Below are 54,494 nucleotides of genomic sequence, written 5' to 3' on the forward strand. Positions count from 1 at the left end.
GGTTATGAACTGGATCAACTGTACAGTGGATAGCACTAACACAGACTTTCATTTTTGTGTTGTATGGATTTGTGTATTGTGTCTTGTACGATGGGTTGGTATTTATGTATTTGTTGATAGATGGTATCAATAGATAGTATGGTTTTACATCCTTTACAGACACAAATAAAATATTTCAACTTAAGCTTATATTAATTCTATTTGATTTTATTCTGAAATGAAATATTAATGTTGAATTGTTACAGTAGCTACCAGATTGTAGAGGCATCCCATCAAGTAAATAAAACAGTATGTTCCAACTTTGTATCTTGCTGTAAGGTGGTGCTGTAACCTTTCATGAAAGCAAACACATGTGAATCACTTGTGATGGTAGATTGCACAGTGTTCCCACGGCGACGACTGTGGCTGAATCTCAAACAAGCAGTTTTCAGGGTTGGCTCTCCCTTCCATCATGAACAGACATACTTTTGATGCAAGTTTATCCTTTTTGTTGGTTGTGTGGGTAGTGCTCTTCAGAAAATGGTGTCAAGTACATGATGTTTCTTGAGAGACACAAGCCCATTAACAACCTGGCTGAGTTGGAGAGCACTGGGCTGATGAGGTGATGGTTCTTGACAGTAAAGGGAACACTAATTAAACCTTCTTCAACCATAAGATAAGGTCTTCAGACTCTGTGAAACCTAGTTCCAATCATGAGGTTTTAGCACAGGGTGTCATAGTATTGTGCAGCAAAATATATGAATAAAAATTGCTTGTCTAACTTTACACCATTTCTCACTCTACTGTTTCTCCTTCACTGGTGGAATATGTGTTTTCTTGATATTACACTTAGTCTTGTACCATTTTGTATTCTCTGCTTCAGGGTAGTAAGAAGATGCCATAAGGCAGTGGGACTGCCTCTGAGCTTTGAGATGCTCCACACCGCCAGCACTCCTGGTACATTTGGTGATAAATGTGGCGTAGCAAAATGCCCCAGAGACTGGAAGGGATAGGATGGGTTCATTGGTTGAGTCTCTGGCATGGCAATCATTCACTCTTTCTTAGAGAAGAGACGGGACGAGAAGAGAAGAGAAAAATATGTAGGGATGAGGCTGTTGAGACAAAGTAAGGAGAGGAAGAGAGCAAAGAGAATGAGCGCTGAGCCCTGTTTGGGGCTCTTTACTCTTTTGTGCTGGGAGAAAGGAGCTGTTTCCAGCTGGAAGTCACGCTCCCTGTTTTGTCACACAGGCCTCCTCTGTCTCCATTCATCACTAAAACACAGAGAGGGTCTGAAGAACACCATTTGGTTTCAAGCTTTACACTGCCGCTGTTGCAAAAATGATTACTATACAAATGGTTGTTGTAGTTTCAACATTATAATACATCTGTCATCTTGGTATTGTTTTTCTCGTTCCCAGTGTCTACTTTATGTGGAGATTCTTGACAACATTTTGACCACAGATGGTCTTTTTTTGCTCCCTATTTCTCCAAAAGCTGTTAGGTAGAAGGTCAGTCAGATCCCGGATTGTAAAAGGGCTCCCTCAACTTTTTCCCCACCTTTGACTATGCTAAAACCTTGATTGGGGAGTGTGGGATACTTTTGGCCTTTTCCTGGGTCAGTGTGCAGTCTGTGCTGTTACAAAGACATGCTGTGTCTTCCTGTGCTGTGCAGTAAGACCAGCAGCATAGTTTGCCACCATCTGCCTAATTATTAGCATGATTGGTGGTGTGTAACGGCTGCTGATCATTCTGGGATGTTGGTATCATGGTGTCTGGTTTCACATCCTCAGACTGTCTTCTGAACTGTTTGAATCAAAATAGTTGTCTGCCTAAACTGCAGAGAATGGCTAGGTTAGTCTTGTTTAACTACAGTAGATGCAGATTTCAGTGCTCTGCATGTAGAGATCATGGAAAAAGATAACTTTTATTTCATCCATGCTAACATGCTAAACTAAGATGGTGAACATGGTATAAACATTATAACTGCTTAACATCAACGTGTTAGCATTGTCATTGTGAGCATGTTAGCACCAACTAACATCTGGCTAACGGTGGCTTTGTAAATTAAATAAATTGCCTTCATAAGTTCAATAGGGCAGAGCTAGACCAAGTTCTCACTTGTGTTTATGAGATGTTTACTGATCCAGTGTAGGCAATCGGCCCTCTCATCACAAACTGATAAAGATTCCAGTCACACATCAGGCAAGGCACAGATATTATTTAGAATTGTATTTTTGAATAGTATTTTTGTAGAACTGTAGTTGACTCAAATGGAAGAAATTGCCCTCTGCCTTGCTGTAATCAGAAAGGTTTTCAGGTCACAGCAGTGCTCAAGTCCTGTGGCTGTGGTGAGGCTGCACTGTAATATGGAACCACAGGATAATCAAAAACATCTATTGATTTCAATTAAGTCTGTATTGTGTGAGGGAGAGAATGGAGGTTAAAGTCGTCTTCAAACCTATTTTCTGTTACATTGTACACCAATGTACTGGAATGACAGTAATAATTGTCTGTTTGTACACCATTGATGAATACAAATTCTGTATCACTTGGACACAATGTCAGATGGGACAAATATGTGTCACAACCTTGTATAGTAGTGTGTGTGCGTGTGTGTGTATGTGTAGTTCAGGCAGGGCTTGGCAGAATATAGCGTGCAGGCAATTAAAACTGCTTATTAATGCTTTGTTAGACAACACTCAAGCTAATCCCATCATATGGCAGGCAGTGATAAGGGCATTTGCTTCTCTCTGCCTGTCTGTCTGTCAGTCTGCTGGGAGCAGATATGCTATCAGTAGCCTGCTGTAAAGGTGAACAGAGGGAGAGCCATGAAGGCTCACTAATATTCTGATTCATTTGGTCAGCTGGAGAAAAACGGATCCTAGGTGAAGAAAAGGCCTTGGAGTGTACACTGTGTTATAGCTGCAGACATTCCACCAATTTTCCCAAAATTAAATAACAAAATGCATTATGTCGATTGTCCTTGCCTTCTACAATGAGATGACAAATAAAATAGTTTTATTACATGACTTGGTTAAGTTTTGGTTATGTTGGGGGGCTTTTTTGGTAAGATGGTTTTGGTAATCTTCTTAGATTATGTAGAAACATTAAAACTTGGGTTAAAATAACAGTTCTCACCAGTGTTGATGTTCGATCCATAATCGTAAGTGCTTTAAACATAATCAGTCATATTTTAACATCAACTCTAAAAATGGACCTATTATTATTATTATTATTATTATTATTATTATTATTATTATTATTATTATTATATATTATTTAATATAAGTGTTTTTGACTGGCTGAGTTTCCCCCCAAGAACTCCCATTAATATACCAATCCAATAATATTTGATGTCTCCTATTACAAAGAGAATTGCATAACCTCACTGCATCTTTCACATGAAACAATTGTGGAATAACACAGCCTTGCAGCTATAAGAAGAGAGAAACATACTCACTCTTTTTTTGCCCCATCGTGTTGCGCATGTCAGCGCCCAATGATTGTGATGCAGTTGGAGAGTGTGCATGCAACTGGCAGCCTTGGCCAAGCTGGCAGGGAGGGAAAACAGATTACCATTTCCACAGTGTGTGTGTTGTTGGGGCCCCGGAGCTGACTTCAGAGTGGCTACTACCTCTGCTAGACTGGAGCTGTCAGAGCTGCTCCGCTCATGTCTGTGTCATCACTACAACTAACACTACCGCGGCATGCTCAGATGAGCAGACACAGACTATATATACGTTTGCATACTCACAAGGACATGCTGAATCAAATGCATGCATACATGCACACACACAGACTCACACATGCTCAAAAACACACATCACCATTATGGTAAGGCTGAGGATGTGTCTGACCAGGTATAAAATCAAGCCCTCTTTGTTTATAAATTTCTCTCTGGTGCTCTCACACACACACACACGAACAAACATACAGAGAAGAAAAAAAAGAGAAAAGAAACACTTTTTGGCATCAAAAATGTGTCTTCTGCTCAGTTTATTTTTAGAGAAAAACTCGCTTTCATTAAGTTCCAGTGTGTAAAATTTAGGAAGATCTATTGGCAGAAATGGAATGTCATATCCATAGGTATGTTTTCATTAGTGTATAATCACTTGAATATCTTCATGAAATTCGCATAGTTTCTCCTACACACGTCACAGCCCATTCTCATTCCTAGGTCATCAAATACAGACGCGAGCATTGTTTGGGAAGTTGCAATCTGCAACTTCACTGCTAGATGCCACTAAATCCTACACATCCAATCCTGTCCCTTTTCACAGATGAAAGGTATCCAGACAGTTAGGGAGTGTGCTTGACACAGTTAATATAGTGTCATTTCTGCTGATTGTGGGCACAGTCTCTGTTCCATCAAGCTGAGAACCTGGAGTAGATGAAGATGATGTGTTGTACTCCCATTCACCCAGCTGCTGAAGTAGTGACTTGGCTAACTGATCAATAAGTGTTCTGTTGAATTTCTCAATTATGCCGTTACATTGTGGATAAGATGGCCTAGTTCGTGTTTTCTGGATACCCAGCAGTTGACACAGGTGTTTCACTAAGTCATACTCAAACTGATGTCCTTGATCTGTGTGCAGCATTTCTGGAATTCCATGCCCACAGATTAAAAAAATCTGGTCTGGCATGGCAAAGAGGTTAACATACTTAGAGAAATAATCTTGAACAACAAACACATACCTGTTGCCACGATGTCTTCCCAAGCCTAGTGGCTCCCTCCTACCCACTTGTTTCCCATTCACCATAACCCAAAGTGTTGGTATGTGATAGCCTGCAATGAGACTCAACAATCAGCTATCTAGCTTAAGAATGACTGATCCCACCTTAAAGGTGGAACCCCAATAAACTTTATTGTATACGGTATTATTTACTGTTTGTACTTTCATCTCAGTTCACAAGCTCTTACTGTACTGTCTTCCCCATCATTTTCTGAGATTCCCAGCAGGAGAACAGCCATATGGTGGCTGGTGCCCAGCTCGCCCATACAGCTGAGCCAGGCATCAGCACCAGCATTCACTACATATGTGGACTGAGGTGTTATTCAGGGAAATGACTGCAGTGGCCTTGCCATTCCACAAAATATCTGGTTGTGGTCTGATGCAGTTTTTTGGAAGGATGTTATTATTTGTCACTCCCTGCTCTCTGCTGTGCTGAGCTTGTATATGCCTGTGAGGAATGATGTCAGAGCCAAAACTCTATACATATTCTGCATTCACAAAATAATTAGTGAAATTACTGAAATGGCACAAAGGCTGTGAGGTAGTTCAGAAAAAAATAACTGGAGTCTGCTGTTACTCTCACATGACACACATGACAATACTTGTGGCAATATTTATCCTGGTTACCCTGCATTAGAACATTATTAGCTGCCATTGCACTGCTCACCTGAAAACTCAGTGGCTAACTATATCAGTGGATTCAGTGGATGTTGTGTTGAACTTGGTGAATGCTTTCAGGGAGTGATAAGGTCACAGCGTTGACACCATATACCTTCTCTGTATGTATAATTTCACAACTAACACTCACATCTGCTTCTTAAGAGTTGTGTGACTGCAATTGTAGCTAAAATAAGGCAACAAGCTTAAAGACGCACCACTTGACATTCAAAAGGCGGAGCCATACAAACAGTGAGACAAGTAAAGCTTTAAAGATAAACACCAAAGGCTACTATTGCATCAATCCAATGTGCTGGAAAACACATATTATATTCAAAGCTACTGGAGGAGATGTGACCTTGGTATGTATTGATAAGACAAAGACAACAATTAAAATGATCCATTAGTGTCTCAAGTATTAACAAATGTTAAGTAGCCAAAAGAGATTTATGTTTTAACAAAGCTCAGCACATTTTGAGATTACTGTGCTTCCCTCTGATGACTGGACAAGTATGTAATACATGTTATTTAAAGACATGTTATTTAATTAATTCATTTATCTCACGTGTATGTGTGCTATTGTTCCCTTTACATAGATTCTTTGAAATAAAGATGCCTACACAATCTATACTCTGTCACTGTGCATTTTGTGACAATTTGGTGGCCATTTGGATTATAACAAATGTAGGCTAACTACTGCATAACAGCAGGGATGGATGGTGCATTATGACTGGGAGGGATTGGCTGTCAGCCAGGACAGCTATAGTGTGTGTGCTGGCACAGCTCTCAGTGCAGGTGTCACAAGGATATTGCTGTGGCATGAACCATTTTGTCAGAAACTATCATCTAAGTTTACAGAGAACATCTCTTGCTATGATGGAGCTGATTGCATATTCATTTGCACTTATGTGCACTAAGCACTAACACTGAGCGGGTCAGTGTCATGCAAAACCATCTCACTCAGCAATGTACAAAGCATATTTGAAGAGCATTCCCATACCTTTTAAGTCAGTGCTGGTAGCTTTTCAAAGAGTCACATCCATTTAACAAATAAAAATGGTATTTGTACTCTCCACAATTCACCACAGGCTTGTAAGTCTTTGTATGCATTTAAAACTGAATGTACACAAATATTGCCTTCTCCTCCAACAGTAAGATTAGCTGACACAGACATTATAATCTATAGGTCTTTATTTATTTTTGCAGATAACATATATTGCAATCATGCTTTTTCATATAACACCATCTAAAGACATTTATTATATTTTTACATTGAATATTTTACATTAGGCCCATGAAACAGCTAGAAATATACAAAACAATATTCTCTGACTAGACATTTCTATTACATTATTATTATCATCATCTTTATTATTACTCTATTCTGTTATTGTAATTATACTTTTTACAGATGAGAGAGATATGTGCTTTAGTTTCTGAGATAATAATATTATTGCAGAAAACAGCAAATAATATCACACTTATTGTTCAACATTTAGACAAAAGAAAAGAAAAACTCAGGTTGTACGGACATTCACAGATACATGTATTACACAGTCCAGTTTACAACATCATTCAAGAGAGAAAACTGCAGTATGGTAACTTTATACAAAATTTACGGAACCCTTTGTCATTGCACATTTTATATCACATATCTTTGAGAGAAAAAAAAACATAAATAAAAGAAAAGAAACGGGACTGATTCAACCTGATTCCTGTCGCATGTAGCTGCCACAGAAGCAAATTTTCTTGATCCTCCTTTATAGTAATACAGTGATATCTGTGGTCTGTCACAAAGTCAGCTTCTATATATATATATTTTATATTGCCGAGCAAACTTGATATGTAATAATAGGTTTTTCTTAATCCTATGAAAAGGAGTAGTTTCAGTGGTGTTGGCCTATAGCATCTGGCTGTGTCCTGTTGTGTTAACAGTGCTTTTGCCGACTTTGTCCTCTGATTGAGCCAAAGTTTCTCTCTTTCTCTCTCCTGGTCTGATATTAAAAATCTGCACTCGCCACAGGATAGAAACTCATCAAGGCTTCTACTAAAATGACTGAGTGAAGGCCGTCACAGTTCATTTACACTGAAAGAAATTATGCTAGCTGAATAGCACACAGAATAGAGGCAACAATTTGGATCAGCTTTCGAGTGTGCCCAATTATGCGTGTGTGTATTTTTTTAGGTTTTCTTACTAATTTGTGTATTCATGTTTTGCTGCTTCTTAAGGTATGTTGGATTAATGGGAGAAACAGTCAGATATTTCATAATAGGTGTGTCTTTTTTTTTTTTTTTTAAATACAGCATTCATTGTTTCAGTGTATAATGGTAGTATCTGAGAGAATTTGGTCACGTCCACCTTTGTTCCTGAGAAGTGGGTTACTAAATAGATATACAAGTAAACGGTTCCAGTCAGAATAGTGGTGGCTATCAAATAAATCCATCGTACAGTCTCCAATGCAGCAGCCACTGTAGATTATTCATTCTCACAGTTTAATATATCGATCAGAATTAGCATTGGCTTACTGCAACACAATGTCTTACCACTTAACTGGTTATCAGGAAAAGGAAAACCTACATTTTCCAAATAATTTCAGGCAGAAATAGTATGCACAGTGCAAACGTGAGATTTCTGTATTGGCTACACCTATTGTTAGAGGTGGTAGTTTACAGATCCAAATTGTGCTTGTAGGCGGATGCTGTCTTTACTTTACCTACTGTACCCTGTTGCTCTTCAAAGAGACAAAAAGGGATGTTTGATTTAAACCATATATAGTCAGCAAGTCAAATGTCTGCACCAATCTTTCAAACTTGAGTATGATTTTGGTCCTTCTCACTCTCACATATAGAAAATGACCTAAAAATGATTCTACAAAAAAGATTCAGACAACATACAAAGTTATTGTTCTTTAGAAAACAAAGAAACAATTATAACAGTCTCTTGCTATATATCCTATGTAAGTTGTTTTTGCTGTTGTCACAAGTTTCAATCGAGCCAAAAAGATGTTGGACGCTTCAAAATTCCATACTATCCTTGTGCTTTTCAAAGGTAGCCCCAGGCATGGGTGGGTAAACATTTCAGGTGAACTGCAGGGTCTTGCACGGGAGTGATAGTCTGGCTAAATTATATTTTACACATACAAGCAGATTTGGCCTTACCTGTTGCACATTCCCATATTGTCTTTGCCTTAAATTGGTCAATATTCAATTTTCACTTTACAAACTTTCAAATTGCTTTTTTTTCACCTACTACACTGCATTCATTTTAATGTATTTATTTCATGTACAAGCAAAATGCATTTAACCAATATTTTTCTTTGTACAGTAATTGTAGTTTAATAGATTAATATCTTCAAAGTAGCACAATACTATTGAATCAACGTGGGCCTCCAAATTTAAATTATATATTCAATATACAGTAATTTCCTAAGTCACATTTCCTGTTCTAAAAAGACTAACTTTTTTGCATAATGAAATTCATAATATCACAACAATTTTGCTGGGTAGTTTGTTTTTCCTCATATGTTTTATAACTCTGTATTATACAAATAAACAAACAGAAAAACCCCTAAAAATAACTGTAATCAGGTTGTTCTCACGTGTCCCCAGGAGGTAGGTGAATAAAAGCAGACATGGAAGTCTGGTGGTCGTTCCCAACCTTGATTACATTTCTTCTGTGTAGATCTCCTGTCTGGCCGTCAAGACAGAGAGACAGGCAGAAGTTTCTAGATGTAGGCTTCCTCGTTGGCAGGGTTCTGACTCTGGTTTTCTGTCTGCTGGTCTGGGCCATTTTCCTGAGACTTCACTAGTACCACAGGCTTGATCATCATCCGCAGACGCTGCAAGAGAGAAGCATAGAAAGGAATAGTGAAATTGCTAAAAGAAAATGCACAGATGGTGTTGAAATTACAATGAGACATTGTCATATACCATTAGTAAGGCCCAAACAGCTGCAAAATTTGTGATCAAACCCATAAGCTGTAACAAAACACACCAGCTACACAGCTGTGAGCCTGATGAATGCACAGCCTCAGGCTCTGCGTCATTCTACAAGATACTCTCAGAAAAGACATTTATACATTTTCCCTGATATGATTTAGTTATATGAATGATTACAGCCTGAGATATGGCTGATAAAATAACAAATTGCCAATACCATTCATGACACTAACAAAGGTTTTTTGGGCTTAATTTACTGAACTCACAAAACAAAATCCAAACCCAGGGTGTGAACTACAGGAGAGCCACGGGGGAACTTGGTTCTTCTTAGTAAGACATGAGCTCCCCTGAAAACATGGTTTGTGAAATATTGGGGGGTCTCTAAAATATTGACGATATGCTATTTTTGCCATGCATTTCCATTTTTCTATATCTTCATCATTATGGATTATGCATAAACTTGATGTATGATTTGTGCATTAGGGTGATTCATCACTAATTAATTTAAAAGAAATAGATACTGCTGTTCTTGCCACCACAATATCATTCACTTCAGATCAGAAAATATACATAAAATAAACGTTCCTTTCTCTATTTTGTAATACTATGCATCACGGTACTACAGTGAACTCCCCTGAAAGCCATGGTATAGTTTGCGCACTGATTAAACCATCCCAAACTTCTAAATGTTCTGAACTATGAGTAGTGTTGGACCCAGGCACTGTAGGCATTTATATGGAGTGTTTGTGAAACTAAGCGTCCGCCTGGGTGCAGAGCACTAATCAGCTGGCTGATTGCTACAATTAGACAATCAGCCATCAGCTGGTACTGCAGGATCTGACACCTGCACATCGCCTCTGACAGCCTCTGTTGCACTGCCTGCAATTATGGCCCATTTATTCTGTCAGTGGTGGCTATAAAGCTATATCTGTCACTAGGGACTGTATGGATGTAAGGTTATTATTTGGGGCATTGTGAATGACTGCAAATCAAAAAGCCATTGATTAGGATCATCAGATCAATAAAATGCAGTGTTTACTGAGAACTCAGTGGCTGCTGCAGCAAAAACGCATCTAAAATTGTGTAACAGAACTAATTAGAAACTCTATTTTACTAATCCTTTTTTCTCTGTTCTACTCTTCATGGCAATTTATCATGTCTTTACCCAGCATGCCTATGTGTTTGCTCATTAAAAAAGCGTTGAATCGCAGTTATAATGCACAGAGCAAAATCACATTGGGCTAAGCTTAGAATTTTAACATCCAATGTGAAGAGCCTTCTTGCTGCGAAATTAGATTTCCAGGTACTACTTTCATTTCCAGCCATTATGTAAATGTTGTAAATGTAAGTGAAGATGACATAAATCCTGGATCAGAATACTCATAAACATATTTGAGCCTGACTGTCTGTGAAAATTAACAGTATGACCTTAAATGTTCATTCCAGCTTCCCCCCATGGTTAAAACTGATCTCCTCTGTAAAGTCCTCAGGGCTTCTATGTCGCATTTACATTATCCTCACAGAACATCAACACCGTCTGAAAAAACACCACTGTGTTCTCTGTGTTGGATTTGTCTGTCATGCAGAATGTAATAATATATTTCAGCCAAAAATATTGCATACCAAGTAATCTTCTTGAAACTCTTAACATAGAACCTGCCTCGCTGCCAAGTGCAGATTCAAATTCAAACCACCTAATAGATGAGTGAAATGGGTGGGTAAAGTGATGCCTATGTTCTGGGAAATCTGTGGTTCATATTGTATTTGCATTACACTTAACAAAACTATTGGTATTTATATGCCAATATTTATATGTGTATATAGCAAGTATTCATTGCTTCTGAGCAAATACAGCAAAAAGGTCAGTAAGTGTTATTTAAGTAAACCACATCGACTATTAGACTGAATCCACACTGATCTTACCTCTTTGTATGTGCCTTTGAGTGTGAGGAACATGTAGCCCATGTAGCCAGGGATGAGGGTCATTGAGGAGAGGGCCATGCACCAGCCAACCCCCTGGCCCCAGGCTGGGAACACATATTCACCCATGGTGAGGGGAACCATCTGCACTGCACTAAACAAGAAGACTCCCTGGAAAGGAAGGACAAGAAAATAGATCTTAGCACCTTTATCATCATGCAGATACACACTTAATAATTACAGAACTGCACAACTTTTACCCCAAGAAGACTTTAAAAAAAAAAAAAAAAAAGCTCTTGTTTGTCACTACTTGTTTTGACATTTAACTAATATATTCTAAATTCGAACCTTATACATAAAGAAAAACAACAGAATCACATTTTGGTCATCTGTACATGGAGCACTCACTGATAATAAGGCCAATAATTACATAAAGTAAACATAATCAGGCTGCTTTGGGTTTGCATGCACACAACCAACAAGCTAAGTGATGAGAAAAATCATAACAGTTATTCATATAAAGATTATTATTAATAATTGTCTATATGTAGCTTCACCCGAGACCTCATATGCCTAAATATTGCCCCTGATGATGACGTTATTTTCCCTGTTGGTTGTCTCGGACATTGTTTGTTAAATTATGAATGTTACCAGCAGATAACACTTACAGCCACGATGAGCGGAGTGAAAACGACCCAGCAGGCCTTCCACCACATACAGGGCCTGTAGCCAATCATTTCCTCAATGTTGTCATAGAATTTGTTCACACCTGGAACCGAAAAGATAAAGTAGTTAGTTTTAATTGCCATGTTATGTGATTATAGATGCAGTCCATAATTCATAATCTCAAAAATATTTCTTGTCTGGATCTTAGATCTTGAGATTTAGCTTCCAATAAGTCAGCAACAAGAGACAGAATTTTGTAGCATCGTTTTTAGATGGGAAAACAGCTTGAGGAGACTAAGACATGTATAGTGTGGCTCACCATAAAACCATGAAATTGAGATACACTCAAAGAAGACCAGGAAAAGCAGGCACATTCCACTAGCTGAGTAGTAGTCGAATAGCTTAAACACGTACAGTCCACCCTGCAACAGGAGAGAAGCAGAAAACAAAAGAAAAGAAGACAATAAACCAGATGAAGACTAAGGGGGAAAAAATTGAAGAAGCAATTATAGTATTGGATGTGCAGCACAGTACTAAATCGGTCAAGTGGAATAACATCAAGGGCGAGAGCACCAGCGGCTGTGGCTGGTGAGAGTTAGTGACCGCTCATTGGTGAGGACAGAACTGGTGCTAAGACTTCCTTTTGGAAACTGCGTTACTGTGGATGTGACGAGATCAGACCAATAATCTCCTTGAAACATCTCATGTCTGCCCACAATCCCTTGCAGCTATCAGGTCTTTATGGAGACTAGCTCAGAGGGACCTGCTACAGTTCATCAACCCCTACCCTGTGAAGCTTGATATATTTTATACTGCCTGGAGCAGCGATAAGAGTAACTGGGCTGTGCGTGTGGCATGATGGAAATCCAGTTTGGCAGAAGTAGAGGGACAATGCAGGGTCTTCGAGTGTCATTAGCAAACATGACCTTGGCCTGCAGTGATTCTGTCATTTTTGGCTCACAAGTTGGCAGACACAGATGAATCTTGCCAACTTTTTGCTGACTTTTAGCTCCTTCCCTTATTGTTTTTTATAGTTTCCTTTTGATTCAAATCACAAACAAAACTATCACTGTACCTTGTGTAGCAGTAGCCAGCAGTAATTTTGTACAAAAATGATCAAATGAATGCTAAAAAATACTTTCAAGATCTCTTTTGATGTGCTACACTAACGTCTGACACAGAAAATAAAGAATGTATGCCAACCATGTTAAAAATGTGCATGTTGAGGGATAACAGTAGACCAAAATAATGAAACAAATATTATTTCTATTTTAAGACAAATTAAACTAAACAAATTCAGTAGTAAAATAGCATCTTCATGGTAATATTAGAGTAGATATTTTATTCCTTTGAGAGCATGAATGTGCTCAGCAAATTTCATGGCAGTCTGCCAGTTTAATAAGACACTCTGCGTGCAGAAGCGGTATTTCAACCTTAGAGGAAGTGCATAAAATATGTATTCAGTAATACAATTTTATAGTAATCTACCCTTCAGACTAGGATTCATTTGTTTAAATTAAATGGCCTGATGGTGGTGCTAGCAGAAAAGTCAGGAGGTTACCAAAAGCATTAAGATTGATCCTCTGTGGACCATGAATATATACTACAACTTTCATGCCATTCAAATACCATGCCATGGACCAAAGTGTAGACAAAAGCTCAGATGACTAATCATACACATAAAGAACAGTAAAAACACTGTAAGCACACCATAAAAATACTAGATTTCACAGCAATCTGGCCTATAGCTGTTAGATATCATACCCGGGACCCAAGTGTTGGACAGAGACAAATGAACAGACAAACCAACTGAGCATATCATTATCCTTTCATCCAGAAGAGGGGAGCCAGACGTTGTAAACATTTGGAGCGTTTTTTTCCCCATTTACAGCAGCTATATGCACTATTTTTCAAGCCATTGGAGATAATGCGTAAGTTCTGTACATCATTTGGGGGAAAAAACATGATAGTTGGCCAGGAAAAAATCATCCTGTTGAGCATACATCTTATTCTCTATTTAATTGTACTACTTTAATTGTATAGCTGTCTTTATTATTCTGAAACAGCAACAAATATCACTTTGTTATTCATGCTGATGCTGTATATTAGTGTTTTTGAACTAACTACCCAATAATATCTCTAAAAGCTGGTGGATTATCCAATAAGAAAGACGTATTTACCTGTGTGATGTTGGACAGTCCAATGATGTAAGAAACAAGGCAGACGATTGCGATAAAGATCTCTCTGCGTTTTCGGAGAATATGAGGGAATTCATCAACCAGTGCAGTGATGAAGCCTTCCACAGTGCAGAACTGGAGGGATTGCAGAGTTATATCAAAACTGTGTTACAGAATACAATGTTGCCACAGTAAAACTATTAGGTAAATATCTACGGTTTAGAATTAGCTTTTATGAATGAAATAGTAAGAGTAAGACACATTACAACAGAATCCTGACCCTAAACATGAACATTTCTATTAATTTATTTAATTTTTCCTTTTATTTGTCAAAGGCTGGAACATCAGCACTTTGTTAGATAAATATGGTCCAAAAACACAACTGATACCATTATTTACCGTTAACCACAGTTATTTTTACCTGGCTGTCAATTCCCAGCATCAGCAGCATGGAGAAAAAGAGAATGGCCCAGAGAGGAGAGATGGGCAGCTGGGTGACAGCCTCAGGATAAGCCAAAAATGCTAGGCCAGGTCCTGACAAAAGACAAATATTATAGACACAAAAAAACATTCATTTAAAGGTCCAATGTGTAGGATTTAGTTACTTCTAGTGAAGTTGCAATTGCAACTAACTGAATGTATTTGATGACCTGGGAATGAGAATGAGCTGTGACATGTGTAGGAGAAACTGTGGTGGTCACAAAACTTGCAAAAAACATAAAGGCCCTATCTACTGCCAGCGTCTGGTTTATCTGTTCTGGGCTACTGTATAAACATGACAGTTCAACATGGCAGAATACATGGAAAGCCACCTATAGCCTCTGTATGTAGTGTCATTTTAAGGTAACAATAACACAATAATTCTTATTTTCAGTTGATTATACTCTAATGAACACATACCTTTGAATATTATATTCATTGTCTGCCAATAGATCCTCTTTAAAGTTACACACTGGACCTTTTACCTACCATTTTTAACATACATACTCAGAAACTATGAATGTAACTGTAATGCTAGATGAAACCTAACATTTCCCTTAGAAGAAAAAAGTGTGAGTGCTCAATGTCAAGCTTGAGTATTTACATAGAACAGAGAGTTTTGCAAAATGACTGAGCATTTTTTTTCTAATAGACCCAGATATCAAAACTGACATATAGTGACAAGCTAAAACCTTCCCTTTCCAAATGACAGAATAACATCAAGCAATTTCAAGGGCAAAATTTTTGCACAGTCGTAAGTATCTCTTGCTTGTGCCTATTGTCACTATTGAGTTTCAACATTGATTGCAATTACCTGAGGCTGCCACATCAGCGATGGGTCTCTTTGTTACATTGGCCATGAATCCCACGATGGAGAAGATGACAAAGCCAGCGAACATGCTTGTGAAGGAGTTGATGCAGCAGACAATGACAGAATCTCTGTATGGGAGAGACAAAGCACAAGGCAGCCATTGTCACGCCTATATCAATTCCTTATCAACCCGTCACACATTGTCGAGAGGCATGGGGGGAAGGGATGGTGGAGAGCCATTTTGCATCCTGCAGTAACTCAGCAGCTGAATACATTTATATTGACCTGTTATTTTAAAATGGCAGTGAGCTCCAGCAGTTTAAATAGTTTGAACCATAGATGTATGTAGGTGGGCTGCAGAAAAGTGTTTATCTGACAATGCGTCAGAGGCAAACCAAACGTCTGTGCCTATGAGTGTAAAAGAGAGGGTAGAGCCAAAATAATGAAACAACTGATGCAGCTGGGGGCTCAAATACTCCCAAAATAGAAGGTACAGCAGACACTATGTTGCCAGGAAACCAAAAATAATCCCAGGAAGAAACATTTGCAGTCTCCTTTTAAAAAAAAACAAACAAGATGTGAGTGACCAGTGCTAGACATGACAATTTCATCAAAACAATTATTTATTTCATGTGGACAATCAAACTGAAATGTAACACATTATAATCATCTACCTGTATACGTTGTTTTTGAAGGGATTGTAGCTGCCAAGAGCAATCAGAGAACCTAATCCCAGCCCGTAGGAAAAGAAGATCTGAGTGGCAGCATCCAGCCACACCTGACACACAAAGATTATAAATAAGATGTAAAATAAGCAGGTATAGACATAAGTTAATGATTAATAGAAATTTAAAAAAAGACATTTTATTTTCCTATTCATATGACCTCTTTTGTCATTTTGATTCTATTTAACTGATCAAGCTATGTACACAAATAAACCATGTCTCTAAACCTTAGGCAAGAACTGGGAACACCACTTGTTCCGGGAAATTCTTACACCTAAGTGCTGTCTTGTTACACTTTATTCAATCTGATGCACTCTGATCCCATTGCATCCCATCTGGATCAACTTAACTCACTAAGATCTTGCCTTGTCTCATGATGTCTATCCACACCTCATCTAGCTTAATTGGATGTTCTTTTTCAGCTTAAATGATAAGTCATTTATTCACAATTACTACGGAATAAAATGTGATATCAGCAAAAATTAATACAATCATATGAGTTTTATTTTTCTGGACAAAGATGTATTAGCCTGAATATCACTGGCACTTCAGCCTTTTCAACAGCGTGAGACACTACAGTGTTCTTTATTATTACCCTGAATCAATATAATAAATACAAATGTACATAGCCATCATAAGAGTTCAGCTTTTCATAAGCTTGTTGCTTTGCTGCTCAAAGGAGAATACACTAATAGCAATGTGTTTTTTTTGTGTCTGGGCACTAATAGACATCCTGTCTACTATTTTGCTGTTGATGCAGTTAAGAGTGATTGTCAGACATTATCTGTGGGTGTTAGTTTTAATACTGTGCACTCACTGAGGATATATTTGGACAAGATTGAGCTATGTACACCTCTTAATGACTAACTACAGTACTCTTTGCCTAGATTCAAGTACAGAAAGTACAATGGCATTACCGTAACCTGTAAACCGTCTGTACAACACATTCCGACTGGGGCTCAGTTTATCCTCTGCAGCCACCTTTATTTTAGTGGTCAATAAAGTGCTATACGTATTCCTGAATAGGAACAGCTTTTAGTCCTCTAGATCTGCAGAGTGAGAGAGCAGAGGGTGCAGACAACATACCTCAGACTGCTTAAGTTTTTCAAAGTCTGGTGTGATATAGAAGAGGATTCCATCGATTGCACCAGGTAGAGTGACGCCACGGCAAAACAGGATGAACAACATGAAGTAAGGGTATGTGGCTGAGAAGTACACCACCTGTGGGACACAAAATTGTTATTAAAAAAAAAGAATTAAGCCAAAACTAACTAACTTATCAGTGATTAGTGAGCATTATTTTACTTGGAATATTTATCCTGGAAGGCAACAAAACTGCAGAAGAAGTGAGAAGTTGTTCAACTCATCATGAACAGTGTAACAGGACTGTGGCACCATCCCCACAGCACAGTGCAGCACAGTGACCTAGTCAGCCATTACCCCAGAGGCAAGATGACCCTAGATTGGTTTGGTTCAGCACACTCCCAGTGCAGTATTTCCCTCCTTATCTGAACTAATTTTGCACTGCACAAAAGTCAACACAATTCAGATCATACATGATAAAATCTACTGAATAAGAAATGAACCAGCAGAGATACTGACATTGACACTGTTATGTATATAAATCAATAATTATTCTACAATGATGAATCTACCATTCATAAAGGGTTATGTGAAGTTATGTAATCCCTTCATTTGAACTATAGTCCAACATGTCTTTGTGCCAATTCTATGACCTTTACCATTAAGATGATGCAAATTCAGTTCACGATGGATTTTGCTTTTCCATTTTGTTTTGTCTTTGTCCTCTTCTTATACTTACTTTGCCAGTCCAGCTGACCCCCTTCCAGATACAGAAATAGACGAGCACCCATGCAATGGCTAGTGTAATAGCCAGTGGGACCCTGACCTCCCCAGGCTTCTCCAGACCATCGGTCAGCTGGTGCATGTTACGTCTGCAGGGAAGGAGTAAAGTGGTCTTACTACAACGCACAAATGCATCCTTGATCTCATACATGCAGTATGCATGGGTGCACACACAAAAATGCACACACGTGTCTGGATATTCACAAAGACCCCATTTCCTCGCTTTCTTTTCTCACCCCTAAAGCTTTTTTAAGACGCCACAGTCAAAGAAAGTCATGCACGCATGTCTACACGCAATTTTTTTTACACCCAGTTTTTTCCCTGTAGGCTTTTTTGAGGCCCTTTATTGTATGTGCACAATTTTTGTCCTTCTAGAAGTATCTGGTGATAGATTAAAGGATTTGGTTAACTATTGGATCCTCAGATCTAAATGACCACAGCAGACTCCAACCCTGATTCGCGCAGTATTGACCATGTTCTTTCTGTGTGGATTTAATCTGTTCACAACAAAGCAGTATCCCTGTGATCTTAACAGACTTGTGTGTGGAGCTTACTCCCAAAACTCCACCACTGCACTGGTGAGGTTTCTGGTGTCTGGGATGCTGTAGTTGGTGTAGCAGCGGTCTGTGTTCCAGGGATTGCCACAACTCTGCCATGGCAGATCCTGAAAATTAAAGGGGAAAAAAAGAGAAAAATCACAGAGACAGCTCTTTTTACTTGGACCACTCTCCCACCGCCGAGTCCCATTCTCTCTGGCTGTCGAGCAGCCAAGACCATGATACTCATTGAGATTTCATGCTTTTCTCAGTGAGTGAATGCCTCATCGCCAAATGCATTTATCAATACCTTGTGTAAGGCACTAATTATGTGGGAAAGGAAGTAATAAATGTCATACCCTGTTAAGGTCTGTGCACCCTTATATAAGAGGTGCTGGCAAACAGAACCTACCACATAACTAAAAGGGTTACTATGTAAAAAATTCAACCTGGGCAAAAAAAAAAAAAAAAAAAAGAGAGAAAGAAATAAAATATGTCCTTTGTTCTGATTTAAAGGGACACAAACATTTTTAGTGAGGAATCAAAGAAACTTGACTACTTTTTGTACCCTAATTCTTCAAAAGGTATTCAAGTCCTATTACATTGTTTTATAAGGAAACAGCATGAATACAAATGTCAAATACTCACAGCAGTGAAGGAGTTGTACAGATAGTAAATAGCCCAGGAAATGATTACAATGTAATAGATATTTAGCCAGAAGGACAGAACAGCAGCAGCCAGACCCACACCTGAAACAATGGGAGAGTAGAGGTGTAACGTTAAATTGTGCTGAAATATTTCTGTTGAAATAAAATGAGAATAATGATATACATAACAATCTTATGGAAGCTTTGGTAGTTTACGAAGAATACATCTTTGCCCTCTTTTATGCAGTTACAAAGATCCCCAATTTTCGACTTCGACTATTCTACCTGGCCTTCACGAAGCCGGTTAAAAAAACAAAAGCATAATTTAGGCCTTAAAGATACAGTGAAGTGTATTTTACCTTTGAACATGGGGGCCAGCTTCCACACTCCAAGCCCTCCAATAGAAGTGTACTGACCAAGAGCCGTCTCCAGAAAGAACAGGGGCATGCCAGCAAATATGAGGGTCAAAAAGTAGGGAATCAAGAAGGCCCCTGAATGAGAGGTGAGAGGTAAAGGTGTGTAAGTGAAGGTGAATTATAAACTATTAACATTCATTATAATCCACATAAGATATTTGGTAAAAGGAGTATTTGTTTTCAAACTGCGCCCCAGATCACCGTGCAGGCTTTCGCTTGTGCGCATTTACGCACGGCTTAGAGGGTGTCAATACACTTTAGATTTATTTTAATTGAAAACCTCCGGGTAGCAAACAGGCAGGTTTTGATGTCGAGATCTTTGCACTCCTTTTGGTGTACTGATTAATGGAAAATTGCCAAGAACTCCTGTTTACCTCCTCCGTTTTTGCCACATAAATAAGGAAATCTCCACACATTTCCGAGTCCAATTGCGTATCCGACACAAGACAGAAGAAAGTCAAATTTTCCACCCCACGTTTCTCTCTCGGGTAGCTCATTTTTCGTCTTCTGCACTTTCACCACCAACGTTTTGGGTTTGTCGTTTGGCGTGGTGGTGGGCGCGTCGTTCACCGTCTCAGTTAAGACGTGTCCGTCAGAGGCTTTGGTCCCGTTGGTGGCCATGGTCACTGTGCGTGTCGGATAGTCCTGACCAGTGGAGAGGAGGTTTCAGCACCGGTCCGGGCAGACGGCAGCTTCTCCGTCCTGTAAACCCAGCTCCCAGATAACAGCCGAGTGGAGACGAATAATCGGGGTGATGAGAGGGATCAAGAGCAGAAGCAGGGCTAGCTTAGTAGAGGTCCAGAGACCCTGAAAGCATAAACAGACAAGTATAGAATTAGAAACAAATCTAATATGTCAAGTAAATGATAAAATGTTACTTGTTCCTCAAGCAAACAGAAATATTTTTAAAATGAATGTTAACTGTTAATATGAGGGATTAATTTAATTTTGCTGCCTAAATTAGAATTAGATTTCAGAAAAAAATCTGTAATTCTGAACTTCAGTTCAGTGAAGGTGGAATTATTCCCCTCATTAACTGAATACTTGTTTTCTGGACGAAAACACATTTTTAAGAATAAATATTTGGCCAAACCGCTTCTTTAGGTGGGCATTACACTGGCCTGTGCTGAAAACGAAGTTTTATATTACTGGTAAAATGTGATTTTACACGAGTATTATGCATGCATCAATTCTAATTGCATGACATTTCTTCAGGGGTGGAGAGAGAAAAATGTGCCCCTAGATCCGTGAACCCTACGGGATCAAATAAAGACTTCTCATGCAATAAGAATCACTTTTAACTGCCTGGAGTGAATGCATGTTAGCAGAAATTTAGAGCCTGCTTTTGTCCTTGATTCATTGCGCCCTAAATTCAATGGCCCACTTCCTACTGCTCCGGTACAAGAGAAGAGCAATTAAACACATTTAGGAGTCAGATGCGACGATCATGTCTAATGAATCACCTGAAGAGACTAATAACTCACTGGAGTTTATGAATACACATTTTTATCAAATATCTGCAGGGCAGAGTTAAAATATTCAATATTTATTTTATTTTCTAATTAATTAGTATTAATGCAAACAATTAGCTGCATCGTTTAGAAAACACGATTTAGTAAAGTTCTGCATTAAAAAATGTACATTATTTCATTTTTTTGTTTATTTTTACTTTTTAAATTACAAAATGAACATCTGCTCGTGATAGTTGAACGAATGAAACGTGGAGCGTTCTCTCCGCGCTCTTCATCACCCCGTGTGCGTAAATGTGAAGCGCAAAACGAGGCAACATAGTACCACATCTTTTGATATTTTATATTATCATTTTATCTCCAATCTGTCGATAATATTCCATGTTCATACTTCAAAGAGACACCCATCCTCAAGACAAATTAGGATGTAGTGAACAAAGAATTATGTGTACTTTTTTTCCAAACAGATTAACATTAACATATGACACATTCAAAACATGTGACTGCAGGACTGAAGGATCAAATACGTTAATGACCCTCATGTTACCCCACCAAGTCTCTTGCGTGAAGTGAAGTGCAGTCGCACATCTTCGCACAATGCCAAATTCAGCGCATCTGCATATGCCAAATTCCTCAGTAGTTCTTAGTGTAATACAATAACACACAGACACAAATCTATCCCTGATATACGTAAAATATAGACGGTATAGCAAAATACTTACAATACAATCCTTTTATTATTTCCCCGATGGAAAAATCCGGATTTTAAGAAAAGTTACTTCCTTGCACTTTTAGAATCAAACCAAGGTGAAAACTTTGCATCCGACGAAAGCGAGCAAATATACGATCCTGAGGGGTGAGGATGGTGGACAAATGCGTCTTTGAGAGTGAGGTGCTGTCCTGAAAGGAGTGGTGCTGAAAGAGAGGAGGGGAGAGAAGACGGGGAAATGAGCTGCCGCCGTCTGAGTTGAAGCGAGCAGGGACGTAACATGGAGCGCAGGATCCTCACTCTCATCTACATAGCGTCAATGTCACCTCAAAGTCGACCCTCCCCAACTCCAACATTTCCACCACTGAGATGGCAGCGGGTTTGAGAGAGTAGCATCCTCTTGTCTCAGGGTTTTATATCCTTACTCCTGCAGCTTTTTTTTTTACATCATCAAGTTCTCTCTCTCTCTTACTCTGTCTCTCTCCCTCTCTCTCCCTTTCTGACTCATTCAAGGGCCAGTTGATGCATAATATAGACATCTATGGGTTACTTAACATTTTGACAACATCATCTATTTGCCTTTGCTATGAGTGTCTAAAGATAACTAGCTTCCACCAAGTTGCCATGCATAACAGTGACACTATTTTCATTTTCTAAACTTCCATCCAACCAAATTTGGGTTAAATGATGTGAAACAGTCTGTGTTAAAAAGTCCATGCTATGGGTAAAAATAAGTAATGCTGCATCAAATGCAGCCACTCCAAAGTAACAGATACAGGGGAAGATGCCAGCGGTTGCTCTAGCTCCTGGCAGAACATGATAAGAGGGTCCCAGCCAATAAAGGGAGTCAGGGTGTGTGAGATAAATTGAAAACTGTGCCTATAATCTTCTTAGCCCGCTGTCTTCCAAAATGAAATACCCTTGTGGAACATCCCAAATGAGCAGTCTTAAAGCAGACTTTAACTCCCACATCGAGATAAATTATTAGGGTCTCACTGGGAGATTAGACTCTCGCAGGGTTTAACAGTTAAAGTTTGAGTTGTGAAAATGAGTAAGGATTAAACCAATGTTAGTACGAAAAAACTACATCTGATTTTGGGAATGACAGGTGCCTGACTGATGGAAACTGTGATGGTGATATTTAATTTGTCCGGTATTTCGTTTGTCGTAAAGCTGTCAGGTGACACCTTATCATGAGTTATGATAAAATGCTGATGCCAAAGCAGCTTCATTTTAATGTCAAGTGGCATCATATGCAATGTCATGGCTTATGTCACTGTTATGGATACATGAAATGCTGGAGTGTGTCAAAAATGTCAAACAAATACCCACCCACAAACAAATAATCATTTCTTCTCCTTTTCCATCCCTATTTCTCTCATGTCACGCTTCCTTTACTACCCCCCTTTGTGCTCAGTTGCCCAAATCTTTCCCTTCCATCTTTGGTTCTTTTTGTCTCTGTCCACCATACTGTAGGCTGTGCACTGCTGATACTGAAAAGCCTCGCTACAAGGAGAGAAGGAAAGAATGCCCAGATGGTGAACCAATGAGGGGTGAGCTAACCTTCTAATGATACAAAACAAAATTTAGCATTTCTAATCCCAACTGGCTGATTGGCCTGCAGGCTGTGGCACCTCAGATGTGCAAAAAGCCTCCCGTTGGCCTCCAGTTCTCACACGAGGGGAATTCAAAATGCCATTGTGATGAGAGCTGGTGGTGCTGTGCTTGTGGCCCTGGCCCCACCTGATGGTGAGTCTGTGTGCAGTGAAGCTTGTAATTACAGAAGGAGGTGGTAGTAATAGAGAGAAGAGTACAGGCAAACACACAGGCAGACAGCTGGCCCCCTGTCAGTTTCACTGCTCAGACATAAGGGACAAAAGGGATGCTCTGAAACTGTAGAGCAGATTATTGTTCGTGTGAGAAAGACAAAATGGTTATACTGATGATCATGACAGTGATAATGATGACAGATGCATTTTATAATGCAGGCTTATTTACAGAGGGTTTTTGAAATATATTGCCTCTCACTTTCAGTATTTCTATGAGGCTTTGCATACATAGTGAGTGTCTTTATGCACAACATAAATAGTACGAATATGAATATTAGCACCCCACGTATACCTATTCAAACTGCAACTCAAGCAGGATTTTAATCTATGTATAAATACATTTTGTATATTGATAAACTGGAACAACTGCATGTGGATTAACATACATAGCTATGAGGAGGGTCTAAAGCCATACCAACAGCTCTGAGAGGCTGTTTTTAGGCACAGCAGTGCTTCAAGCTAAATGCTAGCATCAGCATGCTAACCTGATGTTTAGCAGGTGTAATGTTTACCATGTTCGCTATCTTGTTTACTTTGTTAGCATGCCACCATTTACTAATTAGCAATAAATATAAAGTACAGATGATGATGTCATTAGTTTTGCAGGTATATGGTGCTTTATGAAAAATTAAGGAGTCTTGAGTCTTAAATCTTAAGTTTATCTGTAACAAATTTTATGGCAATTCACCTAATCCACCAAAACTGCAAATGTTAACCCCATGGTGGCAGTAGAGGGCGAGTCAGGGGATAACCAAAGACATTAGGATTCATCCACTGGGGACCATGAATGTCTATACTAAATTAGATGGCAATCCACCCAAAAGCTGTTGAGATATTTCAGTCTGGACCAGAGTAGTTGACTGACAGACTCAAATTGCAATCCCTATAGCCATGCTGCTGTCATAGCAAAAAATGAAAACAAAGAAAGAAAGACACTGCAGACCTTCACCAAAACAAATAATCCAATCTATAATATGCAAATCAGCACTTCAGTTTAAATACAAGTTCACACAGGTTGTAAATCCCAAAACATCACACCCGTACTACACTCTTGCACCAAATTTCATGAAAATGAGACCAGTAGTTTTTTCTGAAATCTTGCTGACAGACAAACAAACAAACCTCTAAACTAAGAAACGTGACCTCTTGGCAGAGATGAAAAAGACCTGTGCTGTTATGCAAACTCACAGGAACCAAATAAAATATTACTGAAAATACCACCAGTAATAGTGTATTCTAATATGAAATTACTTTCACAGCAAATGAATAAGTAATAGCGTATGACTGAAAAAACTAATCCATACTATTCTTGGGAAACTGGTGATTATTATTAATAATACTATTATTATTATTATGATTGTTGTTGTTGTTGTTGTAAACAAGGACCGTGCACAAAAGCATTCATCTCAAAATGACAAGAGATGGTTTATGATTATTATTATTAGACTATAAGTAAATTTCCATCCGTAGTCTCTGGGCAGGTGCAAACAAAGCAATCACCAGACACTAAAAATCTACAGACACATATCTGCATATAAATATCAGTACACCAATCTAGTACTATAATATTACAATTCATTACAATAAAAAAATCGAAAACGCAGTCAGATTATTGTTTTCATAATTGTTTGCTCAATATGCATTTTTTTTTGCACCATTGGAAAACAGTGAAAGTCTGTGCAAGTTTTAAGCTCTGCTGGGGACCAATGTTTCATGGCTGTTATTTAACTACTTTAAAACTGACATTTTGCCAGCCAAACACACCAAACAGGGTCAAAATGCCTCTGTCTATTCATCAACATAATTGCATAACATTACAGTCTTACAGTATTATCAGACTGGATCACCATGTTAGCTCTGAACCTGTGTGAAGTGCATGAATCGCCTGCAGTCACTTTTCAAGTCCACTTTAATGCTTGCCAATCAATGGAAAGTGTACATTAGCATCTCAAATACCTAGTTTGAACTAACGTTTTTTTAAGATCGTTGTATGTTGGCTTGAGCTTATGAAAATCAATGTGTGTGTGTTTGGGCATACAAAAGAGAGATAAAGACTGAAAGGCAAACAGAAAGACACACTGACAAACAAACAGACAGACAGACAGAGCCCTGTACTGTAGCTTTTCTAGGTCTCTTAATCCTAAAAGCCTCTGTTCTTTTTGGGTGGTGGGTAGAGGGAGGGATTGTTGTCAGGACCAGTTATGTGTAACACTGCAGGCCCATAGAATGTGTCTGGCTCTTCATTGGTAAGTCAGTCAGGTAGGACGCTGCTAGGCCTCTCCAGAAGAGCCTCGTTGCGACGTTTCCGCTCGCAGTGAAAAGATGGAGACAAAGTGATGTGTCTGTTGCCGGGTGATTCACAAAAAGAACCCAGGGTGCATTTCTAAAAAAGGGGGAGGGTGGAAACACAGAGGCAAAGTAAAACAAATACTGGCCTCCTTCCCTGCCTCCCTCACTCTTCTCACAGCCAGGCAGGAATGTAGAAGTCAACGAGGGCCAAAACGTTCTTGCCAAGCCAGTTTATGCTGAAATGTAGCAACATCTTTAAAAACTGTACCATGAAAGAAGGGTGCAGATTAAAACACTCACTAAATTGGTAATTTGATTTATTCCCTAAACATAAACAACATGTTTAGAGAATTGCCAGAATGAAGACTAACTCTAAATCAAAAGGCAGCTGTACACTGATATATACCTTTCCTAAATTCATGCAAGTTTATTACTAAGTTTATTTATTAGTAAGTAGTATTACCGTTAAAGAGCTGTCATGGTCCCAAGTGTCAAAGAACTGTCAAGCTAGTAGAGATGTGTACAGACATGATGAGCGATTTATTGTCTGTAAATGTGCCGTGACATTGTTTTGACCCCTGTCATGATTTATCATAACATCAGGGGCACAAGTTGCAAAAGGTTACCAAGGTGCAGTGGATGAATATGCAGCATGTTATTCTGAGTGTACAAAGTAAAAGGTCAATTAAGAAAGAAAACGCTGGTTTTCCATGACTGATAACAGAGCTGCAAAATGTAATATTAAATACACGGTGTCCTTATGTGCATATATAGTAATTATGATGCAGTGAAAGCTGCAGTGCCCATTTCTTTTTTCATTTTACATTGAAAAATTAAGTTTAAAACTAATACTGTACAAAAGTGTATATAAAATTCTGCGAAGTAACATAGTCATATCACTAGAATTATAAAAAATACTGTACCGACAAAATACTGCAAAAAATTTCATGGCAATCAATCCTTTAGTTGTTGAGGCATTTCATACAACCTCATGTTTGCAATAGGACAGCCAGGAGATCACTGAAATCAGCTAACTTTATTCTCTGTGGACTAGTAATTTCTGTACATAATTATGACCATCCATGCAAAGTGGTGGACCTTAGAACCTCCAGCATGGCTAAAAATATTTGAAAACTTATTCAAACGGAACAGTATGTGACCAAGTCTGTGTCACTAATATGCTTTAATTAACACACAAATGAAAAAGCCCCCATGAAAGCATAAATAAGGCATTAAAATGGTAATTAAATTAGATTTACATATTTGTTTACTCATTGTCACCTCTCACTTGACTCTGCTTCAAGACACTTAGACAAACAAAGAATATGGATCAGTCTTGTGAATTAATTCAACATGAAAGTGTAAATTATGGGTTTCACCTTAAGATAACTGCAGTCTGAGTAGGTGGTAGCCATATAATCTCAGTGCATTTGCTGTTGTTTTTGTTGTCTTTTGATAAAGCATTATTTGTAGGCTCCTTTATTCCACTGCCACAGATGAAAGTCAGTACAGACCTCCACCAAAGTGTTTTGTTTGTACAGTGATGTTTGAGGTGGCTTTTATGTTTTGCTGTTTAGTCATGGCACACCATTCACTTTAATTAGTTCATCCCTAGCGCTCTAGTTAGATGCTATGTATAATTATGCACTGCTCTTTATTTTGCACACTAGGCTGCACAAACAATTTTCGCTTCTGCATGTTTGGTTTAAAACCGACTTAAATCAAGTCGCTTTCATGTAGTGCACATTAAGAGTACATGTCTGTTATTTTGAAAATTTGTTATGTTTGAAAATAATGCACAACTAATACAGTTAGTCCCAAATGGACTCAAGTATTATCTGTGGCCATAGTAAAAAATAAAAAAACCTCACAATTATTGTAAGAATTTGAGAAGTCGTCGCCTGTCTAGTCAATGGGTTTCAAACACAAAATGCTCTTTTTGACACTTCTTGTGACACATATTCCAAAATAATTTAATGATACTTTGACAATAATTTATTCATTTGTATGTTTTATTCTTCATGGAAAAAAACTATATTCTATAGCATTAAAAGTAACATTTCTCTTCCCCACACTGAATTGTAGAAACTGTAGCCTGTGACATTTAATAGCTTTACAGTGTTTTCCCCAGAAATTGCTGTATCTGTCTAGTCTACATGTATTTTGTAGATCGGTGACAGGTATTGTAGGTATAACACAACATGGCAGGCAAGAGGTGATTGGTGTTGTTTGTGTTCTGCTAACAGCTGTACAGATTTTGACAGACATTACAACACACGCACAAATACATTTGTCAGTTACATCACTGGACAGTTTGCCCTTCATTACTCATACAATCTTTACATCATGATTTTACTACTACTGTAAAATGATCATTAAGTCATTAAAGTACTTCTAATTTACATATTTGCGGCTGCAGGGCATCTCGCCTAAACTGAATGAATTAACATTTTGGCATAGATTATAGTTTAAAATCTGCATCCATCACAACAGTAAAGCAAACATGGACAAAGTATATATTTTATTTGACCGTTTTGACTTTATCATATGTAAAACTTAATAGAATACAGTTTGAATAGATGAAAATTGAACTAGCAATGAAAAAATAAAAACCCATCGTAATAATAAATGTGCGACAACACAAGAAGCATCAATTCTCTCACTGGTTATCTTTTTTTCCCATTTGTTCAATCACATCTGCTTACTAGAAATTTAAATAAACTAAAAAGCAAAAATATATATACATATAAATACTGCATAAAGTATTTCTCTCAAAAAGGATACAGTTCAATGTCAAACTATTGATCTACATCAGTTCTGGCTGAAAGCACCAGAAGAATTATTGACCTACTATTAAAAATCAAAACAAAATGTGGTTCCTTTTGTCTAGAGGGCTAGTGGGTTGTGTTATGGGAATATCAATACACTCTGGCCTTTGGTTATACTATAATTTATAGTGGAGGACATTTTTCTTGCTTGTACACCTGTAATAATGAGAGCAGAGTGGGGGAGATTTAGCTGCTGGATGACTGAGTTTGATTGGGTTGTAGCTGCCGAAGCTCTTACAAGACAAGCTCAGAAACTCAGAAAGGACTCAGTGGCTGGAGCTGTAACTTGGAGGTTCCACTCAACTGGTTTGTGTTGAATATCATGTATTTGTAATAAAGAAGCTCTGCTTGAGAAATGAAAGCTCAATCTATCATTCCACTTGTTTTCCATTTTGGCACAGTACATATTCTCATCTATCACAAACACTACTTATATGGCATCTTTGTTATATCAACCTTCATTGCCATGGAATAGGAAGCTGTGTCTTTTCTATGGGTTTAAATTCTGTTCCCAAAACCGTTTTTTATGGGTTGTTACCCCTGGTCAAAGTAATTAAGGCAGACAGATTGTGATCCACGAGTCAGGACTGATATTTAGACTTAATGGCTTTCAGAGAATCTGCATCCGCCGCCACCTGCACCCTCAACACATGGCTGTCGGATGATGCCACCACAGAGGAGAATGAAGGATGGAGAGAGAAAGAATTGAGGCTGTGATGTGTCTTAAATCCTTCCATTTCTCGCTCCTGGGCAGTTTGAAGGATTACAGTAACTTTAATGTGAGATATTCACTGAACTACATCACTGGGTAAAAAAGGTTTTTGGGCTCACAGCACAGCAAAACATAAGAATCTACAACATTGTGAAAAGCAAACAGAGGAGGAAACTAAATCAGTTAATCACATGGCCGTTTAAATGCAAATCCCTGCTGTGATAAATGAAATATTCACTCATGTGTTGCTTGGCAACAGGGCTGTGGGCTGTTTGGTCGGTTGGTCTTAGTTTAGTTTGACCACGTCTGTCTGGAACACTTTTAAGGGCATGGGTTACTTAAGAAGCATGGAGGGCCTTAAACTGTGGAGCTGGGATTATCGCTTTAATCATTAACCACCATATTAATTAATAAAGAACACTGCAGTGGCAAAGCTTTACATTTAGTCAAACTGCAGGTATCCTGAGGTTAGAGAATGGTCTTGGACTAAAGAGCACTGACTGCCACTTGGGAAGATGGGCAGCATTTAGAAGGGCGGAGGCTCTCTGAGGTGAAGCATCAATTAAGGCCGCAACCCAGAGCATGTAGACTGAGTGAAAAGGCTGACATCAAAGTTAAAGATAAGCTGCTAGATTGAAGGAGACAGTTAAGGGCAATGTTTGGATAGAGGGGCACAAAACTACGACAAAGTCTGAGTTCCGGGGCAGAAGAGTAAGGAGGGAGTAGAGTGACAGTGCAGGAGGCTGTGTCTGATATGAAGGAGAGGACTAAAGACGACCAGAGGCTAAGGCTACTGGTCTCTGGTGTGCTCCTCCAACTCCTGTGGGCCCCTGCTGCTGCTGATGCCACAGCAGCTGCTGAAATAGGCCTCAATAAGTTTTACAGATTCCCTATTATGGGTCCTCAAATGAGGTTTCTGGGGGTTAATTTGAATTTAGTTTGCTCCATCAAATGCTTTATGTTGTTTTGCAGCTTGAAGCCTGTAGGCTTTTATGGTTTCATTATTGCTAAGACTATTGGCACTGCATACAGTCAAAACAGTCATTCAAGTAAATCTTAATTGTATCCTTTTTAGTATAGCAGAACATTTGTCTTTTCAATGTTTCAAGATAATATTATTTTGGAGAATTAATATCCATACATCAGAATTAAAAAAAATAAAAATAAATTATAATACAAAGCCTGTGTATTGTGTCAAGTGTGTAAGTCAATCAGTTATTTTCTGCAGTTAGGGTACATTATAATTAAGTGTGGTAAAATGGTAAAATACAATAAAATAAGGCAACAAAACCAACTGAGAAAATGTCACACATGCCCTTGGGAGCAAATAAAGTGATTGAAAATAGTGCAACACCACCATGAAATATGACAAATAGGAATGAACAATATTCAATTCTTCTGACTAACAGAATTAAGAGATATTGATCATGAGTGATAGCTTTGATTGTACTGGCTGTGAAGTCATTATTCATTGAATGAGCACTGACTGCTGCTTCCTGTATTAATATTTATGTGTAATTTAGGGTTCACTCAAATAATATCAAAGGTTGTAGCTTTCAGACATCGGCCGTTACGTGTGTACAGTACCAGAAATTACATTTATACTTATATATAGTAATTATAATTATTAACTGTGTACATGTTTTCCTGTTTTCATAATTGAAAACCACATTCTACTGGAGAAGATGCATATAAGCACGGCAGCTGATTTCCAGTAAAACAGAGCTGTAATTTGTATTTGTATTTTGTAACCATTTTCTCATCCTTCCTCTGCTGCCATTTTGGTTTGACATCTCAAGGACAAGCTTTTAAAATGTTCCCTAAAGAAGGAAGGGCTATGGGCTAACACACTGGAATGTCTTTTTCATGCAGAGTCAGAACATGTCTTAAAAATGACTCCTTTTCTTATCCAGTCCAGTATACATTAGAGTTTTTACTGTACTGAATATCTAGATTTTTTGCACCCATCACTTTTGTTGTTTTCAAAATGGCATCCCCTGGTAAACACATGTATACAAAATGTGAATGCAAAAAAGCAAATATAACTTTATAGCTTCTAGAACATTTCTAGCTTTTTAATGCATTCCTGTGCAGTGCCCCACACCTCTTATCTCTCGCCTTGTTAGCCAAGCTAGACCAGGAGTCGTCCAGTCGGTTGTAGGTTAGTTCAGCATAATTAACCGTGTAATGATCCAATCACACACCTCCTACACCCCACTAACTCCTCCAGGGACGACTCAGGAGATCCCTGACCTGCAGGATTCCTCCACAAGACAATTTAAAAGGTGACATGTATGCTAAGGTCACATTGAGTTTAAACATTTTTCTGTGATATGTTATTATGCAAATGCTGCTTCCTGCTGAATGCAATCAGGTGTGTTCAGTTTCTCTCTCCCCTTGTGAATCACATGGCAACCCAATCCACCTGGTGTTCAAGTGTGTTCTCATACTCACTTTCACCTTGCTTTCACCTTGCTACACCTGCTTGAAAAATAAGCTTAGATCCATGAAGGTTGACTTACCACACTGTCCTGAAATATGGATTATTTAACAGACAGGCAACAGTATGTCCACCACCTAAGCAGTGGGTCGGGTACCATGACGGTGTCCCTGGAGACTGCACTATAAACATCTCTGGGTATCCTCTACTGCACTTACACTTTAACCTCTTTTGTAAAAAAAAAAAAAAAAAAAAAAAACATCAGCAGGAAAACTTGTTATGATACAGTGAGCTAAATATCCAGTCTTGGAACTGAACCTTACTCAACAGTATGTTTCCCACAGAGGGTTAGACCACTGCATGGTAAATGTCACAACTCAACCAAAGAGGCCAATCCATTGATGAGTTCAGACATAGCAGCAGGACAGAGAGGACTGAATGCCATAGAAATTATTAGATAGCAGATTACAGCTAAAAATGAATATTATCAATCTTGAATATTGGTGAATGTTATGTAGATTAAACCATTTTTGTAGAATATGAAAAGTAAACTCCAGGAACTTTCTTCATTTTCAGACAAAAAGATGAAAGAAATGTTTAATAAGAGATTGTAATGAGTTTCAGAAGGTAAACAGAGGCTAGACATGAATCCATGACTTTAACTCTCCTTATCAGTCTCAATATGATAGTTTAGAAAAGTACATTAAATAAGTTAATGTGTAGTTTTTATATATGTAAAGATTAGGGTTCAGGAATAAATAATGTTTTGTTTTGATTCCTTTTATTTTTCCTCCATTTATGTTTGCTGTTGTAAAGGCCAAACATCAATTGTAACTCACTATATAAAGAACATTATGATACATGACACAACTCAGCAGACTTCTTATCCCTGAATTTTGATGAGATGGGTCTTCTTTTAATCATCTTGTGGAAACCAAATCACTGTGCTTTGCTCGGAGAATGTGGGAGCTTTTTTCACAGTTTGGGATTAATGAAGTGTAAAGAATATAGCTTTGAAAAAAAAAAACTCTTTAAGACATGCAGAGTCCAATAAAGCTGCTGAGGTTTCATGTTGCTTAAAAGTAATACAGTTAAATTAAAAAAAAGGCTTTCAATATACTTTCTGATTTTGTGTGTGCACAGTTACATAATGTATATATGTTTGTGAGGAATCTTACAGTATATGTGTGTGAAGTGGTAGGAAAGGAAGGAGAGCAGGTGTCAGCAATCTCTCCATGCTCCCCTACTTATCCCCTATTCACCCAGGCCGTTTCTATGGTAACGAATGAATGGATTGCCACGTGGATGATTGGTGCCAATCCTCCAGTCATTGGTCTCATAATGGACACCCACTCATGGAAATAATAGTAAATTAAGACTGAGCAAAGCCTTGCATGTATGAAATACATCACTGCTGGATTTGAAACTTCTTCGTCTTTTTACCACTTTAAACTTTAATTCATTTTCAAAACATAAGAATGTTGAAGGATTGTAACATAAAATGGTTACCTTGAGTCATTAGCATATTACATATTTATTCTGATAGTCAGCAATGTAGGGAAGTTCAATTATTTAATATTTTTGACACAGAGGAAGAACATTTGCATAATGGACTAACATCTTTTTCATCATCTGTTTTCTCACAGTTGTCCATGTATGAGTAATAAGGCAGTAAGACATACACACATCAGAGTAAACAATGACAATAGCTACTTCTAAAGTTAAAATATTTTTTCATTAACTGTACAGAATTCTCGTTGTGAATGGCTTTCAGCACCACAGTGTAGTGGACAGCTCCACCTCAGGATAACCATTGTTTACTATTAGCCCAGGAATAAATAAATAAAAACAATCTTGAACAGGTAAAAATAATTCAGGATGATAAAGCCAGGATTAAAGTTAGTATTATCATTCAGTATTATCCTATACCATAAATGTATTAAATGTGGTGGATTTATCCTATGCATTCTTGTGTCCTCTTAACCGATGTGGGCCTTACACATCATCAAGCCATCAAATAACATTAATGTCCTGTGTTGCAGGGCCAAAAATATGTTTGCACTACCGGAGCTGTGGGTAAAATGATTGGTGAGCTGGCACAAAAGTATTGATGCATTACCTGCAATGCCATTTTAGGATGCATGCACATAGACAATAGAGTTAGTGTGAATCACAAATGCTTAATATCTTAATTAAAGAGTCAATTTAAAATTTTAAAATGAACTCAAAAATCATTCACTTTAGTTGAGTTAAGAGTATTTTTTTAAATTGATGAACAGAATAAAAAGAAGATTGTGCATGCCTTTCTTTTACACTGCTTTTAATGTTCCACTCGAAATAGCGTAAATAGAAACACCTTCTATTCTTTTTTTTTCTCTGCTTGGATTTAATACCATTTTTCCAGATTCTTGTTTGGTGTTCTCACGCACTGCAAGACTTTCTTCTGCAGTGATGAACAAGATCTTGTGCAACACTCTGACTCTGACTCTGGCGCTCTGACTGATGAGTGCTTTGCCGATCAATAAAAGTGTTTGTGGGCAGTGTAGAGTTTCCGAGTATGACTTGCTGACAGCTACCAGTTGGCTGTAAGTCAGGCCTAGTAGAGGTGGCAGGTTCATGGCTGTGGACAGAAAAGGCTTCACTGTATCAGAATTCTTCAAATTCAAACCACCATTAGTTGAAAGTGATTCAGAGGCATACTGTTTTGATGTACTTGATATACTGTAACTTTAAATTTAAGAACTTAACTTAATGATGACGCCCAGGGTAGCATGTGCTTATCTTATTGGAATTCAAGTGTCATTAGCTGTTGGTGTGTGACATGCGAGATAAGATATACTGTCATTGTACTGATGTTTTTTCTTTTCCCTGAGTTGATTGTGTGTCATACTTGTTTGTAAACCTATAAAGGAATGTAAGAGCTATTGCAAATTAATCTAAAGTTTAAAGAAAAAGTATTAAAAGTTTTAAGATGTTTAAAATTTGTCTTTTTAAGGGCTCTGTGTATTCATGTGATTTAGACTTTGTAATGTAACATGTAACAGTAATTTAATGTATTTGAGAATGTTTTAAGAATGTGCTTTGCATTCAGCATGATTTTTGCTGGGAAGTGAGTTTGAATGCAATTTATTTTGTGAAGTGGGGGGTGTTAGGTTGTTCCTCAATGAAAGATGCCTTTCTCTTTTAGAAGAGAGCTACAGCCTGTAAGGACTTAAATTACCACATTTGTATTTAGGACAGTGGATTGTAGTGGTCTACACAGCTTTGCAGGAGAAAATCACTGTCCTTAGTGTGACAGCTTGTCTCTGTCAGCTTATGTGACAATTAGACTGAGTAGACTCTAGACCGATGCATGACTGATGAGCATGTTAGGACGTTTATTAAGACAGAAACATACAATCTCAACCGTACATCAGCAAATCAATCCACCCCAAACTTTTAGCAAGTTGTCAAGAAAGAAAAATACTTAGTAAGGGGGATACACATTTATGATGGTGCAACAAGATGCCTTTGAAATTGTGATGAGGAAATCTGACATAAGGCGCCTGTTTGTGCTTTGCAATAAAGAATATTCAATGCAACCTGGCCTAACTAACCTGACTTAATAACATATTTGTTTTACATCCACAGTACATCATGCTGCTGATGATGAAGAATTTGCCAGTGTCCATGAAACCAGTCCCACACTCAATGACAATTGATTCTGCAAATTAGAGAGCTATATGAGAGTGTTAAACACTGTATCGATCTTTTCCAACGTGTTAAGTGTTCATTGTATGAATGCAGAGGTCAATAGCTGTGCAGTGTTACAGTTATGGAGTAAGCCAGCCTTTTGTCAATCCCTGCTAACATGTAAGTAGTCACAAGGAAAAATAGACTATATTACTGAAACATTTCACTGACCTGTATGAATGGCTGCCTACAAACCAAATTTCCTTCAGGATAATGATAAAGTTTGAAGTTGACACAACTGATAAAGTATCAAGCTCAAAATACAGAGACACAACCCCGAGGGTCAGAGCATTAACAACAGTGTTTTTTTTATTCAGTCATTGACATGGGACATTAAACACATATTGTGGCTGTAGCAATCGACTTTAATTATGCAAAATTATGCCATTTAATCTCATTTAATTGAGTTGCTTTCCAGACAACACTGAACATCAACATACTGGCCTACTGGAACATGTAGGCATGTACTGACATTTTTCAAATCAATTACAAACGTAGCACAAATTGTATCTTCAGTGTCTTCTGTTTACATTTTGTATTTGTGAGGGCAATGGTAAATGAACTCATGTATCTTGTATTGTCCATATAAAGAAACAGTGAGAGGAAATAAGAAAAATCTAGCTGAATCTAGCACTTGGATTTTTGGTAGATTTTAATCTTTCACAACTCTGAGTCTGTGATCGAAAATGATCATGTATAATAGCCTGATGGCAGAAACAGATCACACAGAGATAAAGCATAATAGGCATGACAGTTTATTCTTTGAACATTGTCTTTCTGCCCTAGGATATGGATATATTAAAATCCATTTATACCTTCAGAACCCAGGCCAGTCACAAGACATATTCTTACAAAATATACTCATCCCATTAATCCCATACAGATTTTTCATTAATAAAGAATTTTATCTGTCTAGTAATGTTTAGATTATTTTCATTATTTATCACATTGATTCTTGTACAGTTTATGGTCCCACACTAATTTTTATTTAGGAGCCCCTATCTTGCATCCTACATTTTTAACAAACGCTAATGCTAACAATTATCAATTACAACATCTTAATCATCATCATCACCAGACGAAGGAGCTATGATCTTCCCCGAATGATGACAGGTTACATTAAGGCGCATCGTAGCTCTTTGGCAAACAGATGTTGCATTGTGCCACTTTCTTACCATCGGTTCCAAAAGACAATCACAAGATCTTTGTCAACACCGGTGAAATGTAATCCTTTCTGCTGCGGTATCTTTTGGCTGTCTTGGCAAAAAGACAGGCATTTCTCTATATCGGTGTTTCTAAATAGACATTAGAATGAGGAGCAGATGTGTTGTGACATGGCTCTCAGGATGGTTGTCTGTTTGGCTAACTTGTGATGTAGACTGACAATGACAAGTGAAAAGGTTCCAGCGGGTGTTTTGTGGCTGAGCCACCTGCTGAAGCAGAACACACATGAGGGCCGAGCTAACCTTGCCTGAAGAACCTACAGGCAGAAGGGGTGCAGCCAGATTAAGTATAATATATTGTGACATATTACAACACCGGGCCCCTTAAATCAATCTGAAACTATGCAAGTTAACTTTTTTGAGTCCACTCAAATAAATAGTGACATAATAGTAAACAACTTGTATTGTGATTCTCTACTTGTATAAAGTTTTCTGATATGAATTAGTTAGCTGGAAGGAGAATGCTGGAACAACCAACATAAACTGTGCTAACATTTGTTGTTGGTCTGATAGCACACCTCTGAGGATGCACACGAGCTCTATGTCCACAGCTGACTATTTGCCTTTTAGTGTATTATCCATTATAAGATATTTTTAGTGTAACATTTGTGAACTATGTTGTGCCCTCAAAAAACCCACTATGGATCAATGTAGTGTCCATATCATATCATAACATAACATGTAAGGCTTTGCCTTTGCTGCTGAGGAAACAGTGGTGATGCAGACAATTACATTTAAGTTTTTAAAATATCCATCCACTGACCAGTAGCTCAGTAGCTAAACTAATAACTAAACTTAACTGCCATTTAATAATATATTTTATATGTTACAATAACTCTATTATATAATTGTATTATTTTTAAATCAGTTTTGTAATCATTCTTAAACTGCAGATAGGTATAAACTGTACCACTGGAGTTTCCTTGGTATTAAACTAAAAATAATCAAGTGGTCATGGTTGTTGCTTGAAAATGAGTCTGTGTTAAACATTTCTCATTTGAGCACAGTTACAAGACATGTGTTCTTCTGGTCCAACTGATTGAGGAGAACAATTATAATGGGTCATGTTCCTGTTTACTGGTTCATTACCAGCCCCACATGCTCATGACACTGCACAGTTTCTGCTCTGACCTTTTACAGTAAAGGGGATTTAATGACTTCAGTGCTGATGTCTTATTTCTTCTCCATTTGTCCCATTTATTCTGCTGTATTTAGGGTCTTAATCTATTGGAGGTTTAGTAGATACAGAACACGATGTCTCTCCTATGCTGGAGCTACCTCACCATTTGTGGTCCTCAGTAGAGAGATTCAATAGATGGTTAAGGAGAGAGAAAAAGGCAGGATAATATAGAGAGATGAAGACAGGGTATGTTAAATTTGAGAAGCAAAAAGCCTGGGAAATGACAAAAGTGGCTTATGAGGAGATGCAGAAACAAAGACAAACATATGGAAATAGAGAATAGGAGAAAGGGTTGGAGGGGGACAGCCAGTTGAGAATTAACAACAGCCAGGCACTGCTGCTGGCTTAACTATTGCATGTCTTCATCTCTGAAAGGTTAGCATGAACAGTACTGACAGTTCTGCCTACTAGGCTCTGACTGGCATGCTTTACTCACAGCATAGGGAGGAGAGAGGGAGAGGAAATGAAGAACAAGTAGGAGAAATAAAAACAAGGAAAACAGATAGAAGAGGCAACAAAGGGAAAGAAGAAGAGGCATTGAGGAGGAGGCGGAAAGATAGATAGAGAGTGAAGGGGATAAGGAATGGGGAGGAAAAATGGAGAAGAGAGAAAAAAAAAGCCAAAGTGGGTGAGGGGATGGTAACCTTAGACGAACACGGCTGATTGCATGATGCTGAATCATTAGTCCTGGAGTAACAGCTCTCGTCAAACTGTCAGGGTAAGAAGAGGACAGTGGACCCAGCTGATAACTAGACTATTAGTGTACATAGGGACAGAAAAGTTTTGTTTTCATACAGGGAGTTTGACATTAAAAAGTGAGTTGAATGTACCCTCCAGGGTTGATAAATGAAGATACATAGAAACTATTAGCAATACTTAATCAGCTCAGCAGCTCTTCTCAGACACAGTTGCCAAAAACATTAACATTGTATATGTCGTATTTGCCATCACAGGGTAACAAACCCCCTCCTGTGTAGCTACTGAACTTTTATCCACTAAATCATGCAATTAATTTGACTCATTCAAAAAAATTAGACAAGTCTCGTCCGTTCCTCCATTTCAGGCATGGGGTCTGTATGGTCCTTGTCGACTTAAAACCAACTGGTTTCAATCCTACTTGAAGGACAGGGACTAAATTTACACATCTGAGGTACAAAAGTGACATTGAGTTCGTCAAGGCTCCATTCTCTGACCTCTTCTGTTAAAAATCTACATGCTCCCACTAGCTCAGATTATAGAAAACAACAAAATATCATACCATAATAATGTAGACAACACACTATATATATATATATATATATATATATATATATATATATATATATATATATATGTTGATATAAAACAACAAAAAACAGCATTTAAGCATATGGTGCTTGAGCCCTGATACAGTATGCCTTCACGTGTGCATTTTAACCAGTCGGTTGCGCTGCCCTATATAGATGAGTGCAAGCGGCAGTTGTTCAGCAATTACCAGCAGGGCAGAGTCTTACGATGGAGCATTACTGACATTTGAGTTATTTATTATTCATTTTCTTTTGACAATTTGAGTGCATTAACTATTACAGTAAAAATTTAACATAACTAATGAGCTAAATGTTTAATTTAAAAAAAAAAACATAATAATGACAAAACAAAATCTAGGTTTTTTTGCTTTCCCAACCTCAAAATTTTATGCAAGAAAACATTCTTACTTGTTTTCCTTCTATGAATAAAAAAAAATAAACTGGAGCCTGGTCACCATATTGCTGCTTGAAGCTACAGTGTAAAGTAATTTCTTCTTGTTTGCTGGCCTCTAGCCACCAGTATAGAATACATGATGCAAGGCCACGATCAATTCATATGTTCCTCAGCTTGACAGCAGATCAATTTCTCAATGCTAATTTCTGTCAAGTGATTGACAGTGAATTGCTGCAGCTGGAATATAAGATTGGGAATCGTTTCTTCTCTCTTTTACTGTGAATTAATTTTTTAAGTAATTATAGAATTATCAAAAATCTATTTTCATGTCCCAGCTGTGTAATGTATATTGTGATTGAAAATTCATATTGAAAGGTTTGACTCTTTCAGATGGATTTTTGTTAGTGTTCAAGGGTTCAGATTTCGGCACCTTTATAATCTGAAATGAATCTGATTTCAAAATGTGTCTGGACTTCCCTTCCATTGGGTTGCATTTACTCCCTTTGCCAATGTGCTTTTATCAGTCATGTCTTGGTTTTGAAATACAATTCAACTATCTGTGGGGATTCTGTGTAGAATGAAATAATAAATGACAAAGACACTTGTCTGTAACAGAGAAACAGCTGTGCTATAAGTCTGAGAGTCTACAGCCACAGCGGCTCTCAGTTTAGCATGTCTGCATGCTAACATTTGGAGGTATTTAATCCAACTGTACAGATTTGACTTGATTATGGGATGAGATTATTACAATTCATCCTGAAGGCGAAATTGATGTCAATCCATTTAATACTTGTTTAGACATTTCACTCAAAAGCACAGATGTCAACCTGGCTCTGGAGGAAAAGTCAGGGGATCACCACAGTCATTAGGATTCATTCTCTAGAAACCATGAATGTTTCAGCCAATCCATCCTATAGATGCTGAGATATTTCACTGAATAACCCGTAGGTGGCACTAAATAAAAAATCAGGGGATCATCAAAGTCAGTAGGTTTCATCCATAAATGGTTTCATGGTAATCCATCATCACTGACCAACTAACGTTTCTGTATCATCTATACCGTCACACCACTAGCATGGCTAAATAGGATTAGTTTGTCTCACCAGATGTATACTGTGGGTATAAATGGACTGCACTGCAGCACCGTTGCTGCATCCTGGGTTTAATGCTGCCCAAGATGCTGACCCAGCACTTTGGAGATAGGTCTGGCAATGCTGGCCTAAATAAGATATCCAGTATGCGAAACTTATCTAATTATATGTTGATGCCAAAAAGGCTTCTTCCATGTTATGTTCCAAAGGCCTGTGACTGATGAAACTGAACTAATAAAACTAAGGTTCTTTTTCTTTCCTTGTTTTTGGTCAAAAGCATCCAGAGAGCTTCTGTATTAACCCAGCCCTACTCCCAACTGAAGAAGCAGGTGAGCAGTTGGCATGAGTGCGGTGCGGGGGTTAGTAGAAATTATTTTATTCTTTTTATTATTGTGAAATAAAGTGATTGTGATTGTTATTAAATCCTTTTCAATGATGATAATTCAAAAACTGTAGTGAAGTATAATTTGTCCATACAGAGAGGAAATTTCAAGTTGCCTGGACATACAGTAGCAGAAGGATGTTCTCAGCATTATTTGTATCTTTTCAATCTTTTGCACCATTGCATCTCTGATGCAATACATTTGGAATATCTTTAAGGAGAGCGATTACTACAATAGCTGTCTCAAATTGTGAGACAGTGTGTAAAGTCATTGTAGCATATTACTGTAAATATGAATTAAATCTTTCCAGAGATGTTAGGCCCAACACAGTTACAGTCTCACACTTAAAACATATATCCAAAAATCTCTACAATGGCTTGGTAGGGTGTAAATTGATTCACATAGGAACTCTACAAATCAGAATTGATTTAGAAATTCCTAAAATCCTCTATATATAACTAGTTTTACGCTGACACTCAAGGTAATATATATTCTTCTCCAATTAACCTTAGAAGATGAGTGTTCATAAAGATTCACATTCATTTAGAGTACTGAAGAATGGACATTTAAGTGAAATATCGCTTAAAGTAAACTGAATGAATCTATAACGCAATTCTTTCCATCTCATATATTACACATGTATCAATATGTAACATATAACATCACATAACAGTGCAATAGAAAAGAAGTGACATGTATATTGTGTGCAGCAAAATTAAGTAGAAAGAATATCCTGTTCACTATCTGATGTGTGCTGAGGAAATTTAAAAGGATGTGATGCTTGCACTGCATCCACTGGGTCTAAAATAGCTTTTCACCATATTGCACTCACAGGAGAGGAGAGGCACTTCATACATACAAGAACGAAACGGATAAGATCGCCTCGGGCATCGAATTAGGACCGAATTAGCCTCCTCTTCTCTCCCCCCGTGTTATTTCCGTGCAGCCGCTCATGGCATAGTAAACCAAATAATCCACTCGTTATCACAAAGCACGTCATTATACGTTAATAGCCTATCCATGTTGACACACCATTAGGCATAGGGAATTTGGGTAATGTGCTATACCACCGTTTGTAGATTCTTCTTTTTCTCAGGGGACATATGTGAAAGCCAGTGAGAGAACGAGGAACGAAAAACTGAACTATACACATAATGCCATTTTTTAATGAAAGCACGTCATTGAGGCATTGTTGAAAATGACTAATAACCTTCATTATTCTGATTTTGATGATGATTGGTGAGTTGTGATATGACAGTACTCCACTAATGGAGCAAAACTGCACCATGTGATTCACTGTCTAACAAAAGGAAAAGTGGAAGAAACAGAGAGAAAGAAAGAGAAAAACAAGGAGTGCGAGACAGAAAGAGAAACAGAGGAGAGGAAGTATTGAATGGAGGGAGATGGGAAGAAGTAGAGAGAACAAAATGGGGGAGAGGCAGAGCAAGAAAGCGGAATGTATTAAGTGTAAAATGAACCTCTAGAGGAGGAGATGTTCCTCTTTGCTTTAATGCTGCCATTCAGGTCTGCTTCCTCTGACCTGGCAGACAGACATTTCCACAAACTCCAGTTCACCACACTGAGACCAGAGGCACCTTTGATTCGATTATTTTTAAATTAAATTAAAATTTAAATCCAGTAAAAAGTTTAGGAGGAGAGTAAGGTGGTTTTGAATGATATTTCACTTTGGCATGACTTTCTTTTGACACATACCCTATCTTTTGGAAGCAGTCAGGCACTAGAATTAGCTTTTCTCTTTTCATGTGGAATTGCTCATTTCCCCTGCTCAACAATCTCTTTTGCTGGTAAAAATATAATCAGAAATGTTTCACAGATTTGTCCCTGAAAAAGTCAGTTCCTACCAACTATACTGAACAGTGTGAGTGATCTTCAGAGTGTTTTACATATAAATACGATGATGCAGACGCTCTACTGTAGTCATACTGTATGCATAATGATTTTATGGCCACTGAGCACAACTGTAGGAGGCACTCCATCTTCAGGCTATCAATTCTCTCTCTTTCCCTCTCATGCAAACTAACCCGGACCGTCTTGCCTTCTTTTTTTCAGATAATAGTTGAATTATGCACAGACACTGTGGGTGGACAGAAAGCTTCCATCTCCAACTGGCTTGATTCTTTTTAGTGTTTCATCCCTCAAAAGACAGGATTAATACCCCTTAAAAATCTTCTTAAAAGTTTTAAATTTGTCTGACATAATTAGCGTGTAAGTTAATTTGCCAGATATGTGCTGGCATGCAAATCCAAAAATGTTAAGCACTGAATAAATCCTTCCAACAAGTTTTTTCAATCGTGTGTAAGAAACGTTTGCAAATACATGTTTTGTTTTTCTCAGTTAGGTCTGTGGAATGGGCACTTCTAAACACAATATATTAGACATGAATATTTTTCATAAAATCCTAAAATTAGAGCATTTTCTTATCAGATTTCAAAATTCTTCAGGGGTCTATTCTCCTTGATATTAATTTGATTTAACACTTAATTCAGATAGAGGGACATAGAGATATAAATAGAGGGAAACACACAGAGAAAAAAGAGATAAAAATAGGATGACAGAGAGCAAGGGAGAGGGACAGAGAGATAAACAGAGAGGGAGAAAATGGGAATGAGAGTCAAAATGAGACTCTGGGTGTAAAGATATAGATCTCATAAATCTGAGTCCCCAGTAAAGCTGCATCTCATCAGCTTGGTCAATTTTTCATGAAAATGATAATGACATTTTATAATATCAAACAAAGGAAGGAAAACACAAACTTTAATTGATTCAATTGTTTTCTTTAAAAAGCTTCATGTCATGTCATGTCATGCACCAAGATCACCTGAACAAAGTTTTGTGGCAATCTATAGTCGATTTTGAGATACTTGTCATTACCTGTAAGGGACTTTTTTTTTGGCAATCTATCCAAGCAGAATACTTTTAAAAGTAAATATGTCAACTCCTTGTAAGCCCTAAATGAAAATGTCAGAAGCTGATCAGATCCATCCTCTGCTGATCATAAATGTCTGTATAGAATTCAATGGAAATCCAAGGAATATCTGCTAAGATATTCTGATCATCTTGCCAACTTATTAACTGATACCACCTTTGCTAAAGCCCAATTACAAAAAAGTGTTAAAATATAAAAGGGTTAATTGAGGAGGTGGCTCTATTGTGCTGGAAATTAATATAATTTTCAGCCAGCTAAGATATGATGGGATTTCTGAGCTACATCAGCTCTCACACAGAAAAATGATTAGATATGGAGTTCAAATAAGACCATCAGCTGGATCATAATGTTCACTTCATTATTTAAATATATAAGTCAAAGTTCACCTTCAAACACTGGTATTCACCTTCACACTGGCATGTCATATAATTTCTAAGGCTTGTTTACAGTGAGCAGAAATTGAAATGCTGTGATACCACCACTGGATGACAAGTAAACCTGACAGGCCACAATAGGTGTGTTTCTATCCACCTGTCTTTATTTGCATTTCAATTTGTACATAAGAAAAAAACCTGAGTCTAATTTTTTGGCTGAGGTGGAAAAGTTATTGTGTCGATAAAAACGAAATGTTACCAAGTGCAATGAAAGCAGATTTGCAGCATGAAACATGTGTCCACTGAAACTTTTTCTCCACTGAAAAAACAAAAATTGGCAGCAGATGAAAACATCATTCTGGAGCAATGAGAAGACTGTAACCTTCCTCAAATTAACACATGAAACAAAAATAAATCTCATTATTATTTCCTACATCATTTTTCCACTATTTGAGGTTTGACTGGTGCTCTTTTATTTAGGTCATCTCATTGCACCTTCTTCTTCTGTAATGGTTTAATGGAATCCAACTGGGCAATTACCAACAATCACAACCAAATTACCAGTAACAGCTATACACCCACACTCCCCCAATCCACAGCACATACCCAAACCTCAAGACAGATGTCACCCTAAGGAACATTTTCATTTATTTTTTCCACTGCTGGCTTTACATGGTGACCTTTCTAAGCGGTAGGTGTGGAGCAGTGGGACCGAGTGGCAGGAGCAGTACATCACAAGGATGTGTCTCTGCCTGCAGCCAAACTCATCGACATGCATGTTTTCAATTTCCTGGACTCCATAAGGTGCCTGTGTGTGTACGTGTTTATGTTTGTCACACTGCCTATGTGTACTTTGAACCACATATTCAAGGCTGGGTGTTTCTGCTGTGTTTTTTTTTTTAGGTGTCAACAGTCCTTATGCGTGTACTGGTGTCTCTGTGTAGTGTTGCGCCAGTTGTGGTGCTGTTAGTTTTATAGTGCTCCAGGCACCTGTGCCAGTTCTCCAGAGAATCTGAAAAGTGTATGTGCACATTTATTATGTCCTCTTGTCACGGAGAAAGAGGGAGGGAGGGTGGGGGAGGGAGGGAGGCAAATGTGTTCAGGGGCCAGCTCACAAAATATGGCTCATTTGATGATATTGATATTTACAGTGACTAGTTTTAACACTAAACACTGAGTGCGTTACTGTGAGATATTCATAACACATTCCATTATTAATTCTCAGTTTAGAGTTCATTTTATTTTTCTAAAACATTTTATCTACCCTCCTTGTGACGTTTGCTCTTTGTGGCATGGATTCAATATGCTGCTTCACATTACAATCCTTCTGGAGCTGTAGATAAGAATATTCAAAAGGTGGCTGTTTCTTATATTTCCACAGTATAGCAGGAAACCTTCCAACAGAAGTCACACAGAAGCTTGAAAGATCAAATTACACTGTTAACCTCAATTACCCCATGCTTTACAACAGGGGCTAGAGGTCACAGCCATGATGAGGACGTTCATTTTAGAATAGCCAGAGGTGTTTCTGGACAGATAGCATCTCTCTCTCTCTCTCTCTCTCTCTAATTCAACCCTGTCTTTCTCTCTTTACCCATCATCACCACCTGACTCAGTGAAGCTGACTGATTGAACAATCAACAATCAATCCTTCAGCTGATGTGTGTGTTGTGTTTACAAAGGGCCCAGAGCAGAAACAACAAATGACAAACCCCAACTTGTTTTATTGTTGCCAGTCATACAAAATAGGCTTTGTTGTGTTGCCATTGGCCTCGCTAGGTCATCTGATTTAAAGGTCCAGTGTGTAACATTCATAGCTAAGTTTTTAATCACTTGTTTCTACAGTAGCCCAGAACAAGAAAACCCAACCCTGGCTTTTCATAGTTTTTGCAAGGTTCAACGCCACTGTACTTTCTCCTCCACTCTTGGATGAGGGGGTTGTAATCGGCAACTGCACCACTAGATGCCACTTAATACTACAGGTTGGTCCTTTAAGATTTGAGTTTGCTGTGACTTTGGTTACTAAAAAAACTGTGTGGAGTTCCCCGGGGATAAAGGCTTTATCCAGTTTTGTTTTCTATTGATGCTACTCTTGGAGCACAATCTTGCAAATGCTGATACACAAGTTGATTTAACATCCAATCCAAGTAATTTCATCAAAAGTGATATAGTCCATACTATATCAATGCTCTTAGAATTTGATGGCACAAATGTTTATGCAGTTAAATGCATGAGAAAAAAACATATTATTGACAATATTATGACAATATTAGCGTTCCAAATAATTAACTGCTTGGTTGGTGTTTTATTCCAAACTGTGATTTCTGTTGTGCGATATGTGAGATATTTCTTAATTTGAAACATTATGGATAGCTTTAACCATTCTATCAAAAGGTTTGTTGAATTGCAACAGGGAAATGTCTCAGATTTTCCACCTAAGGCATACTGGTATGACAGAATAGTAAAAATGTAATTGATATTCAACTTTAACAGTTATACAAAGATATGTCCAATGTTGCTGGAAAGCATCATTGACACTTGAGGCTTAAGACCTGATATCCAATGGACAGTTACAGCTCCTTTATGGCCCTATGGGGACTGGATAATGGAACATGAGCAGCACCATGAAAAGTACATTATAACAGTAAAGGTTGGCAAGTGGGGAATCTGTCACGTTTACGAAGTTATTGATAAATGTTAGGGTCGTAAACAGGTGTAAAAGCGCACACACACACATGCAACATATTCTGCGTGCACAAACAATTCAAACCAGTTTGGTACAGTAAAGCCATCATCTTTGGCACTCACTATGACATCCTGACCTCTACTGTGATTTGCACAGTAGCAGTAAACTTTGATAGTCTTGATATAAATATGGTGCAGAACATAGTTCAATAGTTAAGAGTCAAGGTCCCGCCCCTGTGTGAGTGTGTATTCTATTTATTTTTTAAGTTGTCTTTCAATATAATATGTTAGTAGCACAGCTGTGTGCAATGTTATCAGTGGACTCACCTGTGGTTGATCTTCAACAGGAGTTTATGAGTATTAAGATGAGCTTGCTGCCAGAACATCATAGTTCACTGCTGAGTCAGATGTACACGCTGTAAACCTTCAGTTCCTAATCTGAGTAGTTTTCGGCCTCTCAATAGTTTTGCATTCAGCGACTTCAGTTTTAAATCGGTGAGTGAGAGATTAGTTTCTTTTGTTCTTAAGTAAAGAATTTTCACTTACCATCTCTTGTGTCTCTGTGAGTGTGTCTGGGTCCTTACATCTGCCTTGTGTCACCACCTCCATGATCACACAAGAATGTGGAAGTTTTGAGTTTGGATTTTGAACAATCACTTATTGTACAAGACATCATTGATCTATTTAGAGCCTATATATGCAAAATGTACTTTCCACTAGATGTCGCACTAGAGAACCAGCATCTCAAAACATGGGCGCCATGGCCAACCAGACCACATTGACAAAGCCGTTATTTTAGCTAGCAGATAAAACATAAATCAAAATCAGTTGTATTGGTTTCCTTGTAATATACTGTATACGATTTTGTGCCCCCACAGCTTCTGTCTCCATCTACAATAACAAGTATGTATAGACGATGTGTTGACTCTTCTCCTGCCTTCAACTGCTGTCATTGATCAGGTCTACCTGACACACATAGACGCCATTTAAGCAGTGAGAGGTGGGATAATGGTGGTACCACAAGTAAGTAGGTATTGACTGTTTTGGTGATCAATGACAGAAAAGTGCGATAAACCTAAAGAAGGATAGAAAGACTTGATGGTAAGGGAGTGAGAGAAAAGCCAGGGGAGCAGTACAATCAGCTCTGATTAACATTTAATACAGGGGTCATCAACTACATTTGTCCAAGGGCCAGATTTTTCTTATCAGACACTGTGGGGTCACAATACTTAACTAGAAAATGCTCTCAGACTTTGAACAATAAGGTAGCTCACTGAGGAGTGATGGTTCACATCTGTAATTCCGGAAACATAATAGCAGGAGGCAGTCCTGATTGGCAGGAGATTTTAATCGATTTTTAAACGATATTAATCAACCAGTTTTGATGCTATAATGCATTTGCACCGTTATTGTGAAACCACTAGACACTGATTGTAACAGCAACTACAACAATTACAACTACTACTACTACTACTACTACACAAACTCATTTTAATAATGAAGTCGGGCAATAATTTCACTTTTTCCATCATTCTGTGAGCAACAGAGATCCGATGTCTGGCTGCTCCTTCTTGCTCCATTACTCCCTGCAATATTTCAAAATGTTGTTGAAAAGAATGCAGAAAATGACCGTTGTCATTTCTTGTAGGCACATTTTGATGAACAATAGCTGTCAGTGTCAAGCTCACTGACAAACAATTTGCATTTGCATTTTCATTATAAGAATTAACTGTGTATCACCAGTTAATCTTTAAATGTGAAGCTGCAGCAGTAAAAAAAAATGTTTGGTTTGCATCAACAGTAACCTAATACAACATTTCTTTTTCTGGAAATTTCACCACAGGTACTTAGTTTGTAATACTATAAATATAAAAATATTGCATTACTTTTTTCAGTGGCAGTGTTGAATATAGTAGCTTGAACATTATTACTTTTCCTCCTGGTCTGAAAATGCTAACTTCAGGGCTAACCCCCTTTTACTTTCTCCATAGAAGCTCTGCTTTGGTCTTGAGACGCTGTAGCATTTATTCAACAACACTGTACATTTACTGTTAAAACTGATAACTTGTGCTATCATATTGCTTTATACTCAACTTGCATGGTGACAAGCTACGCCCACACATTATGCACTGATCTATTCCTTAAAGAAGCAACACTATTCTTAAAAAACTGTCTGTTTACTGTATATTTACTTATCAAGAGACACTCAAACTACTGTGATGTTGTTTTCTTCCCTACAATAGCTAGTAACATGTTTTTGTGTTAACTAAGCTCCTTAACTAAAGTTTAAGAGACCAGGCCTAGAATAATGAATAGTGTTCCCTAGATCCTTTTACTAAAGTACCAGAGAGCTTGTGTCCCACCTAACCAGTGACCCATTCAACCAGTCAGCATTACTTAACAGTGAAATTGGGAACTTTCATTGGCTGGTCCTTGAATGGAGACCTTAATACTAAGTGAGTGTGTGGATGTGCATGGATGGAGGGTTGTGAGGGCTGATACATGAATATTTCAAAATATTTGTTTCAGTAAAAATCTTTATAGATAAATTGTTGTTTCTGTTTGCTTTGTGTGTGTCTGTGTGTGTGTGTGTGTGTGTGTGTGTGTGTGTGTGTGTGTGTGTGTGTGTGTGTGTGTGTGTGTGTGTGTATGTAGCATATCAATATACCAGTATGTATATGTGTGTAGGTGGATAGGCGTGTGTGTCTTACAAATGACACCTGCACTGGAGAAGAAGAGTTTTCCAAGGTCAGGGATAAATCAACAGAAATTACACAGCTGCCAAAACCTATTACTGCAGAACCGTGTAACACAGGGCCTACCCAATGGGCATAGACCACTCATTGAGTGTACTAAGCAAACAAACACATATACACATACACACGTGTGTACACTCAATACGCAAATGGACAAAAGAACACACAATATAAAGTGAACAAATTCATACTCACGCACTAGAACAGACGGGCATGGTCACTAACACACTTCATGTCTGTGCTCATCATTTGTAATATATTTTCTTCATGCAACACTATTTATTGTGTAACTCTGTGCCTGGGGATCTCAGGCAGGCAAACTCTGTGTCCTCTTTTAATTCTCTCTCAAAAATAATCTCTTCAAACTCATTGGTATCTTTTGGCTTTTTCTTAACTGATGCTATTTTGTTACTATTTTATCTTAAACCCCCCAGCCCTTCAAACTAAAATCAGAAACATAAAATACAAAAGAGATTTCCCTCCCAAACCTTAAGGACCAACCAAACCAAAAGTGTGATTGGACTATGAAAACCTTTTAAGGTGTAAATACTATTACATTTACTGTAAACAGATGTCAATCAGGCATGAAAAAACAATGTTTTCTAAAAGATGCTCAGCCCTGCAGTCATGCTTCCTCTGACCCACCTCAGTTCTCTCCTTCTTACGTTCACACAAAGCTGAGTTTGACCTTTCACTGCAGCAATTTAGCCATTTCACGGTCATTTATTCATGCTAGCTGCACACAGGTAGAAAATCAAGACCAGCCTTTTGTAACAGTAATCCACATCAAACTATGAAATTGTGAGGACGACGACAATGCAGCCAACACTTAGGTGAAGAGATAAGGATAATGAAAACATGAGTGGTCAACCCACTTTTTGGTACTCAAGGATTACAGAAAATGTAGTCTTTGCACAACTGTGAACAGAAAGGTGCAATGGTTTAAAAAAAAATCAGCTCCCACGTGCTGGTGAATTTACTTAATAGCTACATTTTGGTCAAGCGACCTTCATCGGGTCATCAGGTTCATCAGAAAGCCTCCTTTGGGAAATTTAGGGGGAGCTCAGAAAGATTATATACATTTTTCCTGTATATTTAAGTTTCCAAAATAAATAACAGGGTAATAGTAAAGCACTGGTCAACAATTTCCAATCATTTATGTAAAAAAACACAATGCTGTTAATATTGCACGAATACTGAATGAAATGTATTGATAATATATTTTTGCACGTAGGCAGGCACATTCATTTATGTTCTTGCATGTGTACAATACCCTTCCACCCCCCACCCCCGAAAAATAGGGCTCCCCCAAAAGCCACGGTGTAATTTGAACACTGCAGCAGATATATTCATACAGACACAGAACATCCAGACAATCCTAGGGAACAAACTATTAAAATTGCAATTGTAGAGTACATTATAAACATCAAAAATACAAACCAGTGAAATATTACACTGAAACCCACAAAAATGTATAGAAAACATTCTCATATATAAACATTCTCATTTTCAAAATGACAATAAATAGGGTAAAAATCCAGCACACAATCACAGTACGGTCATAGTACAACTAATATCAGATTAATTTGCCAATAGGAAGACTCACAGAGGATCCTTAAAATCAATTTAAGGCAAATTATACATAAAGGCTACTGGTAACCACAATTATCTATAAGTGCAAAAGTGGTACCGATACCCTATGCTTGAAATTCATAAAATGAGGTACTGCTGAAACTACCTTTTAAGTTAATAAACACTTACGGATTGCATTAAAGATGCTGGTAATGATGATGATGATGATAGATGGTAGATGGTAGTGATGCTGAGTTTTTCAGGCTACACTTAATTTGCTGCTTACACAAAAGAAGAGAGGGCGGTGGAGAGAAAGAAAGATGCCTCGAGTATCTTCTCCTTTGACCCATGAACTGAGAACTCAAAGAAGGTGCCGAGTCGGTTCCCATTTGACATCCTTACCCCTGCAACACAGTCTCTCTCACTCTCTTTCTCTCTTTCACCTCCCCCCAACACACACACACACACACACACTAACACACATAACACTAATGTGTGCTGCGCTGTCATTATACAAATGTGGGTCAAGGTTCACTATGCAGTGTAATAGCTTTTTATTGACTGTTTATAATGTCAGTGGAAATGAATGTGTCATTTACAGAACCAAATATAGGCAGCAGAGGACAAGTAAATTGATGAGACAAAAGTGTAATTATTTACATGAATGAATTATGTCAGAAATGGTTCTACAGTCATAGTATGTCTGTATGTGAATTCAATATTGCAAGACATTGTCTTTGAATGCCATATATCAGCGTTCAGAGACCGCATGGTGCCTTTTCATAACAATAAAACTGAATTGGTAGTGAATGTAAAGTGATTGACTGGTCGAATGTTCATTTGTTTGCCTTTTGAATACATATTTTAGACGTGGAGTAACATTCAACTTTTCTCTTTTTGTTTCTTTCCAGTTTGTTAAATATGATTTTCTCTTTACAGTCACAGAGACAACTTTGAGTTGCTGAAAGAAGCAGAAAGCTTCCCTTTGGGGCAATTTTAGGTTGCTATTAAGATGCTATGTGGCAACCACCATAAAGGTGCTCTATAAGATAACAGGATGAAAGATGCTTTTGACAAGACACTGTCTCCAGAATCAGGATGCCAGGTTCAGCAATAACTGTCCAAGACTAGGAAGATGAGGATTTTTTCCCCCCTAGTGAAAGCAAGAATACATTACCTATGGTTACATGTTACATGTACCTTAATAATCTTAGAAAATAACTACAGGACATACAACAGTAGATTATGTGGCAAGGCACAGAAAAGCACAACCTGCATTCAAACCAGTCATACATCTCTATGTGAACAAAGCAGAACATTTTGAATCTCTCAGAAAGCCAGAGACTGACAAAGAAGATTGATGACGATCTCCAGGTATCAGCTCAGGTACAGTATATAGGAATCTGGTGACCAGTGAGATTCTCAAATGAAAACCTGAACTTCAAACAGAACAGAAAATAAAACCAAACATTCTGTGGAGGAAATGGAGGGGAATTGGGTACATCACTTGTCACTGCATAATAACCCTGAGGAATGAGGAAATGGGACTAAATGAGGTGAAAAGAATGGTCCAGTGGTCGGGTCAGAGTCTTCTTTTTCTCTACTATCTTCAGATGTTGGGCTGGAAACTGTTTGTAGGAATATAAAAACATGAGGAGTTGATGAAACATCTTATGGAAAAGATTGTTCACATTGGAGAATTAACTGTGGTGTCTATTTTGCATTTCCTGTAATTTGTTGGTTTTGAACCATTTTCTGGTATTCTATTTTGACCTACTTGTTTAATCTACTGGTATGTACTGTATTAATTTTATTCAGTCTATTTTATGTTGCAGACATGCAGAAAGGCTCTGGTAACATAATATAATCTCTCTTTTAAAGTCAGGTTTTTGTCACAACTACTTGGGGTCTGATTTTAATTCTCTCTTGGCCCACTTTCATCTTTGGGTGTGAGAGGGACTGCAGTGTTCCACTGTGTACCTCTTCATTTCCTTTTTTTCAAAAGGAGATATCCACCAAACACAGTTTATAACACATTTGTTGGTAAATTTTTAAGGTTAAGTAAATTATAAATGATAAGTTATTATCAACTAAATTCTCTATCCTATATAGACCTTGAACAGTGCACTTATTTCTCCCAAAATGGATATCATCTATATGTTCATTTCATATTATTTGTCTGAAAATAACAGTGAAAAGCAGTTACTCTCATCAGCTGGTCTCATGAGCTGTGTCTGGAGACTTCATACAAAGGACAATGAACATTGTTACCCTTTTTTGACCTCCCAGTTTCCTGTCGAGACTCTCTACTCGCGCTCTCTCCAGGTACAGAAACCATTTTCTGTGTGTTGCCTCCTTTCATTACACACCAGATTACTCTCACTCCTGCCCCTCCCCTTCTCTTTTCATTTTCTGATCCTTCTTTCCACTCATTCTAGTTCACCAGTATATTCTCCACTATTGGTCATCCACTTTCCATCCATCCCAGTCTATCTTTCTTTTTTAGGCAAGGTGGTGTGCCTGTGAAATCTTGCTCTGAGTGATGGAGATACATAGAGGAAATGTCTCATGTGCATAGACATGCAGGTTCAAAGATATGCTCACAGTGACACTGAGCTCTGTGTTTTTCATTTTCTTTTCAGGGGAGAGAAGGTTGTCAGCAACAAGCGTGCAAGGATGAAATTTACCTGATATTACATGATGCCGTGTCAAGCACTGTGAGCATGCAAACCATTAATTTAGCGATAATGACACAGGCACACATGCAGCTTGAACACACACATATAGTGCTGTGAGCAGTAAATGCATTGCACAAACACAGAATTACATGCACGCTTACACCCACTCATAAAAACATATGCGGCCACATGCAGAAGCTTTAGCACGCGCACAAGTAACAGAAATGCACATGCACTGTGGTATTTTTACCTAGTGTTGAAGCTTGTTCAGTCATGGTAGTTTGAAATTTGCTGCCCCCTGCTGAAATTAAAAGAATAAGTCCAACCTCATGTCACACCAGCAGGGGATCAAAAGGGAACAAAAA

At 38.0% G+C, this 54,494-nt stretch overlaps 1 protein-coding gene across 1 annotated transcript; it reads right to left on the reverse strand.

The window, feature by feature from the left end:
• Positions 1 to 6,542: 6,542 nt before the first annotated feature.
• On the reverse strand, positions 6,543 to 22,150 carry slc6a1b (solute carrier family 6 member 1b). Its single transcript, XM_051415172.1, has 15 exons — positions 21,744 to 22,150; positions 19,927 to 20,359; positions 19,496 to 19,627; positions 19,138 to 19,238; positions 18,508 to 18,617; positions 17,910 to 18,042; positions 17,174 to 17,308; positions 16,037 to 16,140; positions 15,366 to 15,490; positions 14,493 to 14,605; positions 14,075 to 14,206; positions 12,214 to 12,316; positions 11,897 to 11,997; positions 11,232 to 11,399; positions 6,543 to 9,208 (listed from the first exon to the last, which is right to left on the reverse strand). Exons 2-15 carry the CDS (start codon positions 20,171 to 20,173, stop codon positions 9,095 to 9,097), a joined length of 1,818 nt encoding a protein of 605 aa, XP_051271132.1. The 5' UTR covers positions 20,174 to 20,359; positions 21,744 to 22,150; the 3' UTR covers positions 6,543 to 9,094.
• Between the last annotated feature and the right edge of the window lie 32,344 nt (positions 22,151 to 54,494).

The sequence above is a fragment of the Dicentrarchus labrax genome, unplaced genomic scaffold (genome assembly GCF_905237075.1).
Source record: "Dicentrarchus labrax unplaced genomic scaffold, dlabrax2021, whole genome shotgun sequence".
In the NCBI taxonomy this organism is placed as follows: Eukaryota; Metazoa; Chordata; class Actinopteri; family Moronidae; genus Dicentrarchus; species Dicentrarchus labrax.

Coding starts and splice junctions, on each gene's coding strand:
- slc6a1b (XM_051415172.1), bottom strand. CDS start 20,173: ATGGCCACCAACGGGACCAAAGCCTCTGACGGACACGTCTTAACTGAG. Junction 17,309..17,909: donor GGGTCAGCTGGACTGGCAAA/GTAAGTATAAGA, acceptor TGTGTCCCACAG/GTGGTGTACTTCTCAGCCAC. Junction 9,209..11,231: donor TCAAAGGCACATACAAAGAG/GTAAGATCAGTG, acceptor TCTCTCTTGCAG/CGTCTGCGGATGATGATCAA.